The following is a 52746-nucleotide window of genomic DNA, read 5'->3' as shown; positions in this document are numbered from 1 at the left end:
TCCATTCAGCCAGAAGAGCATTAGTGAGGTTGGGCACTGATGTTGGGCGATTAGGCCTAGCTCACAGTCGGCATTCCAATTCATCCCAAAGGTGTTCGATGGGGTTGATGTCAGGGCTCTGTGCACGTCAGTCAAGTTCTTCCACACCGATCTCGACAAACCGTTTCTGTATGGACCTCACTTTGTGCATGGGGGCATTGTAATGCTGAAACAGGACAGAGCCTTCCCCAAACATGTGCCACAAAGTTGGAAGCACAGAATTATCTGAATGCAGAATGATGTAGCGTTAAGATTTTCCTTCACTGGAACTAAGGAGCCAAGCCTGAACCATCAAAAACAGCCCCAGACCATTATTCCACTTCCACCAAACTTTACGGTTGGCACTATGCATTGGACAGGTAGCATTTACCTGGCATCCGCCAAACCCAGATTCATCAGTCGGACTGCCAGGGGGTGAAACGTGATTCATCAATCCAGATAACACGTTTCCACTGCTCCGGTCCAATGGCGGTGAGCTTTACACCACTCTAGCCTTGGCATTGCGCATGGTGATCTTAGGCTTGTGTGCGGGTACTCGGCCATGGAAACCCATTTCATGAAGCTCCTGATGGACAGTTATTGTGCTGACGTTGCTTCCAGAGGCAGTGTGGAACTTGGTAGTGAGTGTTGCAACCGAGGACAGCAGATTTTACACGCTATGCGCTTCAGCACTCAGCGGTCCCGCTCTGTGAGCTTGTGTGGCCTACCACTTCGCAGCTGAGACGTTGTTGCTCCTAGGCCTTTCCACTTCACAATTACAGCACTTACAGTTGACCGGGGCAGCTCTGGCAGGGCAGACATTTCACAAACTGACTTGTTGGAAAGGTGGCATCCTATGACGGTACCACGTTTACAGTCACTGAGCTCTTCAGTAAGAACCATTCTACTGTCAATGTTTGTTTATGGAGATTGTATGGCTGTGTTCTCGATTTTACTTCCCTGTAAGCAACGGGTGTGGCTGAAATAGCCAAATCCACAAATTTGAAGGCGTGTCCACACATTTTAGTATATATAGTGTATACACATTAAATCAAATAGCCTAGTACAAACACTAAAACTTTTCAAATCAAAAGGCTAATGCACAGAACAATGTGGACAGTTGGGTGCATCTCAAATTCAGTACCATTGGACAGCAAGATAATAAACTAAAGCACTGATCATCAGGAATGAGATCAGAATGAGTGCTAAGAACTACATTTGAACACAACCGCGGAAGCTTCAGGCATTTGTGGTGCTCACCAACAGGGATGTAAACACATTTGTGGTGCTCACCAACAGGGATGTAAACACATTTGTGGTGCTCACCAACAGGGATGTAAACACATTTGTGGTGCTCACCAACAGGGATGTAAACACATTTGTGGTGCTCACCAACAGGGATGTAAACACATTTGTGGTGCTCACCAACAGGGATGTAAACACATTTGTGGTGCTCACTAACAGGGATGTAAACACATTTGTGGTGCTCACCAACAGGGATGTAAACACATTTGTGGTGCTCACCAACAGGGATGTAAACACATTTGTGGTGCTCACCAACAGGGATGTAAACACATTTGTGGTGCTCACCAACAGGGATGTAAACACATTTGTGGTGCTCACCAACAGGGATGTAAACACATTTGTGGTGCTCACCAACAGGGATGTAAACACATTTGTGCTCAGATTTTGCGAAAAATAAGCTTTTTCTGCGTATGGAACATTTCCGGCATCTTTTATTTCAGCTCATGAAACATGGGACCAACACTTTACATGTTGTGTTTATATTTTTGTTCAGTTTATTTAGGATGCAAGTGTGGGTATTCAGACCTTGAGGGGGGTCCACAGAAACTACTTGACACGTTCTATAGAACAAGTCAGTTTACTTTTGAGGTTAAAGAACACAAGTTATGTTTTGTGGATACAATGTGTCAGAGGTCTCTTCTGTCAACAAACATTAATTTTTTAAACTGTAGCAAATGGAACACTATGTATTTGCCACTTCAACATTTATTAACAAATGCAATGCTTGAGTCATGAAGTCCTCTGGAAGAATAATCTCTAGTCACTCAAAAGCCAGAGATGTGGATCTGATTACAAATTAAATGAAAAGCTGCCATACCTTTGTAGATTTGTCGGTAGCACCATGGGTAGTGAACCTCATTTGATCAATTTAAAGGAGAGATGAGACATACTAACCCATCGAGAGTGGGAGGTTGGGGAAGCAGATCTCCACTCAAATCCTTGAAAATCTTAAAAAAGAAATGACAAAACTTTTGGGGAGCAAATTAAATCGTGGGTCGACTTCTGGCTTAGTCCCCCTATTCCCCCTTAGTCCCCCTACCCCTATTCCCCCTTTCCCCCCCCTTAGTCCCCCTATTCCCCCCGTCCCCCTATTCCCCCCTTAGTCCCCCTATTCCCCCCCTTAGTCCCCCTATTCCCCCCTCCTCCCAACTGTTCGTGTTGCAGGGCCAGCACATCTTGCCCAAAGGTAGATTAATATATTACAATTGAGAGTGCGTTAAGGCAAAATGGGAGGAAGAACTAGGGACTGACATTTCGGTGGCAGACTGGGAAGAGAGCTTGGAGTATATCCACACATGCTCCATTAACTCCAGACATCGTCTCATACAATTCAAGGTATTACACAGATTACACTATTCCAAAACTAAACTGCATAGGATATTTCCTGATACATCCACTATGTGTGATAAATGTCAGGCTGCGCAGGGTACACTACTCCACTGCTTTGCCCTATGCTCTAGCTTGCATGGTTATTGGTGTGGAATTTTTGGGATCCTCTCTGAAGTTTTGGAGACTTCAAACTTCAATTTTGGAGACTTCAAAAGTGTCTGAGTCCCTAAACGGATTAACCAACCCCCAAAATCAACTCATCTCTTACGGTCTCATTTCGGCAAAAAAACGAATCTTGTTGTTTTGGAAAAGGAGGGAAGCGCCCTCTACCAAATTATGGCTCAGTGAATTGGCAAACACTGTACACTTAGAAAGAATTAGATATATTCTGAACAATAAATTATCAACATTTGATCAAATCTGTCAGCCTTTCCTCTCCTACATGGACGAGTCGGCGCTGTGAATTTGTACTTATTAATGGCATCTGCACTGAAGATAGTTTTACCAGACCATTTACCTGATCACCATTGACTCACACTAAACAAATAAAACATGAAATGTGGAACACCTTCAAGTGTCTAAAAAGTTATTATATATGATTGGAGATGTAAATATATGTCAATCAGTAATTTATTATCGTTTTTATATGATATGTATAGAGTTTTCAAAGTATATAGACAACAGAGGGGGATTTCTGAAGATCTTTAGTAACACAATCAAATCCCAAATATGATTAGATTTAACCTCATTCTATCTATGTAACCCCTCACAATCCATTGGGTGATGGAATAAAGTTTACATGTGTTAATCTGGTCTATAAATTCCATTTCGCGTATAAATGGAAAGAAAGACCAGGACACAAATCATATGGAGAGTTTGTCAATGACCTGCAGGTGAGATCATGTGAGTTTCACAATTATATGATATGTAGACAGACCTGCTGGAGTTGCATTGTTTAGCTCCTCCTCTGAGGTTGTAACATCCCTCTTCTCATCTTGCTCCAATAGGGTGGTGTGGGGAGGTTATACAAATAGCATTCATTGGAGTTCTGTTGTTGTGGAAGTTCTCTGAGCACACACACTTGTTCCATAACAGAGCATTAGTGTGTTGTATTTTTAGCCCAGTATAAGGTGTATGAGCTCAGTTTGAAGATGTCTCTTATAGAAGGTCTTCTACAGACATCAAGCACAGTGACACTGCTGGCTACCTCCGCTCCTCTGGTTCCAGCTCTGAGGAACAGGGGAAGGAGCCTCCAGGACCGAGGCCGCTGCCCCTGCTTGGTAACATGCTCCAGCTGGACCTCAAGAAGCCCTACTGCACTCTCTGCAAGGTAAGATGAAGTCATCCGTTGCTTTCAGAACAAAACATGTTGATGTTGATTTGATCTGTGAGATTTGATCTGTTTTATCTCACTTAGTTTTTTGCTATTTTACCAGGTTTGAAAAGTTCAGTAAGCAAACTGATGAATGAACTCTGGCACATTGTACATGCTTTTAGCTGGTTAATGTTGTTTTAATGTTTTATTCTGTAGTGTATTTCAATAGATATGTCCTGCCCAAGTAGCCTGGTCCCAGATGTTTTTTGTTGGGAACCAGGCTATGGACAAAATACTTTGTGACAGTGACCAATGTGTTGTAAGGAAAGAGATGAGGTCACTTTAGAATATTGAAAGTAAAGGGGACACCTGGTCATTTGTACAACTGAACTCATTCAACTGAAATGTGTCTTCCGCATTTAACCCAACCCCTCTGAATCAGAGAGGTGCGGGGGGCTGCCATAATCGACATCCACGTCTTCGGCGCCCGAGATGCACCCTAGGAATATCCCTTCAGGGATCTTGTTATAACAGACCTGGGTTCAAATACATAGTGTACTTAAGTATTTGACATTTTGTGTTTGAGTATTTTCTAATACACAGCCAAAAACAACTACATCAAATAAAAACAACAAGTAGTTGTAAATACATGCCACTTGTAACATAGGTGCAGTTAATGACTGGTGCAGTTAATGACATGACCAGACCTCTGACATGGAAACAAAAAATACTATCTGATGACTGATAACAGAAGAGTGATTTTTAAAGGGTAGGTAATCAAGGGAGTAATGAAGTCCAGGTGTGACTGATGATGAGTCGCAGGTGTGCGTAAAAATGGTTGCCATGTGTGCATAAAGATGGGTTGCCATAAAGATGGGTTGCCATGTAATGATGGTTGCCAGGTGTGCATAAAGATGGGTTGCCAGGTGTGCATAATGATGGGTTGCCAGGTGTGCATAATGATGGTTGCCAGGTGTGCATAATGATGGGATGGGTGCCAGGTGTGCATAATGATGGGTTGCCAGGTGTGCATAATGATGGGTGCCATGTGTAATGCATAAAAGATGGTTGCCAGGTGTGCATAATGATGGTTGCCAGGTGTGTATAAAGATGGGTTGCCATGTGTGCATAATGATGGGTTGCCAGGTGTGCATAAAGATGGGTTGCCAGGTGTGCATAAAGATGGGTTGCCAGGACCAGTGGTTAGTAGACCGGTGACATTGGGAGCGGGAGCTTGACACCAATACTTTCCAAATGTATTTCCAATAAAAAACTTTGTCTAAATACTAATTTTGTTAGTAATTAAATTACATTGACTGGTATTTGAACCTAGGTCTGACATCAACTGTAAACCACTGTCTTCACGCTTTTTCTTGACTGATACATGTTAAACAAGCTGTATGTGGTGTCCAGTTATGTGCTTTGTCATATAATATTATGAGACATAACTGAGTCTATGGTGTACTTTATGTAAACTTTATCTGTCCAGCTCTCCAAGAAATATGGTTCCATCTTCACGGTTCACTTTGGACCCAAGAAAGTTGTTGTTCTGGCAGGATACAAGACGGTTAAGCAGGCGCTGGTCAACCAGGCAGAGGACTTTGGGGACAGGGACATCACTCCTGTGTTCTATGATTTCAACCAAGGACATGGTAATGATATTTTACTCTTATGCTGGCTATGTCCCATTCTTAAAGGGATAGTTCACCCAAATGACAACCTGTCTTATTGATTTCCTTAATCTGTAACCAGTCTATGAACAAGCTAAAACAGCAATCCATGCGTTTGTTCTCCAATGTATGTGTTGGCCACAAATATGAGCATAGGATGAGTCAACAACATTGTGGGTATGAGTTAACAAATTATGAACTTTTAAAAGTGAGATTTCCACCTAACAGTTACTTTAAATAAACTTTATTGAGATACACAATCAATTTCAGACACTTTGAGATGAGTTGGAAATGAAATGCATTACATTCTGTTGAAAGTCTTATTCTAGCCTGGTGGAACAAGTCTGATTGCTGCATTCACCATTCTGTTTTACTGCATGTATATCAGCCTGCCCTTTATCCAATAGATTGGCGTTTGGAATAAGCCAGAAAATGTCTGGTCCAATCAGTGCCCTCGCAGAAACAGTGGTTGGGTTTAACAAACAATGTTGCCAAATACTGTGCTTGAATTAGGCTGTCCTCTGATTGGTTGAAAGTGATCCAATAGCTGACAAGTTCATTTTTAATAATACCACTCCTTTCTGACATTTGAGACTAGAATGGTGAATGTAAAGATCAGACTAGAATGGTGAATGCAGAGATCAGACTAGAATGGTGAATGCAGAGATCAGGCTAGAATGGTGAATGCAGAGATCAGGCTAGAATGGTGAATGTAAAGATCAGACTAGAATGGTAAATGCAGAGATCAGGCTAGAATGGTGAATGCAGAGATCAGGCTAGAATGGTGAATGCAGAGATCAGGCTAGAATGGTGAATGCAGAGATCAGGCTAGAATGGTGAATGCAGAGATCAGGACTAGAATGGTAAATGCAGAGATCAGGCTAGAATGGTAAATGCAGAGATCAGGCTAGAATGGTGAATGCAGAGATCAGGCTAGAATGGTGAATGCAGAGATCAGGCTAGAATGGTGAATGCAGAGATCAGGCTAGAATGGTGAATGCAGAGATCAGGCTAGAATGGTGAATGCAGAGATCAGGCTAGAATGGTGAATGCAGAGATCAGAGGCTAGAATGGTGAATGCAGAGATCAGGCTAGAATGGTGAATGCAGAGATCAGGCTAGAATGGTGAATGCAGAGATCAGGCTAGAATGGTGAATGCAGAGATCAGGCTAGAATGGTGAATGCAGAGATCAGGCTAGAATGGTGAATGCAGAGATCAGGCTGTCATCCTCTGCAAATAATATAAATGTCTAAAATAGTTATAGATGATCATGACCAGAAAGGATGCAGAGATACTTTGGCAGATTATGTATATATATATATATATGTGTACATGATCATTATTAAATGGCATATTATAGTAAATATAATTTATTAATATTACACTTTTAATTGTCATGGAAACAAACTACGTTCTCTACAGGGATTCTGTTTACCAATGGAGACTCATGGAAAGAGATGAGGCGCTTTGCCCTGACAAACCTTAGAGACTTTGGGATGGGCAAGAAAGGGAGTGAGGAGAAAATCTTAGAGGAAATCCCCTACCTGATTGAAGTGTTGGAAAAACATGAGGGTAAGAGAATCAGTATCTTTTCACTAGTAGTAGAAGTAGTATGATGTATTTATAGGGGATGCCTAGGCTTAATTGCCTGGTTAAAAATCAGGCTATTTTAAACCACATTATTAGTAAATAGCTAATTGGCTTGCTAAGTGATCGTGTGGGTTCTGGAAAGCTTATTTTGTAATTAATTAGATGTTTTGTCTATTACAGGTAAGGCATTTGACACAGCACAGCCTGTGCTTTATGCCGTCTCCAACATAATCTCGGCCATTGTCTACGGCAGCAGGTTTGAATACACTGACCCACTATTCACAGGCCTGGTGGACAGGGTCAATGAGAATGTTCACCTTATAGGTTCTGCATCAATGCAGGTAGTCTGCTTATTCAGACCATTATGTTTTTACTGTATTTTCTGAGTAAATAATGTCTGTCTCAGTGCAATCAATAAAACAAGGAAATAGAACACCTGTTATGAATTCTTGCAAATTAAAATGTTTTATTATATAAATTATATACAATATTCATGATGTATACATATAACATATCAAATAAAATCCTCATAGCCCAGTCCAAGCTCTTTGTCCTGGCACACCAATGGTGGAACCAGCTTCCCCCTGAAGCTAGGACAGCAGAGTCCCTGCCCATCTTCCGAAAGCCCCTGAAACTCTACCTCCTCAAAAAGTATCTTAAATAAACCCCTCGCCCCCACCCCCCCAAAAAAGTTCCTGAACAACAGGTTTCTAGCTCTGACTTTGCTGACTTTTTCCTCAAAACTACTTTGAGAAAAGTACACTTACTATGCCTGTGACATGTGAATTGTGAATCCCATAAGAGCCAAAATTGCTATATTTTGTACAATTAATTATATGAATTATTATATATAATATGGTTAAATAATCACTAGTGATGGGCACCGATATACAAAATTATATCACTATCAGTACCATTTTTGTGATTCCTTATCGTATCGGTTTGCATAAAATATTTTGCACCTGTGTATGTTCACTTTTCTGTTCACTTCCATGGCTCTTTGAAGTTCAGACAACTGTTAGCAGATTGTCCTTTGGGCCAGGCATGAATATTCTGGTATTATAATATTGTATTCATACTGGTTAGTTAGGGAGGCCTATATTATAGGACCATCAACAGGCAATTAATTAAATATGCTAAATTTAGAGCCTGTGAAGTCTGTTTGAGGGTTTTGTGTATGCAGGAAAATTAATGTGTTCTTTTTACAGAATAGTAAAAATAATAAACCGACATTACAATATGCCTTGCTCATATCGATATTGGTGCACACAACTAATAATTACATATTTATGTGCATCACATTTGTATTTAATGATCTAATCATAGTTGTGGTGTGTTATAATTAATATAATATTGTTTTATGTGTATTCTACCTGAATCTCTGTGTAGATGTACAACATGTTTCCCTGGTTGGGTCCGTGGATAAACAACCTGACACATCTGAAAAAGAATGTTGCTGATATGAAGATGGAGGTGACAGAGCTGGTGAGGGGCCTGAAGGAGACTCTGAACCCTCATATGTGTAGAGGCTTTGTGGACTCGTTCCTCGTCCGAAAGCAAACCCTGGAGGTATGAAGGCTTCATGCAGAATCTGCATCTCACTCATTCATAACAAAGTGTTTCATTAATATTGCTCAGTATGACTATACAGAATTAATCAATACGGTCAGAGGGGGTGTGGTATCTGGTCAATTTACCACAGCTAAGTGCAGTGCCTGTATACAGTCCTTGTATATTGGCCATATTCCACAAAACCCAGAGGTGCTTTGCTGGTGTTATAAACTTGATACCCACATAATTAGAACAGTAAATTAGTAATTTTGTGCCACACTAGTGGTATATTGTCTAAGTTACCAAGACATTCGGATAATCAGTATCCAGGAACCAAACTGCCGGGTTTATAATACTTATTACACCACCTTGTGGTTCACTTTACTGCTGAAAAACACAACTAACTTCAGTTGTCCAACACTAACATCCCACTGGGCACAGACATCAATTCAACATCTATTCGACGTTGATTCAACATAATTTAATTTAAATGATGTGGAAAATGTTGATTCAACCAGTTTGACTGAATGCCAGCTGAGGGAGGATAGAGTTTTCTCTGTATCAGTAGAATCACATGTAAACTCAGACTCAAACACTGAAACAGTTCCTCAAGCTGATTTAAAAGAATGTGTTGATTATCTGTTTTGTTTGCTTTTTTGTTATTTTCCATATTATGTCTATCTCTGATAAGCTACACAGGAAAGGGCTAAAAATAGCCCATATTATATTAACCATATAATTTTATTGGTACATTTGGATAGAAAACACTCTAAAGTTTCTAAAACTGTTCAAATTATGTCTGTGTATAACAGAACTGATATGGCAGGCGAAACCCAGAGGACAAACCATCCCAAAAAAAAAGAAATTCAGCCCACCACTATTTTCAATGGCTATCACTTTTATTATAAGTCCTCCCAGATTGCAGTTTCTAGGGCTTCCACTAGATGTCAACAGTCTTTAGAAAGAGTTTCATGCTGGGTTTTTGGAAAAAATGAGCCAGAAATTGTATTTTTTCTAGGTGGCTCCCATTTCGCTATAGTGTTTCCAAGCGTGTGGAAGAGAGCGCGTTCTTTGGTATTTTTCTCCGGTAAAGACAATAACGATTCTCCGTCTTAAATGTTATTGTTTATTTACGTATTAGGGTACCTAAGGTTTGATTATAAACGTTGTTTGACTTGTTTGGAAAAGTTTATTAGTAATGTTTGGGATTAATTTTGTATGCATTTTGATGGAGGGAAACTGGGTGGATTATTGACTGAAGCGTGCCAGCTAAACTGAGTTTTTATTGATATAAAGGACATTATCGAACAAAAGGACCATTTGTGATGTAACTACCGTCCCACCTGCCCATAAGATGTTTTAATATATGTAGCCTTAGAAATAAGGTCAATACAATTAATAACTTGCTAACATCAGATATGTATTCATATATTAGCCATTTATGAGACTCACGTCGATAATTCATTTGATACATCATTAGCAATACAATGATATAACATCTACAGAAGACACAGGAATGCATATGGGGGAGTTGTTGCTGTACATATTCAGAGCCATATCCCTGAAATGCTTATAGAGGATCTCGTGTTATTGCAGGTTCACCTGGCTCCTCTAAAGCCTATTTTAGTGTAGCTCCTATAGGCCACCAAGTTCTAACTGTCAGTATCCAGATAATGTGTGTGAAATTCTTGATGGGGGCTCCTGAGTGGCACAGAGGTCTAAGGCACTGCATCTCAGTGCTAGAGGCATCACTACAGACCCTGGTTCGATTCCAGGCTGTTTCACAACTGGCCTTGATTGGAGTCCCATTGGGCGACGCACAATTGGGCCAGCTTTGTTAGGGTTTGGCCGTGGTACGCGGTCATGGTTAATAATAATCAAAGATGGGACTAAAATAGTGTATGAGATCATAGAAATGATTTTCAAATCAAATTAAATTGTATGTCACATGCCGAATACAACCGGTATAGACCTTACAGTGAAATGCGTACTTACAAGCCCTTAATCAATAATGCAGTTTTAATTTTTTTTTTTTAAAAAACATTTTGCTGTGACTCTTATGTGGATGATGTTAAAAAATATGGTCTGATATGATTAATAAGGAGCATCCAGACGCTGCACTTGATGCATTTATGAAATTGCTTCTTCTAGTTATTGATAAGCATGTACCTTTTAAGAAACTGGCTCCATGGATTGTTGAGGAATTGAATAACTGTATAGTTGATAGAGATGGGGCAAAAGGAGTGGTTAATAAGTCTGGTTGCACATCTGACTGGCTGAAGGTGAGGTGAAGAAATTATTGTCGATCAATAATGACAAACCTCCTGGCATTGACAACTGTCATGTCTTTAATCTGAGCCAAGAGAAGTGTTTGTCCTCAGGCCTGCTTCTAACAGCCAACCTGTCAGCTTACTGGCAGCTCTTAGCAAACTGTTGGGAAAAATGGTGTTTGACCAAATACAATGCTATTTCTCTGTAAACAAATTAAGACTTTCAGAATGCTTATAGAGAAGGCCACTGAACATGCACTGGCACAGATGACTGATGATTGGTTTAAAGAAATGTATAATAAAAAGATTTCAGTGCAGCCTTTAATATTAGTGACCATAACGTGTTGAATAATCCTATGTGTCATGGCTTTTCAACCTCTGCCATATTGTGGATTCAGAGCTATCTATCTAATAGAACCCAAGGGGTTTTCTTTAATGGAAGCTTCTCTAATGTTAAACACGTAAAGTGTGGTGTACTGCATGGCAGCTCTCTTGGCCCTCTACTCTTTTCTATTTTTATCAATGACCTGCCACTGGCATTAAACAGAGCCTGTGGGCCCATGTATGCTGATGATTCAACCCGTCAGCAATCACAGCTAGTGAAATCACTGTAACACTAAACAAAGAGTTGCAGTCAGTTTGAGAATGGGTGGCCAGTAATAAACTGGTCCTGAACATATCCAAAATGAAGCATTGTATTGATACAAATCATTCCCTAAGTTCTGGACATCAGCTGAATCTGGTAATCAATGGTGTGGCTGAGGATATTAAATTACTTGGTGTTACTTTAGATTGTAAACTCTCATGGTCAGAACATATTGATTCAATGATTGTAAAGATTTGAAGAGGACTGTCCGTGGTAAATAGATGCTCTGCTTTTTTTCAATCAAATGTATTTATAAAGCCCTTCTTACATCAGCTGATGTCAAAGTGCTGTCAAGAAACCCAGCCTAAAACAGCAAGCAATGCAGGTGTAGAAGCACCACTCTCCACAAATCAAGCTCTAGTTTGATCTTATCTTAATTATTGTCCAGTCAAAAGAAGGGCCAACTTAAGCTGCCCAGAACAGCATGACACATTTATCTCTTCATTGTAATCAGAGGGCTAATATCAATACTATGCATGCCAGTTTCTCTTGGCTAAGAGTTGACGAAAGACGGACTGTACATAACTCATGTCATCTGAGGGTTTGTTTCTGTTAGGAATCTGGCAATATGGATTCTTTCTACCATGACGACAACCTGGTATTTAGTGTTGGTAACCTGTTTGGTGCTGGTACCGACACCACCGGGACAACCCTGCGCTGGGGTCTGCTGCTAATGGCCAAGTACCCCCATATACAGGGTAAGGATTGATATAAACACAAACACATGAATGCACACACACCACAGGAAGCTGCTGAGGGGAGGACGGCTCATAATAATGGCTGGAATGGAGGGGTATCAAAAATATTGAAACCATGTTTTCAATTCCATTCCAGCCATTATTATGAGCTCGTCCTCCCCAATTAATGTGCCACCTGTGACACACAGACATTAAACAGTAAAGCACTCAGGGTGTTACAAGTTATAAACATTGGCAAAGAGCCAGATTGAAGAATATATTATGAAACTAGACAAGGATGGCTTGGTTAATGAAGGTTAAACGTTAACTGAGGAACATCTTCCTCAGAACAGTCTCAAATTGTTGGTGCATGGACTCTAGAAGGTTTCGAAAGCATTCCAGAGATGCTGGCCCATGTTGAATCCAATGCTTTTGACAGTTGTCAAGTTGGCTGGATGTTCTTTGGGCGGTGGACTATTCTTGATACACACTGGAAACTGTTGAGTGTGAAAAACCCAGCTGCGTGTCAGTTCTTGACACATACCGATGCGCTTGGCACCTTCCCCATACCCCGTTCAAAGGCACTTAAATCTTTTGTCTTGCCCATTCACCCTCTGAATGGCACACATACACAATCCATGTCGCAAGACCCACTGGTTGACGCTTATTTATAAAACCCTCTTAAGCCTCACTCCCCCCTCTCTCAGATAACTACTGCAGCCGTCATCCTCCACATACAACAACCATTCTGCCAGTCACATTCTGTTAAAGGTCACCAAAGCGCATACATTCCTGGGTCGATCATCTTTTCAGTTCGCTGCAGCTAGCTGCGACTGGAACGAGCTGCGACTGGAACGAGCTGCAACAAACACTCAAACTGGACAGTTTTATCTCAATCTCTTCATTCAAAGACTCAATCATGGACAGTCTTACTGACAGTGGCTGCTCTGCGTGGTGTTGTTGTCTCTACCTTGCCCTTTGTGCTGTTGTCTGCCCAATAATGTTAGTACCATGTTATGTGCTGCTACCATGCTGTGTTGTCTTAGGTCTCTCTTTATGTAGTGTTGTGTTCTCTCGTCGTGGTGTGTGTTGTCCTATATTTATATTTAACTCATTTTTAATCCCAGTCCCTGTCCCTTCAGGAGGCCTTTTGGTAGGCCGTCATTGTAAATAAGAATTTGTTCTTAACTGGTTAATTAAAGTCTAAATTGTATTCAGGCTTAAAACTCCATTGTTAACCTGTCTCCTCCCCTTCATTTACACTGATTGAAGTGGATTTAACAAGAGACAGTAAGAGATCATAGCTTTCACCTGGTCAGTCTGTCATGGAAAGAAGAGCAGGTGTTTTTAAAGTTTTGTATTCTCAGTGTACATTTCATTGTAGTAACTCCAACTCTCCCTCCTTTCTGTCTCAGATCAGGTCCAGGAGGAGATCAGCAGCGTCATAGGAAGTCGTCAGCCCTTGGTAGAGGACAGGAAGAACCTGCCCTACACTGATGCAGTGATCCATGAGACCCAGAGACTGGCCAGCATTGCACCCATGGCCGTCCCTCACACCACCAGCCGAGATGTCACCTTCCAGGGATATTTCATTAAAAAGGTCAGATACCTGGATATCCAAATCACTGTTTATTTTGTGACCAACTTCATAGTCTTCTTTTTCCTGAAGGGAAGTTACAGATTCAAAAACAATAAAAGAAATGCATATAAATAGAAGCCCAATCCATTCCCCCTTCAGTCCCTATCCAACCCCGCATCCTCCTTCCCCACCTGGAAACCATGCCTCCCAACCCGCCTGTATAAATGTATGGTTGGGATTACAGGATGCCAAGGTCATATTTTTCAATTGTAATATGTGAGCTGGGAGTCGTGAAGCAAGTTCAGGGAGTTAATCAATAAACTAAACATAATACAAAACGAGAACAAACAATACACAGACATGAAACAGAAACAATGCCTGGGAAGGAACCAAAGGGAGTAATATATGGAAGGTAATCAGGCAGGTGATGGCGTCCAGGTGAGTCTGAGGTGCTGGTGCACGTAATGATGGTGACAGAAAGTGTGTGTATATAATAATGAGCTGCCTGGTGACCTAGTGCGCCGGAGAGGGAGTATACGTGACATCTATATTCTGTTCCAGTTAAATGATTGTTCAGATTGAATTAGATCTGTGGACCATACTGTTTAAATGGCTAGCTCAGAATATGAGCTTTCCAAAAGTTGTTTATATATTATAGAGATCAGTCCATTTGGGAGCCCAGATAGTGTATTTATAAATCTATCACTGGAAGGTTTGGTAGTTGGGTTTCGCAAGGGACTCTGTAGACCAGCAAAGCTGACTTTGGTAGTAAATATAGAAAAAAGGAGTTGTATGTATCTTTCAAATCTTGGAATGTTCTCAAACCATAACTGTCCATGATATCGGTAAGGATTCCACATTTGGGGGATGCAAAAAGACAGCATCCAGAGCACAACACATTATTGTGAAATATTGGAGTATGGGCATGCCATAAGTATATATAGCTGCCTGAAGTTGCAATCTATTCCTATTAAACAACATTTCATCACTTTTACTCTGAAAATAAGGGGTCCTATGCTTCACCCTTACTGCAGGGGACGTCTGTGATTCCTCTACTGACATCGGTCCTACAGGATGATAGCGAATGGGAGAGCCCCCACACCTTTAACCCCTCACACTTTCTGGATGAGCAGGGAGGATTTGTCAAGAGGGACGCCTTTATGGCCTTCTCTGCAGGTATATTAACTTCATTATATAACAAATTGTTTAATTGCAAGAAGTAGATCAATTCAGGTTGCCTTTTGGACAGACTTCATGCTATTTTCTGTATCTTTGGTCTCTCTCGCAGGTCGTAGGGTGTGTCTGGGGGAGGGTCTGGCCAGGATTGAGCTCTTCCTCTTCTTCACCTCCCTCCTGCAGCGCTTTCGTTTCTCTCCTCCTCCTGAAGTAACAGAGGATGATCTGGATCTCACACCATTACCGGGGTTCACCCTCCACCCTTCACCTCACCAGCTGTGTGCTGTGAGCCGGGTCTGAGATTTGAACATGAAAATATTAGTGGGGCAAAAACTCAATCAAAAAAGCTAAAATGCATCAAAATCACTACACATTAAATGTGCCATTATAAAAATTATCCCAGAAATGAGCTTGCGCGACACACAAACATTATTATATTTAGTTTATGATCGGTTCATAGGCACCTTCCAATATCTTTTACATTTAATTACACTGAAGACTACGGTTGTGGAACATATTTTTATAGAGTGAGGTCTATTTTACTTCATTTTCAGCATCGGTCTGCAGTATTGCTAAATTGCTAAGTATTGCTAAGAGTATTGGGACGCAGTCCAACACGTTCTGAGGGTAGTTGCATCCGCCTGTCTGTTAATAAGATATTCCTGTTAAGAATAAAGCAACAAAGTTTATAAAGCTTCTCCTTCGTTTCAATCATTGCATTGTAAGTTCCATGGGTTATTAAAACAGGGTGTTATCCTGTTTTAACAGTGTCTATTAAAACAGGATAAATCACTAGAATTCAAATGCTTTTTTGACAACACCCCTTTTGATTTGAACGAAACCTTCCATACATATTTGCCAATTGTAAAAGTGCTCAGAAAGTGACTTATTAAATAAATATTTTTATTCCCAAGAAATTTGACGACCTGGTTGTCGATAAACCAAAATACAAATGTATTTGTTGCTGGTATGTACTGCCCCCCCTGCTGCCATGACGGATGCTATTGGTGCTATATTTTGAATGTTTAACACCTGTTCTGTCCTCGGACTGGGTCATTTTAGGGGCTTTGAATCTGGATTAGCTATCCCTGGCTGCAAATCAATTTAAGTTTAATGCATAGATTTTTATCTTACTCAATTGATCTCAAAACCCACATGGCCCTGTTAACTCTTCATTGATTGAGTTAATTCTTACTAATAACCCCCATAAATATTTGTGTAGTGGAGTATTTGCATATGATCTCAGTGATAATTGTCCTATAGGATGTATTAGAGATACGACACGGCAAAACACTAATCATGGTTTAATTAAGAAACAGTTTTTAAAAATGTTTCTGCTGAAGGGTTTTTACATAACATGTTCTACTCTGATAAAACCACTGTCTCCTGTATTCCTGACCCTGAGTTGGCTCTAGAAAAGGTCTCCTCAATAAATCAATATATACACTACCGTTCAAACGTTTGGGGTCACTTAGAAATGTCCTTGTTTTTGAAAGAAAAGCACATTTTTGTCCATTAAAATAACATCAAATTAATCAGAAATACAGTGTAGACATTGTTAATGTTGTAAATAACTGTTGTAGCTGGAAACGGCTGATTTTTAATGGAATATCTACGTTGGCCCATTATCAGCAACCATCACTCCTGTGATCCAATGCCATGTGTTAGCTAATCCAAGTTTATAATTTTAAAAGGCTAATTGATCATTAGAAAACCCTTTTGCAATTGTTAGCACAACTGAAAACTGCTGTACTGATTAAAGAAGCAATATAACTGGCCTTCTTTAGACTAGTTGAGTATCTGGAGCATCAGCATTTGTGGGTTCGATTACAGGCTCAAAATGGACAGAAACAAAGACCTTTCTTCTGAAACTTGTCAGTTTATTCTTGTCCTGAGAAACGAAGGCTATTCCATGCAAGAAACTAAATATCTCGTACAACGCTGAGTACTTCTCCCTTCACAGAACAGCGCAAACTGGCTCTAACCAGAATAGAAAGGAGTGGGAGGCCCCCGGTGCACAACTGACCAAGAAGACAAGTACATTATTGTCTAGTTTGAGAAACAGACACCTCACAAGTCCTCAACTGGCAGCTTCATTAAATAGTACCCACAAAACACCAGTCTCAATGTCAACAGTGAAGAGGTGACCACGGGATGCTGGCCTTCTAGGCAGAGTTGCAAAGAAAAAGCCATATCTCAGACTGGCCAACAAAAAGAAAAGATTAAGATGGGCAAAAGAACAGACACTGGAAAGAGGAACTCTGCCTAGAAGGACGCATCCCGTTGTTGCCTCTTCACTGTTGACATTGAGACTGGTGTTTTGTGGGTACTATTTAATGAAGCTGCCAGTTGAAAACTTGTGAGGCGTCTGTTTCTCAAACTAGACACGAATGTACTTGTCTCTTGCCCAGTTGTGCACCGGGGCCTCTCACTCCTCTTTCTATTCTGGTTAGAGAATGGTACTGGTTAGAATGCTACTGTAAAAAAATATATATATTTCTTTAAAATCATTCAATAACTTTGTCTTAGCGGCGATAATATATTTTCATGCTAATTTTATCTTACCTGCAAGATGTTAGGTTGATCATTGTGGACAATATCAGATTTATTTTAAATACACAAACTATACATTTTGCAATTTTTTTTGGTATCACAACGCAGAAGTGTAAAATGTCTCCAGCTGTGTATTATAAAGTGCCTTCAGAAATTCAGACCCAATTTACTTTTTCCACATTGTTACGTTTCAGCAGTATTCTAAAATGGATTAAATGAATAAAAATCATCAATCTACACACACACAACCCCAGAATGACAACGCAAAAACAGGTTTTTAAACCAAACCGATACCTCATTTACATAAGTGTTCAGACCTTTTCTATAAGACTCTAAATGGAGTTTAAGTGCATCCTGTTTCCATTGATCATCTTTGATGTTTCTACATTTTGATTGGAGTCCACCTGTGGTAAATTCAATTGATTGGATATGATTTGGAAAGGCACACACCTGTCTATATTAAGGTCCCACAGTTGACAGTGCATGTCAGAGCAAAAACCAAGCCATGAGGTTGAAAGAATTGTCTGTAGAGCTCAGAGACAAATTTGTGTCAAGGCACAGAGACTATTTCTAGAGCTGGCCGCCCGACAAAACTAAGCAGTTGGGGGATAAGGACCTTGGTCAGGGAGGTGACCAAGAACCCGATGGTCACTCTGACAGAGCTCTGGAGATCCTCTGTGGAGATGGGAGAACCTTCCAGAAGGACTACCAGCTCTATAGCACTCTACTAATCAGGCATTTATGGTAGAGTGGCCAGACGGAAGCCACTCCTCAGTAAAAGGCACATGACAGTCCGCTTGGAGTTTGCGAAAGGCACCTAAAGACTCTCAGCCCATGAGAAACAACATTCTATTGTCTGATGAAACCAAGAATGAACTCTTTGGGGTGAATGCCAAAAGTCATGTCTGGAGGAAACTGGCACCATCCCTTCGGTGGGGATGTTTTTCAGAGGCAGGGACTGGGAGACTAGTCAGGATTGAGGGATAGATGAATAGAGCAAAGTACAGATCGATCCTTGATGAAAACCTGCTCCAGAACCCTCAGGACCTCCGACTGGGGCGAAGTTTCAACTTCCAACAGGACTACGAGCCTAAGCACACAGCCAAGACAACACAGGAGTGGCTTTGGGACAAGTCTCAATGTCCTTGAGTGGCCGAGCCAGAGCCCGGACTTGAACCCAATCTAACATCTCTGGAGAGACCTGAAAATAGCTGTACAGCAACGCTCCCCATCCAACCTGACAGTGCTTGAGAGGATCTTCAGAGAAGAATGGGAGAAACTCCCCAAATACAGGTGTTCCAAGCTTGTAGCATCATACCCAAGAAGACTCGAGGCTGTAATCTCTGCCAAAGGTGCTTCAACAAAGTACTGAGTACAGGGTCTGAATACTTATGTAAATGTGATATTTACGTTTTTAATATTTAAAAGGGGAGCGAGGAGAAAATATTTTCTGAACCTGTTTTTGTTTTTTCATTATGGGGTATTGTGTGTAGATTGAGGGGGAAAAAACGATTTAATCCATTTTAGAATGAGGCTGTAACCTAACAAAATATGGAAAAAGTCGAGGGGTCTGAATACTTTCCGAAGGCACCGCATATTTATATTGACTATGTTTCCAGTAGTAATAATAAAGAAAATGTGACTTGTTTTTCAGTGTTGGAGGCCACATTTTATATGTGAATAATTAAAACATGCACATAGTGGACCTTAGATAAGTTTGTAGACTTTATACACTCAAATAAGAATATCTACAAGACCTGGAGTTAAGACTGTGCTGAAATCGGATTATTGGTTATTGCACACAAAGTCTATTGTAGAAAACAAATTAATGAAAAATTCCTGCTGCATGTGCAGGCTAGGTAAGATTAAGAATGCTGCACTTTATATAAAGTGGTCTTATTTCTCAGATGCTGTATAATGAAAAGAACAGCTCCATTTGAAAAAGTAGACTAATATTTAATTTAACCAAGTGGGATTATCAGGGCTGTATTTACTAGGAACCATACAAAAGTAAACGGGCCAAAACTGGGCAGAACTAACGTGAATTTGTCCAATAAGAAACACTTGTTTTCCTTGCAAAACGTTTTCCATTTTACCTGATTTCACTAAATAAATTATATTATTTGAAAATGCAATTGACTACTCACCCTTTAATAAAAAATACTTTAAAACAAAAAAAATGATGCGGAAGCATTGCAAAATTCTCCAAATAGTTTAAAAGAGAGAGGAATGGAAATGTTTGTTGCTAATAGTAGGCAACTTGTTTTTACCTCCTTGCCATTCATTAGCCAAGTTACAATAAAAGTGTATTAACTTTTCTACACGAGTGCCTTTATATTTTTAAAGGGTTTGCTAATGCTTATACTACTAGAATCTTTGTTGCTTGTTTAACTGTTCATCACCATTTCAAAGAGCACCTATCATCTGACATAGATTGCCAGAGGCGCTCCTCCTCTGTTTTGTTAAATAGATCATTATTAGATGTGGTAATGATCTGTAGGAACTATACTGTTTAAACCTGCTAGAATGAGCCAGAATGTATTTCTGGATACCTAGCCACTCCTCTTCTGCTAAACATGAACCCTATAGAAGGCTGGGTCTACTTACAGTTGATGTCGGAAGTTTACAAACACCTTAGTCAAATACATTTGAACTCAGTTTTTCACAATTCCTGACATTTAATTCTAGTAAAAATTCCCTGTCTTAGGTCAGTTAGGATCACAACTTTATTTTACGAATGTGAAATGTCAGAATAATAGTAGAGTTTTTTATTTCAGCTTTTATTTCTTTCATCACATTCCCAGTGGGTCAGAAGTGTACATACACTCAATTAGTATTTGGTAGCATTGCCTTTAAATTGTTTAACTTGGGCCAAACGTGTCAGGTAGCCTTTCACAAGCTTCCCACAATTAATTGGGTGAATTTGGCCCATTCCTCCTGACAGAGCTGGTGTAACTGAGTCAGGTTTGTAGGTCTCCTTGCTCACACACGCTTTTTCAGTTCTGCCCAAAAATGTTCTATAGGATTGAGGTCAGGGATTTGTGATGGCCACTCCAATACCTTGACTTTGTTGTCCTTAAGCCATTTTGCCACGACTTTGGAAGTATGCTTGGGGTCATTGTCCATTTGGAAGACCCATTTGCGACCAAGCTTTAACTTCCTGACTGATGTCCTGAGATGTTGCTTCAATATATCCACATAATTTTCCTTCCTCATGCAGCCATCTATTTTGTGAAGTGCACCAGTCCCTCCTGCAGCAAAGCACCTCCACAACATGATGCTGCCACCCCCTTGCTTCACGGTTGGGATGGTGTTCTCCGGCCTGCAAGTCTCCCCCTTTTTCCTCCAAACACAACAATGGTCATTATGGGCAAACAGTTCTATTTTTGTTTCATCAGACCAGAGGACATTTCTTCAAAAAGTACGATATGCAGTTGCAAACCGTAGTCTGGCTTTTTTTATGGCGGTTTTGGAGCAGTGGCTTCTTCCTTGCTGGGTGGCCTTTCAGGTTATGTCGATATAGGACTCGTTTTACTGTGGATTGAGATACTTTTGTACCAGTTTCCTCTAGTATCTTCACAAGGTCCTTTACTGTTGTTCTGAGATTGATTTGCACTTTTCACACCAAAGTAAGTTCATCTCTAGGAGACAGAACACATCTTCTTCCTGAGCGGTATGATGGCTGCGTGGTCACATGGTGTTTATACTTGCGTACTATTGTTTGTACAGATGAATGTGGTACCTTCAGGCATTTGGAAATTGCTGACTTGTGGAGGAACCAGACTTGTGGTGGTCTACATTTTTTTTTCTGAAGTCTTGGCTGATTTCTTTTAATTTGCCCATGATATCAAGCAAAGAAGCACTGAGTTTGAAGGTAGGCCTTGAAATACACTGCTCAAAAAAATAAAGGGAACACTTAAACACAATGTAACTCCAAGTCAATCACACTTCTGTGAAATCAAACTGTCCACTTAGGAAGCAACACTGATTGACAATAAATTTCACATGCTGTTGTGCAAATGGAATAGACAACAGGTGGAAATTATAGGCAATTAGCAAGATACTCCCAATAAAGGAGTGGTTTTGCAGGTGGTGACCACAGACCACTTCTCAGTTCCTATGCTTCCTGGCTGATGTTTTGCTCCCTTTTGAATGCTGGCGGTGCTTTCACTCTAGTGGTAGCATGAGACGGAGTCTACAACCCACACAAGTGGCTCAGGTAGCGCAGCTCATCCAGGATGGCACATCAATGCGAGCTGTGGCAATAAGGTTTGCTGTGTCTGTCAGCGTAGTGTCCAGAGCATGGAGGCGCTACCAGGAGACAGGCCAGTACATCAGGAGACGTGGAGGAGGCCGTAGGAGGGCAACAAACCAGCAGCAGGACCGCTAACTCCGCCTTTGTGCAAGGTGGAGCAGGAGGAGCACTGCCAGAGCCCTGCAAAATGACCTCCAGCAGGCCACAAATGTGCATGTGTCTGCTCAAACGGTCAGAAACAGACTTCATGAGGGTGGTACGAGGGCCCGACGTCCACAGGTGGGGTTTGCGCTTACAGCCCAAAACCGTGCAGGACGTTTGGCATTTGCCAGAGAACACCAAGCTTGGCAAATTCGCCACTGGCGCCCTGTGCTCTTCACAGATGAAAGCAGGTTCACACTGAGCACATGTGACAGACGTGACAGAGTCTGGAGACGCCGTGGAGAACATTCTGCTGCCTGCAACATCCTCCAGCATGACCGGTTTGGCGGTGGGTCAGTCATGGTGTGGGGTGGCATTTCTTTGGGGGGCCGCACAGCCCTCCATGTGCTCGCCAGAGGTAGCCTGACTGCCATTAGGTACCGAGATGAGATCCTCAGACCCCTTGTGACCATATGCTGGTGCGGTTGGCCCTGGGTTCCTCCTAATGCAAGACAATGCTAGACCTCATGTGGCTGGAGTGTGTCAGCAGTTCCTGCAAGAGGAAGGCATTGATGCTATGGACTGGCCCGCCCGTTCCCCAGACCTGAATCCAATTGAGCACATCTGGGACATCATGTCTCGCTCCATCCACCAACGCCACGTTGCACCACAGACTGTCCAGGAGTTGGCGGATGCTTTAGTCCAGGTCTGGGAGGAGATCCCTCAGGAGACCATCCGCCACCTCATCAGGAGCAAGCCCAGGCGTTGTAGGGAGGTCATATAGGCACGTGGAGGCCACACACACTACTGAGCCTCATTTTGACTTGTTTTAAGGACATTACATCAAAGTTGGATCAGCCTGTAGTGTGGTTTTCCACTTTAATTTTGAGTGTGACTCCAAATCCAGAACTCCATGGGTTGATAAATTTGATTTCCATTGATAATTTGTGTGATTTTGTTGTCAGCACATTCAACTATGTAAAGAAAAAAGTATTTAATAAGAATATTTCATTCATTCAGATCTAGGATGTGCTATTTTAGTGTTCCCTTTATTTTTTTTAGCATATATATATATATATATATATATATATTTTATGGCTGCCTACTTTCTCTCCGTGAGCGGTACCAGTTATGAAAGGACACTTGAAACAAAGACTGCATTTACACAGGCAGCCCAATTCTGATCTTTTTCCACTATTTGGTCTTTTGGCCAATCAGATCAGCTCTTTTGCCAACAATTTGGCAAAAGACCAGAATTGGGCAGCCTGTGTAAACGCAGCCAAAAAGTCTTGCTTGAAGTAAAGTTGTTTACGAACTGTTCTCTAGCTGGCTGGTGGCTAATTTAATATTCTCCTTGTCCATTGATAAATTACAAATTACATTGAACCAATGTGCAATAGATGTTTAATTGCTGTCTGCGCTCAGTGGGAAGCAATCACTATGTAGAACATTCAACTAGAAGATTTCCTCAAAACTGTTAAAAGCTTAAAGTGGAATTGACAGCATTTTGCAACTTAAAATATTTGTAACACCTTTTTTAAATATTCTGACAAGCGAGTACTTAGATATGGTCATTTTTACATTATCATAAATGTATACAATGTTTGGGAATGACGTATATAGTAAGGCATTTGTGAAAATAATATAGCAATAGTCGGAAAGCGGCCGTGCGTTTGGACAATGAATAGACACTGCATTAAATAAAACCGAATAAAAACGTCTGTCCTGTCCAGGATCGGATTCTACACAGACCGGTGCTCCATAGCCAATCAGAGCTACAGTAGGCCTATATGCAAATAAGCCAGTTGCCACAAGGCCCGTGTTTCCAACTTAGCGACTTTGTCGCTATATTTAGCGAGTATTCAGAACCCTCTAGCGACAAATTTTCCAAAAAGCATCTAGCGGCAAATCTAGTGACTTTTTATAGAGTTATTGGAGACTTTTGGAGACTGACGCGAAAGCACGATTCGTTCTTACTCTTCTCAACGAGCAGCGGGTGCTGTCCCAAAGCACTCACAGGCGGTCCAGTCCTCGCGCAGCAGTCCCTCCCAACTGTAGTCAGAGCAGGAGATGCTCACCCCTCTGCGTCCAGACTGCAAATGAATCGCGCGTGCGCTGATCCCACCCTGGCTTACATTTGAAAAACAATGAACCTGAATTAGAGCCAGACTAGTTACCATCATTTTCTCACATTGCCATTGACATTTTATTCTATTGTCTCTTTTTGGTCCATTTAGATTGTATACAAAAACATGTAAAAAAAAAAAATTATGGTTAAAAATGTTCATGTTTTACTGTGACTTGTTGTAGATTCCTAAGTGGACCATAAAGTTCAAAACCAAACCAAATTAAATTAAGATGTTTTTTTTTTTAAAAATAAAAATAAGTAACTCTGCCAGTGTCTTTTTTGGGTCACTTGCCGGTCCCAAGCCCGGATAAAGGAGGAGGGTTGGAATTGTGACATAAAAATAAAAAAAAAACAAGACTCGACAGAAGAAAGTTCATTTGTAGTTCTAAACATATTTAGGGTGTTTTTTTACTCACCTTTTTGTCTCTCCCACGACCTTATTCCGCTCTCCTTCAGCGTCCATCACAATTATATGCACATGGCCAATTATGCAAATTATGTGATGACGTCATTTAGCGACTTCTAGCGACTTTTAGAACAGCCAATAGCTACTTTCCTTACTGAGGAGTTGGCAACACTGCAAGGGCCTGCAATCATTGACTTTGAACTTAACTATGTGTTTACTGGCAGTAGCAGCAGCACGACTTTAGATCATTTGAACACATTCGCCAAAAGCCACTGAATGGATTTCGGCAAAATTGTAAATAGCACAGGAGTCCTCTTACATTAGGGAACTAAACAATAATTTTGATCAAACAGCCATGAAACTGTATTTTCGCTCTCCCTCAATTACCTATGCACATCAACAACTAATGCTAGCCATAGTGAGATGAGCTAAAATCTAATGAGGGAACATTAGATAAACGCTCTCAAACTTTTTCAGCTGGTTGGCCGTCAAAATTGCCCTGATAAAAGTTGGGGAATAGTAGCCTGCTTGTCCTTCTGCAGCTTACCTGTCAATCCAAGCATGACCCTACCCACGTTTTGACAACGGAATGGGAACTGGCCTTCCCACCCTTTTGATCGATGCCAAATACATTTGACAACTAAGAGATATGCTAACTGGATAACAGTCGTTCAAGTTCAGCATAGCTAGCTAACCAAATAACAGCTGCAGCATCTCTAGCTGTAGCCAACGAAAAACAATGAGGGGGGAAAGCCGGTCACTCACCCACTCCTCCAATGAAATCACGAACCAGACATAGCCTATTTGTTTTTTGTTTTCTTCATGCATCTGCAACCCAAACTGAAATATGGGCTTTTATAATGTCCACTTATGTACATAGGATGCTGTCGCAATTTAGAATATTAAAACCAGAGATAAATAATATTATTCTAGCCGTGGTACTATGATTGCAGAGATGTGCACAATATGCTGCAACCAATATCAAAAAGTATTAACTCCAAATGTCAACTTAGCTTTGGATTGTTGTAACATTTAAACTTAAAACATGTTATTTCTTTTTTTGCACTGCAGCACTCCAAATACTGTATATTGTAGTTGAGTAGCCAGGTTACTGCTCAAATGTTGCTGTAATGGGCCTACATGTAACTCTTTTGTGTTTTGTTGAAGGTTTAGTTTTTTAGTTAATCATTGTCAAGCTTTAAAAACCCGAAGCCAGACTGCAACATTTGAGAAGCCTAGCCTGGACTGTGGCATGTCTGTCACTTCCCCCCACACTGCGCACTGTAAACCGGACACACCAATGTGAGCACATCGGGCTATAATTTCATAAAGTAAATCAAATCAAATTAAATTTATTTATATAGCCCTTCGTACATCAGCTGATATCTCAAAGTGCTGTACAGAAACCCAGCCTAAAACCCCAAACAGCAAGCAATGCAGGTGTAGAAGCACGGTGGCTAGCAAAAACTCCCTAGAAAGGCCAAAACCTAGGAAGAAACCTAGAGAGGAACCAGGCTATGTGGGGTGGCCAGTCCTCTTCTGGCTGTGCCGGGTGGAGATTATAACAGAGCATGGCCAAGATGTTCAAATGTTCATAAATGACCAGCATGGTCAAATAATAAGAAGGCAGAACAGTCGAAACTGGAGCAGCAGCACGGCCAGGTGGACTGGGGACAGCAAGGAGTCATCATGTCAGATAGTCCTGGGGCACGGTCCTAGGGCTCAGGTCCTCCGAGAGAGAGAGAGAAAGAGAGAATTAGAGAACGCACACTTAGATTCACACAGGACACCGAATAGGACAGGAGAGGTACTCCAGATATAACAAACTGACCCTAGCCCCCGACACATAAACTACTGCAGCATAAATACTGGAGGCTGAGACAGGAGGGGTCAGGAGACACTGTGGCCCCATCCGAGGACACCCCCGGACAGGGCCAAACAGGAAGGAAATGTAAATGTCATGTAAATGACAGCTCGACTCATTTACTCGCTTGTGTGTTCTAGGGGGCCTTGTGTTTGCCACATGTACGATAGGCTATTAGCCACATTATGACTGAATTGGGATCATTGCCCTTGTATTGACATTCCCAGCCTTAGTTAGTCGTCCGTTTTTGTAAAAAATATTGAGTCATTGAAACTGAAACGGTGCATCCCGAATGGAGGCAGCAAACAATGTACCAGACCAGCTGTCATTTACAACCTGATTGCAATATATTTTGGACTACCAAAAAATGTATTGGTGAATTATATTAATTATGCATTGAACTGCATTCATATATTCTGCAAACAATGCCTTTAGGTCATGTATTTTTTAGTAAAATATAACCTATTTTTAAAAAGTCTTGTAATGTTGGTTATGAAGCATGACTGGGATTTGATATTTTTGACTGATATGATTGTCCGTTTGTTTCATATTTGCAAAGTAGTTAAAAGGCTATCAGTTCCACTGTAACACTGCCATAAATATGAATAACTTCCTAATTTGTTGGATATTATGTAGCACTTTATTCAAGTACATTTAGTTATGTACAGACAGGACTTTCTGCACTTTAAGGCTGATCTAGCAGAAGGCAGCAGAGACCTTGCATTGGTGAAGAGTTTTATGCTCTGTAAAGACTGATGGCAACATAATCCAAATGCATTATTAAAACGATAAGACATGCTTCTTCTGTATTGCTCTTTGTGATTTGATAATAAGTGTTTCATGTAAAAATAGTAGATAGTCTCGAGGACAAATGTTCCTTTCAGAATGGACAATGAAGTGGTATTCATTTCTATGGGGATATTCACAGTTCTAAAAATAATGACACATACTTCAAAAACATAAGAAATCCCTTAAAAACCCAAGACATAACATGTACTGAAGCATTTGGCTAAAGGAGAGGTAGTGGATAATTAAATGTACAAACGTGAACAGAGCAGAAGCAACTTTGGATTTAAACTATGGAACTGAACCCTATATGGGTTGGTTTCCCAGACACCAATTTAAGCATAGTTCTGGACTAAAGCACCTTTTCCAGAATTTCCATTATACATCGAACATGCTTTTAAGTCTCGGACTAGGCTTAATCTGTGTCTAGAAAACTGTCCCTATAAGTCTGGATATGAGTGAACTAAAGCCTTACATGCTGACCACACCGCTTGCGTTTATATCCCAGGACAAATTAGCTAGCAATAGCAAGCTAGCTAACTAAATTGACATAAATGTTTAATGCTTTTCGACCTATCCCCAAATGAATATAGTTGGTTCAGAGTTCGTTTTGATATTTCAACCTGCGTGCCCTGATTGCGTCTGGTGTGGGTGGACACGATGGCGCACGCACGGTCTGGTCAGCATGTTAGAGTGCCTCCACTTTAATGATGTTGAGCTGGGTTTCCTGTGGGGAGACTGTGATGTCTGAGTCCAGGTCAACAGAGGCCTGGGTGGGGGCCATGCAGTCCTGGAGAGCTCCCTCTGTGCTGGTGCTGGGACAGTCTGTACTGTCTGTTCCTCTATAGGACTGTGTGTGTGACTGCGTGTATGTGGTGGCGTAAGACTGTGTGCATGAGGGCATGTGTGTTTGAGTGTGTGGCTGCTGTGTGTAGGCTGACGAGTAAGGCTGTGTGTGCGCCAGCGTGTATGTAGGGGTGTGTGTGAGCAGGAGGCTATCGGTGGTACTACTGCTGCTGCCCGTCTGGAAGCCGTTGATGCCATGGGGGCTCTGTCCGGACAGTTTGAAGGTCTCTATGGTCTCCAGGCTGGAGTTGTCCATCCCGTTGTAGCTGGGCTGGGACTGGCTGCACTGAGCATACCCTCCTTGGCTGAAGGGGAATGTGTCCTGGCTGAAGGAGGCAGAGCCTAAGGCAGGTAAGACCGGGGGTGGGGGAGTTTTGGGATGCTGTCGCTGCTGGTGGAGGCTGGTACAGGGTGCCTCCAGTCTGGAGGCCAGGGTCTGCAGGGTGCTGAGAATCTGCTTCTGGACCTGGGTCTGCTGGACCTGCTCCCTCTCCAGCCGGTACTGCTGCTCCACCAGCATGCGCACCGCCAGGCTCAGGCTGTGGATCTCAGAGCCCAGGGTCTGGACCTGCTCCTGGAGACCCCCACCTCCACCACCCCCTCCCCCGCATCTCCCTCCAGCCTCCTGGTGAGCTGCCTGCTGAGGGCTGGGGTTCCTGTCTCTCCTGAGAAGGCCCTGGTTCATGCCCTGGCTCCCAGGGCTTTGGAGGCGGATAACAGGGCTACTACCCTGGGAGGTAGGTGGTGGTGGTGGGGGGTTGGGGAGCCGGATGCCCACACGGGGAGGAGCAGGGTGTGGGGAGCGGACAGCTTGGCCACCGACTCTCTGCTGGAACATCTGTCTGGGAACACTGCCTCCTTGCTGGCCATCCAAATTCCTCTGCAGAGTACAAGTCCATTGTAACATGGGTCAGTTGTAACAGGCTAAATATATCAAATTAAAACCTACTTAGAAAGCTGTTCCATGTGCCAATGATTGGTTAGTCTTTACATAACTATGAAGTTTAATTTAAAAACAAATTTATCCATCAATCTTTGGTTTCATTGACAGATTTGTTTTGAGGCCATGTTTTAAAATATATTTTTGCTGCCTCTCTATTTTCATTATTGACCTTTGGAACATTATCTATGTATCGACACATATTTTATCAGTAAGATGAGGCCTTTTGATTGGTATAGTTGATGACAATAATTGTATTTTTTCACAAGACTCCCATGACTGGGGTTAGTTGTTGTAAACTCATTGTTACAACTTACCCCTTTACCTAAAATTATATAGCTTTTAAACACATGAACATATTTATATCAAATGTCACTTCTTTACACTTCAACAACTTTGGCAATGCAACTATGATAAAATGATGATAAAGAAAAAAAAGAAAAAACGATATATCTTTTTTTTGTACGCTAATACTAAATGTAGTTTTATATATAGTCAGCTGTTCAGTTTCTGGTCAATATGACAAGCCTAAAAGAGAACTTGTTTTTTTGTCAATTTTGTGTATTTTCATCCATATCTGTTTTAAATCATACCACTGTTGAATTACCCTTAATGGTTTTCCATTAAAGACAGTGTTACAACTGTCCCTGCTATTGGGGTAACTTTCAGACCTTGGGTCTAAGCCAGAATTGTGAAAAATATACATGTAACTATAGCCTACCTGTAGTTAGCAGACAAAATGTAAGTTGTTCATGTGAAATTCTGAAATCTTTATATCAAACAGTCTGAAAGAAAGATGTTTAAAACAACTTCAAAATGTGTTACTACTGTCCCTGACCTTCCCTACTGATATACTGTAACAAAACACTGACTGTCGTAGTCTTTCCAAGAAATGAACAGAAATCCAACAAAAGGATGAACAAACACTCAGGGCATGCCACGTGTTGGGTGGAACTGCATTGCCTGAGGTAAACCGATCGAAACGAGTGTTTGCTCAACCTTTTGTTAGATTGAAAGATGTACCACTGTTAAACTTTTGTAATGCTGTTCATTTCAAATGACAACTTAAAGATAAATAGTTGATTGTGATGACCCTCCCACTCTGTCTGCCAAATTCTCTCTCTTTGCTCTTGTTTTCCTTAATAGGATGTCGGTGGGCGGAGCCGGGAGGGTCGTCAGCGAAATGGGACACACCTGGGCTCAGGTGTGTCCCGGGATAAGTACATCTCTTCCCCTTTCATTGAGACTCTCTTCATGCAGACACAGTTAGATTTTGATTGTGCCAGTTTTATTTGGCACCTTTCAACAACCCTCATCGTATTTATGCGTCCAATCACTTACACACACAATTGTTAACTGTATTTAGTTTATTTAGTCTGTTACTAAATATATTTTGTTATTCCTTAACTCCATGTTGTCTCCCTTTTCTGTTAACTTCGAGCTGGTTTGTGACAAGTGGGGGCTCGTCTGGGATCTGAAGGTTGGTTCCTAGACATTTTGGCGTATAGCACTTTGCTGCATTATGAAGGACTAACACTCGTGTCATTGGGCTTACTAGTATGTGTGTTGTGTTTGGGAGAAAGTGGCGTTAAGGTTTGAGAACTCCGTAGGTACTTTGTTTGCATCTTTTGTTACAGCTTTTGAGTTGTAATGTTTGGTGCCCAGTGTTGGTTGCCTTTTTTGTTTGGTGAACTTGCCACTGCAGTGGATATTTAGCTGTGCGCTGCGTTGGAGAGAGTACATTGGTTAGTTTCCAGGCCCCTACCCAGGCTGGAGACTCTTGCCCTACTTGCTGTTGGGACATCGGTCTGAGGTGAGCACAATCGGCTGTGTACCTCAGTGGGAGATTTGGGTAGGGTAGTGAAACTTGCTACCCAGAGCTATAGCTTTTCTTTCCCCCCCATTAAGCTTAGTGACGTGTTTCATTTTGGAATATGTTGGGCATGGTTATTTTGTTTGGTGTCCGTGGACTGAGCAGTTGTCTCGGGGCACATCTGTGGCTTGAGGGAATCTGCCAGCGTGCTGGGTGTCTTTTCTTTTTTCCCTTGACAACAAGCTACAGTGTAATTACCCACCTCAAATCCGCACGAAGACTAGGGTTGAGTTATTGTAGGTTTTGGGGAAGCTCCATATATCATCTCTCTTCTGTGGTGCCCAGTGTGATTCATTTCTCTTGTGGTCTGGTGTTCTCAGCAGAGGGGAAGAGTGAGATTATTTTTTTTGTATTTACTTGTGACTATAGCATCTTACGTAGACACGTTCATTCGCTTTACATCAGAGGAACTGTTAGAATTATGTCCTAAGGAACAGCTGTTGAAGATTGCTTAACACTACAAGGGTGAAATTGGTGATAAATGTCAAATTCTTAGGTTGATATTGAAGGCCACTCTGGAGTGGTATTCTTGAAGTTACCACTGGGGCAGCTTCTGCCGAGGACTCGCCATCTCCCCATTTCGTTACGATGGCGGCACCATCTGTTAGCCCTAGTATTCTTTTTGAACAGCAGAAATAACTGCTTCTGTTACAGCTAAAGTATGAAAAGGAATTGCAATTTAAACAGGATATGGAACGTGCACAAATAAAGCTGCAACAAGAGCGGCTTGAGCTGGTTAGGGAAAGAAAGCTCTCAGGAGAGTTTGCTCTGGGAAGTTGACCCAGATTTACCTAGGTGTTCCTCTTTTGGTCGTGCCCCGGACACATTTGATATGGTTGGAAACGTAGTTATTTTCATTGTTTGAACGTGTTGCTGATGCTAGGAGTTGGCCTGATTCTAACTGTCCTTGTTGGTCCCCGGTTTTATGGGGGTGACGACCACCCTCCCACTCTGTCTGCCAAATTCTTTGCTCTTGTTTTCCTTAATAGGATGTCGGTGGGAGCCGGGAGGGTCGTCAGCGAAATGGGACACACCTGGGCTCGGGTGTGTCCCGGGATAAATACGCCTCTTCCCCATTCATTGAGACTCTCTCCATGCAGACAGTTAGACTTTGGTTGTGGCGGTTTTGTTTGCTTTGGCACCTTTCAACACACCTCATCACATTTATGCACGCAACCACTCACACTACCGACTACACACACCATTGTTAATTGTATTTAGTTCAATTAATAAATATATTTTGTTATTCCTTATCTCCACGTTGTCTCCCTTTTTGTTAGGAACTTCGAGCCGGTTCGTGACATTGAATCGGCACTATTTTTAATAATTGTGTATATTATGGTGAGTTTCCTTCGCCTTGTACTCACCACTTGAGTAAGCCTCTGAGTGACTGGGTCATAGGACTGTGGTTGATCTGCTGCCATAGGTCTCTGTACATCAGAGCCAGAAGCATTAGACTGTTCTCTTCTCAGCAGAGCTGCTACTTGCTGGTAGGACTGATAAGAAGAGTCTCTTATCTGGGGAAAAATAAAGATCCAATCAAAGCCTAGACATTACATGACCACAGTAATAACACCTCTCATGTGATCATTTGTTTCAACCCAGGGTTGTTCAGAAAGTGGAAACATTTTGAAACGGAGTGTACCGTGTGGGGGTACTACCTGAACATGTACAACAAAAATGCAATTTCTTTTACTGAAACATTTCAAAAGGATTGTAAATTAGAGCCTGGTTACCAGTCTGTTTCTGCTACACTTCTACTCCTTGCCAATCATTGACATGCAAAATAAGTGTACAAGGAGTGGAATGTTAGAAAAACAGGTTCTGGATTTTTATGTAAATGACACTGTTCTGAAAGATTTACACAAGCATGTAGACTCCACCATACTACAGCCCTTTTATTTATCCTCTTTGCTTAGATCTTCTCCAGGCTTTCAAACAGAGCGTGAGAAGCCTGAGCCGTATACTACAAAGCAGGATTAATGACTTAGTCAGCAACTTGAAATAACGTATTTTTTAGACAGATAAGCTTGAAATGGGCATGGTCTAATTGACAAACAAAAACATCTACATTTAGATTTAATGAACCAGAAAGTCAGTTCTGGTTTATCAAAGCTAGCTGGCTAACTCATTGATCACACTTTGGAGTATTAGGGCTTCCGAAGCTATCCCCAGGCTAATTGTGCAGAGCGCATAAATGCCGAGGCTCGTTGATGAACTCAATGTACTGTACTCAGTACAGGAACATAGGCCTAATAATATCCATTTGTACACTGCAAAATGACCTGAAGTAATCCCAAACCGATATTGTATTTGACAATACCAGAATAATGACATACCTCCATTACATTGAGACACTATCACATCTCTATTTATTGGTCTGAATATTTGGGTGCAAATTCTTATATTTTTCTGAAATGTATATATTTTTTTATATAAAAAAACTGTAGGCCAAATACAATTGCTTGCGGCCTCAATTTGGCCCACCGGTCACCAGTTACCAACCCTTTCTGTATATATCTACTCAAACTTGATGTCTTAGTGAATCACACGACTATGAGACGTGCCTACCTTTGCTCTATGAGACAAAGCCTTATCCAGAAGCCTTTTGCGTGCTGCCAGTATGGGGTTAGTAGCTGGCGAGGGCGTGGCTCTCTTACGCATGTAGGCGCCTGTCACAGTCACAGCCGCTGCTCCTGCGGGTGGAAGACCCCTTTGTTGAGAGTTCTGAGCCAATGATGTGACACTGACAATCTGGATGTCCTTATCCTCATCCTCCTTCTTGTTCCCTTCCTCCGGTTTCTCTGTCCTGTTGCTCTGTCCCCTGCTGGCGCCTTCGCTTCCTGTCCCAGACGGCCCCTGACCCCTGACCTCAGGAGGATTGGAGCCAGGACACTGCTTGGCGAACTCTGACGCTGCAACATAGCCTGCGTGGCGTGACGCCTCCCTCAGTAGATTCCGTATTTGCTGGTCGTTCCAGCCCTCCCGGCTTCCACCATCTCCCCTCCCTGCTCCAACCCCAGGTGTGGTCTGTGGGTCTGTGGCTGCAGCACTTTCACCACCCCTCTGAACCTTCTTCCTCTGGAACTCCTTGAGGTACAGGTAAATGGCCTGGGCAGACACCCGGATGTTCTCCAGCTCCAGCACCGCCTTGATCTTGCGGAAGCTCAGACCCGCCTGCCGCAGCTCCACGACCTTGCGCTTGGCAGCATCGTCCAGACGGCCCATGGTTGGTCACTCACTCCAGGCTGCTCCACTGTAAGAGCCCTTCTCCAATCGGGACTTAGACTACTTCTATCTGTTGAGAGACAGAGAATTCACTACTAACTGTAGTAAATAGGGCATTTGGAATTAGACATTCAAACATAAATACATTAAGCTAGTGTAGTTAAACTGATCAGAAATCACACAGATGGCACCAATTCTATCACATAATCTTATTCACATGAAACCTCACATTGATAGCTAGACTGACATTAAAAGCAATTTAACATGTGAAGGACAGGACTCCAGGCAAAATTGACTGATTATTTTTGGCAAAATACATAAATTATTAGCTAGATTTAGTAAGCTAAATAAACATAATACATAAGCCAATAGAACATGGCTGGCAGTGTATCCTAACCTCTGCCACAGACTTCCACCTGAACTAAGCTTGGAAGCCGTAGCGTAGTCTATCTTCATTACTCCACCGGTACCAACAGTCTAGCATCAACGTTGGGACAGTGTACTGTCCATTGTCTAGCAAGTAAATATTTTAGCTAGATAGCATCAAACCTGTCCCACAATGTGAACACATAGCCTAACGGTCCTACCTTAACGTTGAAAAAAGGAAATGATTTGATCTAAATAGATAACTAACGTGAGCTAGTTCTAGCTAAGAATATTTGATCGCGGTGCCAACTCACCTCAATACGATTCTGCACGTTTTCAGCTCATTTGAAAATGACCCATATCGTTTCCTTTAGTGTGCAAGCTAAATCGCTAGAGGAAAACATACATTTTTAACAAGTAACTATTAACTAACCTTACTGGTAGAACCAGTGGTCGAGGGTTGATAGCTAGCTAAAGATTTTCGTATGAATGTTGACCAAAGAGAAAAAGTGTAAAACGTCATTTATGCGACAACGTCATCATTACGCGTCAGATTTAGCACAGCGGAACGAGTGGTTGAGCCTGCATCCGACTCGAACGAAATGTACGTATTATGGGTTTATATAACTATTTCTATTCCATGTTATGATCTTCTCAATGTTGACCATTTTGGCATTACATTAGATACATTGTAATGCTTGAGCTACATAAACAGAGCAGGGCACAACGTTGCTAATTAGCTATCGTTTCTGGCCTCGCTTGTTCTATGAATGGAGGAAGGCAATGGCGGTAGCATAAACGCAACATATAAACAGTTAGAGTTTGAAGATGAGGAACTTAATAATAATGCTGTTCTTAATTTACATATTTTTTTCACTTACTTAGGGCACCGTCACCCACAAAGCGTAAGGAGGAGGAAAAGTCAAAGGACAGGGGAAAAGAGAAGACTGCCACTAAGGAAGGGGGGGACAAGGAGAGAGGCAGGGAGAAGGGCCACAAACGACGCAGTGCATCCACTGGGAGCAGCAGCAGGTGAGATGCCCCCAATTGCTCTTTCAGACTCTGTACAGTCTTTAACTACCTCAAACAGTGCTTTAGGACACACTAGCTAGGTCTTTTCACGCTAAGCCAAGCTGGAATGCCCTATGTTCCAAAGTGGGCCAAGAGGTTAATTGGACACGAATTTCAGATGGTACTTCCCTGTTTTACTCAGTTTCCTTCGATTGTGTGCCTAATGAACACAACCCTTGTTGCTGGCCTGTTTGTGTATGTATATCTTACTACCCAGCTCCAGCAGCAGCTCTGGCTCCAGCTCTGGTTCCTCCAGCGGCTCTAGTTCCTCTGGCACCAGCCGCTCTGGGTCTTCCCGGTCCAGCTCCTCCAGCTCATCTAGTTCCTCTGGGTCACCTGACCCAGGCCGCCGCCGCCACGACAACCGTCGCCGCTCCCGCTCCGCGTGAGTACTAGCTGATACATTGTGATTGTGGTCCTAAACAGTGTCTGCTCATCGGAAAATTCCCTGGGTTCACAGTATTTGAAGTCGTCCAAATATTTTATCTTCGTCTAGGACAATGGAACCAGTGGCACACACTGAACGTAGTTGAAATATGTCAAATACTATTTGAACCCTAGGTCTGGTTGAGAATGCCGTTTTATCATGATCAAAATGGTTCAGTTGTGGGAAAAACTACAAGTTTTGTCCCGCTTTAAATAGTGTCTTTTCACTTAGTAAACTCTCATGGTTTTGTAATGACTGTCCATTGTGCTACAGGTCCAAAACACAGAAGAAGGGAGATGACAAGGAGCGAAGGAGAAGGAGCCCGAGCCCCAAGCCCACCAAAGTTCACTTAGGAAGACTGACCAGAAATGTGACCAAGGTGAGGTCAATAGCCGTGTCGTGTAGTCCATGGGGCGGCAGGGTAGCCTAGTGTTTAGAGCGTTGGACTAGTAACCGAAAGGTTGCAAGTTCAAATCCCTGAGCTGACAAGGTACAAACCTGTCATTCTGCCCCTGAACAGGCAGTTAACCCACTGCTCCTGGGCCGTCATTGAAAATAAGAATTTGTTCTTAACTGACTTGCCTAGTTAAATAAAGGTAAAAAATAAAAAATAAATAACAGGCTGAGAGCAGCACAGTGTTAGCGGTTAGTAGCAGTTGTGTATCCTCTCATGATCTCACAATTTTGCAGGGTGCTTGGAATTGTCAATATTATTGTATTGAATTATGAACTCTTTGAAGATATCCAGGAGAAGGCAGTTCTGGAGTTAACAGAGTAACTGGCCTAGAGTGAATTCTGAAGCACCAATTGTATGTTAGGCTTACAACATGTTATTTTACAAAATAAGCCAGGAACATTAGGGGGTTAGGTACTGTGGCTGTAAAAATACATATTATTGTTGTACAGTGGATAAATAAAGATATATGCACACGCACATTACCGGTCAAAAAGTTTAGAACACCTGCTAATGCATGTGTTCTTTATTTTTACAGTTTTCTACATTGTAGAATAATAGTGAAGACAAACAATGAAATAACACATATGGAATCATGTAGTAACAAAAGTGTTTAAAAAAAATCGAAATATATTTGAGATTCTTCAAATAGCCACCCTTTACCTTGATGACAGCTTTGCATACGCTTGGCGTTCTCTCAACCAGCTTCACCTGGAATGCTTTTCCAACAGTCTTGAAGGAGTTCCCACATATGCTGAGCACTTGTTGGCTGCTTTTCCTTCACTCTGCGGTCGGGCTCATCCTAAACCATTTCAACTTTTTTGAGGTTGTGTGATTGTGGAGGCCAGGTCATCTGATGCAGCACTCCACTCTCCTTGGTAAAATAGCCCTTACACAGCCTGGAGGTGTGTTGGGTCATTATCCTGTTGAAAAATGAATGATAGTATCACTTAGTCCAAACCAGATGGCATGGCATATCGCTGCAGAATGCTGTGGTAGCCATGCTGGTTAAGTGTGCCTTGAATTATAAATAAATTACTGACAGTGTCACCAGCAAAGCACCATCACACCTCCTCCTCCATGCTTCACGGTGGGAAATGCACATGCAGAGATCATCCGTTCACCCACACCGCATCTCACAAAGACACGGCGGTTGGAACCAAAATTCTCAAATTTGTACTCCAGGCCAAAAGACAAATTTCCATCGGTTTAATGTCCATTGCTCGTGTTTCTTGGCCCAAGCAAGTATCTTCTTATTGGTGTCCTTTAGTAGTGGTTTCTTTGCAGCAATTTCGACCATGAAGGCCTGATTCACACAGTCTCCTCTGAACAGTTGATGTCGAGATGTCTGTTACTTGAACTCTGAAGCAGTTATTTGGGCTGCAACCTGAAGTGCAGTTAACTTTAATGAACTTATCCTCTGCAGCAGAGGTAACTCTGGGTCTTCCTTTCCTGTGGCGGTCCTCATGAGAGCCAGTTTCATCATAGAGCTTGATGGTTTTTACGACTGCGCTTGAAGAAACGTTCAAAGTTCTTGAAATGTTCCGTATTGACTGACCCTCATGTCTTAACATAATGATGGACTGTTGTTTCTCTTTGCTTTTATGAGCTGTTCTTGACATAATATGGACTTGGTCTTTTACCAAATAAATATCTTCTGTATATCCCCCTACCTTGTCACAACACAGCTGATTGGCTCAAACACATTAAGAAGGAAAGAAATTCTGCAAATGAACTTTTAACAAGGCACACCTGTTATTTGAAGTGCATTCCAGTTGACTACTTCATGAAGCTGGTTGAGAGAATGCCATGGGTGTGCAAAGCTGTCATCAAGGGTGGCTATTTGAAGAATCTCAAATATATATATATATATTTTTTTGCTTACTACATGATTCCATATGTTATTTCATAGTTTTGATGTCTTCACTATTATTCTACAATGACAAATAGTAAAAATAAATAAGAAGCCATGAATGAGTAGGTGTTCTAAAACTTTATATATTGATATTTTGGGATATTGAAAATATATTTCACAGCAGTTTAGATGGTACACTGATTCTCTACACTATAGCCTACATTGCTTGTTTTGTCACAAACTGAAATTAGTTGATCATTTTAGTATTTTAGCAACTATGTATAGCGGAGTGATTTCTACATATAGAGCCTTAAAGTAAAAGTGTACTTATTCTCTTTGAATGAGTTGTATGTCGAGACCATGCCATCAGAGATACATGTTGGAAGTCCATTTTTATCTTCTGTTGAACAGGACCACATCCAGGAGATCTTTGCCACCTACGGCAAGATCAAGATGATTGACATGCCAGTGGAGAGGCTCCACCCAAACCTGTCCCGGGGCTACGCCTATGTGGAGTTCGAGACTCCAGAGGAGGCCCAGAAGGCCCTGAAACACATGGATGGTGGTACGAGGGCATCTTGGGCATGTTTATTAGGCCACAGCGTAGTAGAATGTTTTGCAAATGAAAATGAGCAATTCTTATTGGACATGTTCAGATGGTTCCTCTTGGTTTCTGGTCGTTTTGTGCCTACTGAACACAATCTTGTAGACTGTAACAATAACAGACCTGGTACATACTTTTTTGAGCTACAAGTAATACATTCCCATTGTAGCCAATTAAACCTGGCTGTTACACTGGTTGCACGAACAGCACGTGACTGGAGATTATCTGTGAGAGGCTGTTTAATTTTCTCCCAGTCGATGCATGACTCACGAAGGGTAAACGCTGAAAGTGGTTTGTGCTTCGTCTGTGATGCCATCTTCCGGTGGAGCAGCTAAAAACCTACAATGACTGCGTTCTTTCATGCGAACGCTACGTCCCCAATGTATCATCTCAGTGCAGAGCCTAACCCCTTGTACTGCTGGCTAACCCCTTGTACTGCTGGCTAACCCCTTGTACTGCTGGCTAACCCCTTGTACTGCTGGCTAACCCCTTGTACTGCTGGCTAACCCCTTGTACTGCTGGCTAACCCCTTGTACTGCTGGCTAACCCCTTGTACTGCTGGCTAACCCCTTGTACTGCTGGCTAACCCCTTGTACTGCTGGCTAACCCCTTGTACTGCTGGCTAACCCCTTGTACTGCTGGCTAACCCCTTGTACTGCTGGCTAACCCCTTGTACTGCTGGCTAACCCCTTGTACTGCTGGCTAACCCCTTGTACTGCTGGCTAACCCCTTGTACTGCTGGCTAACCCCTTGTACTGCTGGCTAACCCCTTGTACTGCTGGCTAACCCCTTGTACTGCTGGCTAACCCCTTGTACTGCTGGCTAACCCCTTGTACTGCTGGCTAACCCCTTGTACTGCTGGCTAACCCCTTGTACTGCTTTGTGTCAGTCTGAAATCTCAATGTCCTGGAGTTTATATACATTTTAACAGAGATGTTTCTAGTATGACTTTGAGGTTTGTGCATCTTTCTGTTGTTCCCAGGTCAGATTGATGGTCAGGAGATCACCACCTCTGCCGTGTTGGCTCCAAGGATACGCCCTCCCCCTCGTAGACAGTCACCCCCACGCAGAATGCCCCCACCTCCCCCCATGTGGCGCCGCACCCCACCTCGCATGAGGAGAAGGTCAGTGTTGGCCCTGGTCTGATGGACCGAGCCCTGTTGGGTGGGCCCTGGGTCTGATGGCCCTGGCCCTGGGTCTGATGGCCCTGGTGGGTCTGATGGCCCTGGTGGGTCTGATGGCCCTGGTGGGTCTGATGGCCCTGGTGGGTCTGATGGCCCTGTTGGGTCTGATGGCCCTGTTGGGTCTGATGGCTCTGGTGGGTCTGATGGCTCTAGCCCATGTTATGGTGACCTGGACGTACTATAAATCCAGGACAATACTGGTAACAAATACTTGGTTCAATCACCAATTTCAACAGTAATTTAAATCCCCCAATCTGACCTACTGTCCTGAGAACATTACTGTAGTGTTTAATTCTCTACTCCTAGTGCCTCTCTAGCTCCTTGTGGTGTAATATGTTGACCTGTTGATAGTTTCTTCAAATGACGCAATATATAGGTACTTTACTGACACACAAGTGATGCTTTGTTTACCTGCAGGTCTCGGTCACCAAGGAGACGGTCCCCGGTGCGCCGACGCTCCAGGTCCCCGGGGCGCAGACGTCATCGTTCCCGCTCCAGTTCCAACTCCTCACGGTAGAGGAACAACGCTATCCCCCTGCCCGCCCACCCCAACAACCCAGGGTGAATGTATTTTCCATGATTTCTTGCATCCTGTCTCTACCTTAAAATGCATTGGAGGACAAAATCAGAATGTTCCTTCTCATCCAATGTGCTTTGAGGTGGCGAGAAGAGAGGATGAAAGGAATCAAGGAAATACAATTGAGCTTGTACCTAAAACGAATTTGTCTGAAGTGAACAGTCTAGTTGTTTTGTTTGTCTCATTACATTTTTCCAGTTTTCATTTTAAGGTTCCCAAACAGTCGTTCAGATTACTTGTTGATCGTCATGTCCTTTGTTATCCAATCAGAGCTCAGGCTTTGTTTTAGTACTAATGATTTGCTCAAGATGTGTAGCCTGTCTTTTTACCACCGTGTACTGATTTTGTACATGCTTTGAAAATAAAAAGGAAGAAACTTCAACCTCAAACTGTTTGTCAATTTCTGTGGCTTCTTTAAATCTATATGCCAGCCTAAGTTTATTGACTAGCTAGAGACACATTTCTATATTTCGCCATATAAGAAAAACATGCACACATTTAAAAACAGTACACTACTTGTCCTTTTATGAATAAAAAGTCTAGCACAAGTAGCTGTGTTTCTTTTGAACACTTTACACATTTTTGGATGACACTAGTGTAGGAGCAGTGTCATTTCATACAAGTGCACTTGTTTCTACAGTTCCTCGCCTCCGATCCTCAATTGCCTTTGACCTTTTTCAAAAGGAGGCGAGTAGAGGACATGAGGAAGGGAGAATATTTCATTGAGATTTTCCCATCGTTAGTGTAGTAAAGTTTTAACTTCTCCAGCAGAGGGCACTATCTTCACATACGGGTGGCAGGTAGCCTAGTGGTTAGAGCGTTGGACTAGTAACAAAGGTTTCAAGATCGAATCCCTGAGCTGACATGGTAGAAATCTGTCGTTCTCCCCCTGAACAAGGCAGTTCCTAGGCCGTCATTGAAAATCATTTCTTCTTAACTGACTTGCCTAGTTAAATAAAATTTAAATAAATATACAAGTGGTTTATTTTATGCCAGCTGGGTGTTCAGTCGAGCGCAGAACGGTTTGCACCATTCAACAGTCTTACTGGTATGTTTGCTCTTGTTCAGTGGGTGTGACCGGATGTGACCTGTTCGATATGGGTGTGACCATTGGAATCTCAAAACGTATGCAGCATGTCATACTAAATCGCCCTCTGGGCTATATAATCACATCGTTCTTCAACTGATCGTTCAGAACCGTCCGTTATTGTTATTGGGGGAAAAGCCCTCTTATGCTCTGCAACAACATAAAACAGGTTATTTTGAAAACATCTATTTACTCTGACATGAACACATCTAAATGTATGGTGCACATGGCACAGTACATTGCAGGCTATTGATACATTGATATGATAAAGATGGACCTCTAGGCCAGACTTACATCACAAACACAGCCTTTTATCACTCGTCGCTGCGTTTTTTATTATTTTACCACTGTTTTTACTGCTAGTGTTTAACTATTGGACGTGAGGCTTGTTGCTCTGAGGTTTAGTTTCTGCAAGAGACTGTAGAGAACATGAGGGTGTTGCCAATCATTATCGCTGTGTTCAATGGCGATTTTAGCAGATAAATCTTAGTTGGGCAAACTCAACTTTTTTTTTTTAGATGCATGCCACTACAAGGTGACAACCGTTTATCCCCAAACTGTTAGGGCCTACATAAAGCTGTCCCAAACTGTTAGGGCCTACATTAAGCTGTCCCAAACTGTTAGGGCCTACATAAAGCTGTCCCAAACTGTTAGGGCCTACATTAAGCTGTCCCAAACTGTTAGGGCCTACATAAAGCTGTCCCAAACTGTTAGGGCCTACATTAAGCTGTCCCAAACTATTAGGGCCTACATTAAGCTGTCCCAAACTGTTAAGGCCTACATTAAGCTGTCCCAAATTGTTAGGGCCTAGATTAAGCTGTCCCAAACTGTTAGGGCCAAAATAATGCTGTCCCAACAGCAGAGCTTTCTTTTTCAGCACCATGGAGTGAATCCTTACCACCGCTACACCTGGCCATCAGCGAAACCTTTCACCCTCAGAACTTAGCCTACTGTTCTGACTTGGTGGTGCACAGGTAGCCTAGGACACGTCGACAGATCTCCCACCATCCTTCCAAGACCCCCACCCCCACAATTCTCCAAGAACTACCCCTTAACCATCCAATACCCCGCCCCCCACGACAATCCAACCACCGACAATTTAAAAAATAATAATAATAATAATTCCATTCCCCACCCTCAAGACCTTTCCTCAATGCACCAACAACCAACAGTATGGACAAAAGAGAAAAAAGACGAAGGAAAACAGAAAACATCAAGGACAACAAACATCATAACAGCAAGGCAAACTGAATATGTTTGAGTTTTGTATGGCAATATTTACATGTGTGTGTGTCCGTGTATGTGTGCATTTGAATGAGAGTGTGTATATTGCATGTGTACAAACACCTGCATAGCATCAGCCTCAGGCATGCCTGTATTATCTGTAGCCACTGCCCCTCAGTGTCATTCAAACATGCTTTTTGTTATGTTTGATTTTCACCTTATTTTTAAAAACTTTGATTTTGTCATGTTGTTTATTGTGCTGACAGTTTCTGTTACTGACAGGGCTGCTATTACAGGGTTTAGCAACAGGATGTGAAGCTGCTCTGAGGTTTCGTTTCTGCAACAGACTGGACAGAACATGATGGTGTTGCCAATCATTATTGTTGTGCTGCAGAGTGCTGACCACGGAAGACATAAACACCAAGGATTTGTAACCACCCTATGGTTGAGGCATCTCAGAAAATCAAGGTATAACACCAACAATTATACTGTCAAGACTAAGTATATTACATTAACTGATGGCATATTGGATGCAACAATATAACATTTACAACATCAATGTGATAAGCTCAACTGTTTCAATCTTCTCACTTGTTTGTGTTAATATAATATATCCTCTTATAACCATATCAACCTGATGTTAATAATGTCTCTTTTTTGTTCCACATTGCTCAATAACTATTAGGTATTTTTTTAGCCTTTATTTTACTATGCAAGTCAGTTAAGAACAAATTCTTATTTTATTTTATTTGAACTTTTTTCCTGTGGACTGTTGTTCCTGTCCCATCCAAAACTTGACTCTAGAAACTCACTCCATTCCTGCCAGAATCCCACGGAACCCACAAGATCCGCGGGAGTCCTAATCCCGTGTGAACCTCTACTCCATAGCCTCACAACCTGTCTAATGAATGCTGTTCCCGATGGCTTTAAGCTTCCATATATTCTCATCCATTTCAGATAAGTAGCTGTTGGTCTCCTGAAAAGTGGTATTGTAAAGTGGATTAAAGTTAATGTACAGTAAATGATGATATGTTTTCAAGCAGCCCTACCCATTTTCCCTGCATGCTGGGAAAATTTAAGCTAAGTTAAAAAATTAAGCAAGTTAAGTTAACAACTAAACTTTTATACAATATTTTGAAAAACAGCTTAACACAAATTAAAGTCTCTAGAAATCTTTTTCATTTATATATATATATATATATATATATATATATATATATATATATATATATATATATATATATATATATATATACACACAGTGGGGAGAACAAGTATTTGATACACTGCCGATTTTGCAGGTTTTCCTACTTACAAAGCATGTAGAGGTCTGTAATTTTTATCATAGGTAGACTTCAACTGTGAGAGGCGGAATCTAAAACAAAAATCCAGAAAATCACATTGTATGATTTTTAAGTAATTAATTAGCATTTTATTGCATGACATAAGTATTTGATCACCTACTAACCAGTAAGAATTCCGTCTCTCACAGACCTGTTTGTTTTTCTTTAAGAAGCCCTCCTGTTCTCTACTCATTACCTGTATTAACTGCACCTGTTTGAACTTGTTACCTGTATAAAAGACACCTGTCCACACACTCAATCAGGTGTCCTGTCCAGACCCCAACCTCTCCACAATAGCCAAGACCAGATAGCTGTGTAAGGACATCTGGGATAAAATTGTAGACCTGCACAAGGCTGGGATGGGCTACAGGACAATAGGCAAGCAGCTTGGTGAGAAGGCAACAACTGTTGGCGCAATTATTAGAAAATGGAAGAAGTTCAAGATGACGGTCAATCACCCTCGGTCTGGGGCTCCATGCAAGATCTCACCTCGTGGGGCATCAATGATCATGAGGAAGGTGAGGGATCAGCCCAAAACTACACGGCAGGACCTGGTCAATGACCTGACGAGAGCTGGGACCACAGTCTCAAAGAAAACCATTAGTAACACACTACGCCGTCATGGATTAAAATCCTGCAGCGCACGCAAGGTCCCCCTGCTCAAGCCAGCGCATGTCCAGGCCCATCTGAAGTTTGCCAATGACCATCTGAATGATCCAGAGGAGGAATGGGAGACGGTCATGTGGTCTGATGAGACAAAAATAGAGCTTTTTGTCTAAACTCCACTCGCTGTGTTTGGAGGAAGAAAGAAGGATGATGAGAAGGAAGAAGAAGGATGAGTACAACCCCAAGAACAAGGGAACAGGACGACTGCACCGTATTGAGGGGAGGATGGATCGGCAGTGTATCAAATACTTGTTCTCCCCACAGTATATACATATATATATATATATATTTATATAAATATTTATTTATTTATTACTTTTTACCCCTTTTTCGTGATATCCAATTGGTAGTTACAGTCTTGTCCCATCGTTGCAACTCCTGTACGGACACGGGAAAGGTGAAGATCAACAGCCATGCGTCCTCCGAAACTCGACCCTGCCAAGACACACTGCTTCTTGACACACTGCTTGCTTAACCCGGAAGCCAGCTGCACCAATGTGTTGGAGGAATCACTGTACAACTGGCGACCGAAGTCAGCGTGCATGCGCCCGGCCCGCCACAACAAGTCGCTAGAGTGCGAAGGACATCCGGCCAGCCAAACCCTCCCCTAACCCAGATGGACCTGGACCAATTGTGAGCCTCCTCATGGGTCTGCCAGTCGCGGCCGGCTGCAACACAGCCTGGGATCAAACTGTAGTGATCAGACTGCAGTGACGCCTCAAGCACTGTAATACAGTGCCTTACACCGCTGCATCAGTTTGGAGGATACAGTGTAAATTCTACTGCATAATCACATTTGGCCTTTTGACAAGTTATTGTCTTATTAAGTTTGTACAGCAAAGTGTGATTTTAAATCAACATGTCAACTACTACAGTTCTGTTATGAGAATTATGTTCATAACCCAATTCAATTATACTACTCAGTCTACGACCTAGAATTTGTAAGATACTGGTCGAATGAAACAGATGGAGGCCCAGATAAAATAGTCAAAAATGTTTATTCACGAGAGCGCTGGTTAGTTGGACAAAACCATTCATTTTATACTGGCTTCTTACGCACATACTTTCACACACAAACATTAGGTATCCTACGCACATACATACACACACAACAGTAGGTATCCTACGCACATACTGTCCCACTACCCAGCCGACAAAGATTAGGGAGACCTTGGGACCTTGAGACGTACTCCCTGTCCTTTCCCAAATCTCTAGTCAGGTCGGCACCGAATTTGCTCAGACAGTCTGTGTTTAAAATACCATAAAGGCATATTGTACAGATATATGGTTTTACTCCTTATTCTGACTAAAACTACACACATCATGACTAAAACTACACACATCATTTATTATAATTTTACTGACTAACAATTTTATACAATTATATGGCTTCAGGGTGGAATATTTTAGTCATTCATTTAAACCTATAAATTCCATCAACAAGTTCCAAAAGCCTAAAGGGATAGTTTAGTGAAATACATTTTTTGATAGTTGTTTCCTTGCCCTGAAAGCAATATCTGGATTTGAAGTCTGACTGCAATCCACAATTTGGTTTCATTCAACTAGCCAATGCAAACAAATAGCAGTTAGCACTACTTTCAAGTCAGCCTCTCATGTTTACCAAAATGTCATGCCAAAATCGTTGCAAAATAATTTAAAAACAAGTCATTGAGTTAAAATCAATTTAGGAGATGATTTGGACATGGAATTGTAAAAATGGTGTAAATGTACTTTTATTGGTTTTTGGTCCCAAAATGCTTATAAGCATTTATTGGAATTGGCTAGTTAATCACAATGAGTGTGGATTGCAGTCACCCCTTGTCCATAGACTTCTTTTAAAACAAGGAAACAAATATCTAAATACGTAATTTGCTGAAGTAACTATTTTAATAATATCTACAATTATCTCAAAATGCACTCCTTTTTAAAAACCTTAGCAAATATACAGTGCAATTGGAAAGTATTCAGACCCCTTGACTTTTTCCATATTTTGTTACGTTACAGCTTTATTCTAAAATGGATGAAATCATTCCCCCCCTAATCAATCAACATACAATACCCCATAATGACAAACCAAAAACAGGTTTTTAGAAAGGTTTGCAAATAAAAAAATGAAATATCACATTTACATAAGTATTTACAATATCACATTTACATTTACAATATCACATTTACATAAGTATTTACAATATCACATTTACATTTACAATATCACATTTACATAAGTATTCAGACCCTTTACTCAGTACTTTGTTGAAGCACCTTTGGCAGTGATTACAGCCTCAAGTCTTCTTGTGTATGGTGCTACAAGCTTGGCACACCTGTATTTGGGGAGTTTCTCCCATTCTTCTCTGTAGATCCTTTCAAGCTCTGTCAGGTTGGATGGGGACCGTCACTGCACAGCTATTTTCATATCTCTCCAAAGATGTTTGATTGTGGCTCTGTCTGGGCCACTCAAGGACATTCAGAGACTTGTCCAGAAGCCACTCCTACGCTGTCTTGGCTGTGTTCTTAGGGTCGTTGTTCTGTTGGAAGGTGAACCCATCGCCCCAGTCTGAGGTCCTTAGCGCACTGGAGCAGGTTTTCATCAAGGATCACTCTATACTTTGCTCCATTAATCTTTCCATCGATCTGGACTAGTCTCAGAGTCCCTGCCACTGAAAGACATTTTACAGCATGATGCTACCACCACCATGCTTCACCGTAGGGATGGTGCCAGGTTTCCTCCAGAAGTGACGCTTGGCAGTCAGGCCAAAGAGTCCAATCTTTGTTTCATCAGACCAGAGAATCTTGTTTCTCATGGTCGGAGAGTCCTTTATGTGCCTTTTGGCAAACTCCAAGTGGACTGTCATGTGCTGTTTACTGGGGAGTGGCTTGCGTGTTGCCACTCTACCATATAAAGGCCTGATTGGTACAGTGCTGCAGAGATGGTTGTCCTTCTGGAAGGTACTCCCATCTCAACAGAGGAACTCTGGAGCTCTGTCAGAGTGACCATCGGGTTCTTGGTCACCTCCCTGACCAAGGCCCTTCTCCCCCGATTGCTCAGTTTGGCCGGGTAGCCAGCTCTAGGAAGAGTCTTGGTGGTTCTAAACTTCTACCATTTAAGAATGATGGAGGTTATTGGGGACCATCATTGCTGCAGAAATTGTTTGATACCCTTCCCCAGATCTTTGCCTCGACACAATCCGACACAATTTTACTCTGACATGCACTGTCAACTGTGGAACCTTATATAGACAGGTGTGTGCCTTTCCAAATCATCTCCAAATCAATTGAATATCACAGGTGGACTCCAATCAAGTTGTAGAAACCTAAAGGATGATCAATGGAAACAGGATGCACATGAGCTCAATTTTGTGTCTCATAGCAAAGGGTCTGAATACTTATGTAAATAAGGTGTCTGCTTTTTATTTTGAATAAATGTGCAAAAATTTCCAAAACAGTTTTTTTACTTTGTCATTATGGGGTATTGTGTGTAGAATGATGAGGAAAATGTTTAATGTAATCCATTTTAGAATAAGGCTGTAACGTAACACATTTTGGAGAAAGTGAAGGGGTCTGAATACTTTCCCAATGCATGGTATATAACAATTTTTCTGTATCATAATTGATTACAATTGCACTAAGTAACCTCAAACTTTGCCCCTTTCTGGGCATTATACTCAAACTACAAAAACATAAAACATGTTTATACTGAAGTCCAGACTCGTTTTGCCATGAAGTCCATAAACCAGTCCCTGTGCAGAGATAATACTGTACAGGTGGTCAATCAGCAAAAAAAAAAGTGCAGTTTGTGATCTGTGTTCATCACAAGACATGGTCGAGACCCACCATTGGCATTTGACATGTGAGATTTCTTGATGGTTTCAAATCAAATCAAATTTTATTTGTCACATACACATGGTTAGCAGATGTTAACGCTAGTGTAGCGAAATGCTTGTGCTTCTAGTTCCGACAATGCAGTAGTAACCAACGAGTAATCTAACCTAACAATTCCAAAAGTACTACCTTATACAAACAAGTGTAAAGGGATGAAGAATATGTACATAAAGATATATGAATGAGTGATGGTACAGAACGGCATAGGCAAGATGCAGTAGATGGTATCGAGTACAGTATATACATATGAGATGAGTAATGTAGGGTATGTAAACATAAAAGTGGCATAGTTTAAAGTGGCTAGTGATACATGTATTACATAAAGATGGCAAGATGCAGTAGATGGTATAGAGTACAGTATATACATATGAGATGAGTAATGTAGAGTATGTAAACTTTATATTAAGTGGCATTGTTTAAAGTGGCGGACTGCAATAGCATCGAATAGTCCCCGCGATATGCAACTGTTCAGGGAAGTCAGGAACCAATACATGCAGTCAGTCAGGAAAGCTAAGGCCAGCTTCTTCAGGCAGAAGTTTGCATCCTGTAGCTCCAACTCCAAAAAGTTCTGGGACACTGTGAAGTCCATGGAGAACAAGAGCACCTCCTCCCAGCTGCCCACTGCACTGAGGCTAGGTAACACGGTCACCACCGATAAATCCATGATTATCGAAAACTTCAACAAGCAGCCAACAGCTCCAACCTCAGCCAACAGCTCCGCCCCCCCCGCAGCTACTCGCCCAAGCCTCTCCAGGTTCTCCGTTACCCAAATCCAGATAGCAGATGTTCTGAAAGAGCTGCAAAACCTGGACCCGTACAAATCAGCTGGGCTTGACAATCTGGACCCTCTATTTCTGAAACTATCCGCCGCATTGTCGCAACCCCTATTACCAGCCTGTTCAACCTCTCTTTCATATCGTCTGAGATCCCCAAGGATTGGAAAGCTGCCGCAGTCATCCCCCTCTTCAAGGGGGAGACACCCTGGACCCAAACTGTTACAGACCTACATCCATCCTGCCCTGCCTATCTAAGGTCTTCGAAAGCCAAGTCAACAAACAGGTCACTGACCATCTCGAATCCCACCGTACCTTCTCCGCTGTGCAATCGGGTTTCCGAGCCGGTCACGGGTGCACCTCAGCCACGCTCAAGGTACTAAACGATATCATAACCGCCATCGATAAAAGACAGTACTGTGCAGCCGTCTTCATCGACCTTGCCAAGGCTTTCGACTCTGTCAATCACCATATTCTTATCGGCAGACTCAGTAGCCTCGGTTTTTCGGAAGACTGCCCTGCCTGGTTCACCAATTACTTTGCAGACAGATTTCAGTGTGTCAAATCGGAGGGCATGCTGTCCGGTCCTCTGGCAGTCTCTATGGGGGTGCCACAGGGTTCAATCCTCGGGCCGACTCTTTTCTCTGTATATATCAATGATGTTGCTCTTGCTGCAGGCGATTCCCTGATCCACCTCTACGCAGACGACACCATTCTATATACTTCCGGCCCGTCCTTGGACACTGTGCTATCTAACCTCCAAACGAGCTTCAATGCCATACAACACTCCTTCCGTGGCCTCCAACTGCTCTTAAACGCTAGTAAAACCAAATGCATGCCTTTCAACCGTTCGCTGCCTGCACCCGCACGCCCGACCAGCATCACCACCCTGGATGGTTCCGACCTTGAATATGTGGACATCTATAAGTACCTAGGTGTCTGGCTAGACTGTGAACTCTCCTTCCAGACTCATATCTAACATCTCCAATCGAAAATCAAATCAAGAATCGGCTTTCTATTCCGCAACAAAGCCTCCTTCACTCACGCCGCCAAACATACCCTAGTAAAACTGACTATCCTACCGATCCTCGACTTCAGCGATGTCATCTACAAAATTGCTTCCAACACTCTACTCAGCAAACTGGATGCAGTTTATCACAGTGCCATCCGTTTTGTCACTAAAGCACCTTATACCACCCACCACTGTGACTTGTATGCTCTAGTCGGCTTGCCCTCGCTACATATTCGCCAGACCCACTGGCTCCAGGTCATCTACAAGTCCATGCTAGGTAAAGCTCCGCCTTATCTCAGTTCACTGGTCACGATGGCAACACCCATCCGTAGCACGCGCTCCAGCAGGTGTATCTCACTGATCATCCCTAAAGCCAACACCTCATTTGGCCGCCTTTCGTTCCAGTTCTCTGCTGCCTGTGACTGGAACGAATTGCAAAAATCGCTGAAGTTGGAGACTTTTATCTCCCTCACCAACTTCAAACATCTGCTATCTGAGCAGCTAACCGATTGCTGCAGCTGTACATAGTCTATCGGTAAATAGCCCACCCATTTTTACCTACCTCATCCCCATACTGTTTTTATTTATTTACTTTTCTGCTCTTTTGCACACCAATATCTCTACCTGTACATGACCATCTGATCATTTATCACTCCAGTGTTATTAATCTGCAAGATTGTAATTATTCGCCTACCTCCTCATGCCTTTTGCACACAATGTATATAGACTCCCCTTTTTTTTCTACTGTGTTATTGACTTGTTAATTGTTTACTCCATTTGTAACTCTGTGTTGTCTGTTCACACTGCTATGCTTTATCTTGGCCAGATCGCAGTTGCAAATGAGAACTTGTTCTCAACTAGCCTACCTGGTTAAATAAAGGTGAAATAAAAAAATAAAAAATAAAAAAATAAAAAATAAAAAAGTGGCTAGTGATACATTTTTTACATCAATTTCCATTATTAAGTGGCTGGAGTTGAGTCAGTATGTTGGCAGCAGCCACTCGTTGATGTGGATATGGGGGTGCTCCCTCTGCTGTTTCCTGAAGTCCACGATCGTCTCCTTTGTTTTGTTGACGTTGAGTGTGAGGTTATTTTCCTAACACCACACTCCGAGGGCCCTCACCTCCTCCCTGTAGGCCGTCTCGTTGTTGTTGGTAATCAAGCCTACCACTGTAGTGTCGTCCGCAAACTTGATGATTGAGTTGGAGGCGTGCATGGCCACGCAGTCGTGGGTGAACAGGGAGTACAGGAGAGGGCTCAGAACGCACCCTTGTGGAGCCCCAGTGTTGAGGATCAGCGGGGTGGAGATGTTGTTACCTACTGTCGTGTCTTTACTATCATTAAATTGAAGACATAGTTATATCAATGATTCCCTGTAATTAGTATAACGCGATCAAAGTAATTAATTGTGTAACTGTAATTAACTAGGAAATAGGGGCACCAAGGAGAGTACAAGTTATAATTTACCAATATAACCTTTCAGATATTTTCATATCTGATCAATAGTCTTCTGATTAATGATTTATTTATTTTACCTCACGTTAGTCTCATTCCAAACGTCGTAAATTGTTGGTTATCTGCACGAGTCCTCCATACATCAATTGTCTTAAATCATTTATTTATTACTAACTAAGTAATTCACAGAAATGCATAAACAAACAGTAAATATGGTTACATGAAATGATAGAATGTGCCCTAGTGGGCTGAACCGGCATGGCAGCTTGTTAGAGAAAGGGGCAATGGGGGGGGAATCGACTAAGAAGTCCCTACAGAGTTAATTATAACAATTAAAATGCTAATCCCTTACACATGAACGCTCACTCATTCGGGAACAATTGCAATCTATATATATATTTACGCTCAGTGTGTCGTCTTGATCGCTGGTGAAAAGTTAATTTATTTTGTAGGATTGTCTGTCTCTCTCTCCCTCTCTCTCTCTGTCTTGGTTAGAGGGGATAGTTCAAAGTGACATTCGTTATAGAATGGATGTTTCGGCAGTTGTCGTTCTTCGCGTTCACTGATGCCGAATTCCTAGCTGCAGACTAGTAATTAGTATCAAAGACTTGTTCTTATTCTG

The 52746-nt window shown here is 42.0% G+C and overlaps 3 protein-coding genes and 1 long non-coding RNA gene across 7 annotated transcripts; 2 read left to right on the top strand and 2 right to left on the bottom strand.

Moving 5' to 3' along the window:
- Positions 1-3731: 3731 nt before the first annotated feature.
- On the top strand, positions 3732-15824 carry LOC112226259 (cytochrome P450 2K4). The gene is given in 10 exon segments (XM_042312933.1): positions 3732-3852; positions 3855-3982; positions 5457-5619; positions 7061-7210; positions 7409-7569; positions 8618-8797; positions 12252-12393; positions 13788-13972; positions 14986-15127; positions 15240-15824. Coding segments are annotated over 10 exon segments (1488 nt in total). The 5' UTR covers positions 3732-3803; the 3' UTR covers positions 15428-15824.
- Positions 15286-26018, bottom strand: LOC121843324. 2 transcript variants are annotated; one of them, XR_006081495.1, is made up of 3 exons: positions 24621-26018; positions 24054-24206; positions 15286-15423 (listed from the first exon to the last, which is right to left on the bottom strand). It is a non-coding gene; the product is annotated as an uncharacterized LOC121843324 (long non-coding RNA). The 2 variants fall into 2 exon arrangements; XR_006081494.1 differs by having other exon boundaries at positions 24054-24202; positions 24621-26017.
- Positions 26019-26924: 906 nt separating this feature from the next.
- Positions 26925-35024, bottom strand: LOC112263788. 3 transcript variants are annotated; one of them, XM_042312932.1, is made up of 4 exons: positions 34947-35024; positions 33491-34217; positions 32287-32436; positions 26925-28986 (listed from the first exon to the last, which is right to left on the bottom strand). In XM_042312932.1, the coding sequence occupies exons 2-4, from the start codon at positions 34145-34147 to the stop codon at positions 27949-27951; spliced, it is 1845 nt and encodes a 614-aa protein (XP_042168866.1). In that variant the 5' UTR covers positions 34148-34217; positions 34947-35024; the 3' UTR covers positions 26925-27948. The 3 variants fall into 3 exon arrangements, with proteins under 3 accessions (XP_042168866.1, XP_042168865.1, XP_042168864.1); XM_042312931.1 differs by having other exon boundaries at positions 33491-34246; positions 34828-35015; XM_042312930.1 differs by having other exon boundaries at positions 34828-35015.
- On the top strand, positions 35019-41067 carry LOC112263789 (RNA-binding protein with serine-rich domain 1). Its single transcript, XM_024440385.2, has 7 exons — positions 35019-35117; positions 35399-35545; positions 35802-35969; positions 36285-36390; positions 38732-38885; positions 39907-40048; positions 40526-41067. Coding segments are annotated over exons 1-7 (819 nt in total). The 5' UTR covers positions 35019-35115; the 3' UTR covers positions 40626-41067.
- Positions 41068-52746: the final 11679 nt, after the last annotated feature.

Source organism: Oncorhynchus tshawytscha, unplaced genomic scaffold (genome assembly GCF_018296145.1).
Source record: "Oncorhynchus tshawytscha isolate Ot180627B unplaced genomic scaffold, Otsh_v2.0 Un_contig_18787_pilon_pilon, whole genome shotgun sequence".
NCBI lineage: Eukaryota > Metazoa > Chordata > Actinopteri > Salmoniformes > Salmonidae > Oncorhynchus > Oncorhynchus tshawytscha.
Note: the sequence above shows the minus strand (reverse complement) of the source record. Positions and strands in the feature narration are given on the sequence as shown.

Bases quoted from the DNA above. Each gene is read 5' to 3' on its own strand.
- LOC112263788 (XM_042312932.1), bottom strand. From the start codon at position 34,147: ATGGGCCGTCTGGACGATGCTGCCAAGCGCAAGGTCGTGGAGCTGCGG. The intron at 32,437-33,490 runs GTAGGCACGTCT...ATTTTTCCCCAG, and splicing joins CTTTGTCTCATAGAGCAAAG to ATAAGAGACTCTTCTTATCA. The intron at 28,987-32,286 runs GTGAGTACAAGG...TGTACTCTGCAG, and splicing joins CTCAGAGGCTTACTCAAGTG to AGGAATTTGGATGGCCAGCA.
- LOC112263789 (XM_024440385.2), top strand. The intron at 35,970-36,284 runs GTGAGTACTAGC...ATTGTGCTACAG, and splicing joins CGTCGCCGCTCCCGCTCCGC to GTCCAAAACACAGAAGAAGG. The intron at 38,886-39,906 runs GTACGAGGGCAT...TGTTGTTCCCAG, and splicing joins CCTGAAACACATGGATGGTG to GTCAGATTGATGGTCAGGAG.